The sequence below is a fragment of the Zingiber officinale genome, chromosome 2A (assembly GCF_018446385.1).
Source record: "Zingiber officinale cultivar Zhangliang chromosome 2A, Zo_v1.1, whole genome shotgun sequence".
Lineage (NCBI taxonomy): Eukaryota > Viridiplantae > Streptophyta > Magnoliopsida > Zingiberales > Zingiberaceae > Zingiber > Zingiber officinale.
In genome coordinates this window covers 164,812,585-164,884,673 of record NC_055988.1, presented here as the reverse complement: position 1 = coordinate 164,884,673, position 72,089 = coordinate 164,812,585, and the positions used below count along the sequence as shown (strand labels likewise).

At 42.5% G+C, this 72,089-nt stretch overlaps 3 protein-coding genes and 1 long non-coding RNA gene across 4 annotated transcripts; 2 read left to right on the top strand and 2 right to left on the bottom strand.

Annotated features, from left to right (window-relative positions):
• The first annotated feature begins 10,276 nt into the window (after positions 1-10,276).
• On the top strand, positions 10,277-10,996 carry LOC122040244. Its single transcript, XR_006128563.1, has 3 exons — positions 10,277-10,565; positions 10,641-10,782; positions 10,984-10,996. It is a non-coding gene; the product is annotated as an uncharacterized LOC122040244 (long non-coding RNA).
• A 6,849-nt stretch (positions 10,997-17,845) lies between these two features.
• Positions 17,846-18,628, bottom strand: LOC122040243 (transcription factor BEE 2-like). The gene is made up of 3 exons (XM_042599579.1): positions 18,454-18,628; positions 18,305-18,373; positions 17,846-18,213 (listed from the first exon to the last, which is right to left on the bottom strand). The coding sequence occupies exons 1-3, from the start codon at positions 18,571-18,573 to the stop codon at positions 18,118-18,120; spliced, it is 285 nt and encodes a 94-aa protein (XP_042455513.1). The 5' UTR covers positions 18,574-18,628; the 3' UTR covers positions 17,846-18,117.
• Positions 18,629-28,687: 10,059 nt separating this feature from the next.
• Positions 28,688-29,803, top strand: LOC122044209 (lipid phosphate phosphatase 2-like). The gene is made up of 5 exons (XM_042604737.1): positions 28,688-28,906; positions 28,988-29,075; positions 29,138-29,341; positions 29,411-29,600; positions 29,725-29,803. Exons 1-5 carry the CDS (start codon positions 28,688-28,690, stop codon positions 29,801-29,803), a joined length of 780 nt encoding a protein of 259 aa, XP_042460671.1.
• Positions 29,804-29,840: 37 nt separating this feature from the next.
• On the bottom strand, positions 29,841-31,892 carry LOC122043022 (protein ASPARTIC PROTEASE IN GUARD CELL 1-like). The gene has a single exon (XM_042603458.1). It carries the CDS (start codon positions 31,726-31,728, stop codon positions 30,151-30,153), a length of 1,578 nt encoding a protein of 525 aa, XP_042459392.1. The 5' UTR covers positions 31,729-31,892; the 3' UTR covers positions 29,841-30,150.
• Positions 31,893-72,089: the final 40,197 nt, after the last annotated feature.

Below are 72,089 nucleotides of genomic sequence, written 5' to 3'. Positions count from 1 at the left end.
GCTTCATGACTTGACTAAAATTTGTTGAGTTTTAATTCAAAATATTCCCATTGTTTTTAGTCTCACATTGCTAAGCTAAGAAGCTTAGAAGGCTTTATATATGGAAGTCTTCCATGCTAGCTTAGTCAAGTTAAGGAGGACCTACACGCATGCGCGGGCCAAGCCCAAATCAGGGGGTTCGAGCCGGAAATCCATAAATCGGGCGCAACGCACACGATTATCGCGCGCAGGGGGGTGCAAATCCCCAGCTCGCGGCCCGGTTCGTTTTTGCCAGTCCGGTTTAGTTCACCCGGTTCGTTTTTGCCTCTGGTCCGGTTTGGTTCTGTCCGCGCGTGAGGAAAGCAAAGCAGCGCGTGTCCGCGTGAGGAAGCGAAGCATCGCGAGAAAGCGACGCACCCGCAAAAGCGACGTACGCTTTGGTGCGTACACTGCTTCGAAGTGTATAAATACACTTCCTCTGCTCCTTCTCAATTCACTCCAAAAAAGCAAAGCATTCCAATGCTCTTTGCTTCCTTCTTCTTCTTCTTCTTTCCAAGTTCTGAGGCTTGGTTCTGCGATCTGAGGTTGAGTCCGAGTGCGGCGTTCGTCTTGGAGTGCACCTACGAACGGCGCGAGTGGTTGTCGGATCTTGGGAGGATTTTGCCAGAGAGCCTCTGCACCGTGGGCGACAATCAATTCTCTAAAGACAGTCGGCACGCCCGACGCTTCGACCGGAGATACACAAATTCCTAACCTTACTCTATTACTGTTTATTGCATGCTCGTCACTTATTGGTGCAATTATTACTGTATTAGTGTAATCAATTTTACTACAATTTTAGAGAATTGATTGTAGCATCAATAAACATGATGAACGATAGGATAACTGGGTCTGATGAGGCTAGCGCCCGACCCGAACGATTTTTCGAGCAAAACTTCAGACGTTGGCAACAACGGATGAAATTTTGGCTTACTACGCTAGGGTTATTCTCCGTTATAGAAACAGACCCTCCTTCGCACCCTCCTTCGCCTAATGAAGAGGAACCTGCCCGTAGTGCTACCTTAGAGAGGTTTAAGCAAAGGGATTATCTCTCTCAGACGCACTATTTGATGTGTACTGCTCAACCTCTTCAGCTAAAGAGCTGTGGAAATCTTTGGATAAAAAATACAACTCCGAAGATTCTGGTTTAGAAAAGTACACTGTGGCAAAATTCCTAAACTTCAAAATGGTTGAAGGCAAATATGTGATTGAGCAGACACATGAATTCCAAGTCCAAATTCATGGTCTTGCTGAAGGAGATATGTCATTACCTGAAAAATTTCAGGTCTTGTCTATCATCGAAAAATTGCCTCCGAGTTGGGAAGATTTTGGCATGACTCTTAAACATCGGAGAGGTAAAATCTCTCTAGAAGATTTGATGATTGCCTTAAATATCGAAGAAGAACATCGGAAGCAACATAAAAATGATGATACAAGAATGTCTATGGATTTTATTCCAAAGGCAAATGTAGTAGTCTCATCTGACAAAAAGAAATTCAAAAATCAGAAAATGAAGAACAAGATGAAACCCAACTCAAAGGTTCAAAAGAAAATTGGAACCAAACCTAAGCCTTGCTGGGCATGTGGACAGGTTGGACATTATGCCAAATTCTGCCCTAAGCGAAAGGACAAGGAGAAAAACCAAAGCAATACGTCCAACATCAAGGCACAAGCAAATGTCGTGACTGCTAGTGACGACACCAGCAATAGGTTTGTTACCTTCAAACCCGAACTAAACTTGATCTATCAACCCAATGAATGGTTAGTTGATACAGGTGCTAATGTGCACTGTTGTGCTGATCGCTCTGCTTTCCTTACTTATCAGGTAATTGAAGGCACTTCCGTGACCATGGGAAACCATTGTGCAACCAGCGTGTTCGGGATAGGACAAGTTGACCTGAGGTTCACCTCTGGAAAAGTCCTGTCACTGCATGAGGTGCATCATGTTCCAGCGGTCCGTCGGAATTTGATTAGCGGATCCAAGTTAGTCCGTGCTGGTTATGAGTTGAACTTTAAATGTAATAAAGTTGTAATATTACATTTAGGAACCTTTATTGGAAAAGGTTACCTTAATGAAGGTTTATTTAAACTCAATGTAAAAAATGCTACCTTAAATAAATCTACTGATATTGCTTATAACATTGAGTCTTATGATATATGGCATGACAGATTAGGACATATCAATTTTACTACCGTGAAAAGGATGATGAACCTTGACATGTGTAAAATACCGGAAAACAGGAAATATTAATAAGGGAATTTTTTCGGAATTTTTGGAAATTTTTCGGGAATTTTTCGGAGCTCGTATGGACGAGTTAACGAGGATAAGATTTGGGATCCGGGAAAGCCTATTTAGGCTACCCATTTAAGTGAGAAATTGTTTATTTTATAAATTCCTTTTTCCTTATTCTTTTTTTATTTTCCCCGCTGATTCCTTTCTCCCTGCCGAACTCGCGCCGATGCCAAGCCTTCTCCCGAGCCCTAACCGAGTGGTTCCTTCTCCCTCTCCGAGTACAAAACCTCCCAGCCAAGGGCTTCGCCTTCTTCTTCCTTCCCGAGCGCGCACGCCCTTCTCTTCATCTTCTGCCGACGACCTCTGTGCCCTAGCTTCTCCGCCGTCTGTCGCCGTCGAACGGAGAAGTGTCGATTCCTCTCAGCCATCTCTTTGCCCTAACCAGTGCCGCAGTAAACCGCCGTTGCCTCCCTTGCCCCTATTGCGCCTTTTGGTCGCCACAGCCGACGCCGACGGACTAGGGCAACGCTGTGCCCTAGATTTGCAGCGCCGCCGTCCCATTCTGCTCTAGCCATCATCGACACTGCTCTCCTGCAGTGTCCTTCGCTTGCCACTGCCCTTGTGATCTAGCGTAGTCGTGAGTGCCAGCAACCACCTTGTTATCGGCTTGAGTTTCTGGCATTAGGGCTTCCAGTGGCAGCTTTGTTCGGTTTTTGGTCATTTCAGGCAGTAAAGGAAGAGGTAAAGTGCTCAAGTTATTATGGAAATTTGGTTGTGGTTTGGAAGTTGATTTCTTGATCTTTTTGATCCGAACAGTGAAGAATTCCAGCAGCCAACAGCCCTTAACGGCGGCCCTCATTCCAGCATTCCTTTGTTCCAGCAGCAATCAACCTAAATGGGGCAGTAACTCTTCAATTCCAGCATCTTCTTGTTCTTGAATAAAGCTGTGCAACTTGAGGTAGGGTTTAGGGTTGTGGTCTTCGTTGTAGATGATTTCTAGTTGTGTTAGCAAAAGTTGTTAACTTAAGATTAGAAATAAATCTAAAGGTGTAATTAGGGTTAATGAAGCTAACCCTAGTTGGTCAATGGATTAGAATTTAGTTTGGCTAATGGTTGTATGATAAATTAGCTAAACTAGACATTTTGTTTGATACCGCAGGACTTTGACGCAAGACGAGTATCTCAGAGTCGGTATTGGACCTTTCTTTTATCGGAGGCGGGTACTTTTGACTTATTGTCTTTGATATGCTTAGTAATGAAATTAACAATTTGCATTAATTGTGTTTTCTCATTTGTTCGGTTAATCACTGCCCGATACATGTTGCCTGCTTGATTGATTGTTTGTTTGCATCTCGTATTGATACCTATCTGATTTCACATGCTCATGGGTAGTGATATAACCATGTTTTACCATGTCAGGACCTAGGTTTGATACCTTTTTGATCAGTATGTCTTGATTTGATCTATTCACTATGGTGCCCATTGTTATATGATCAGAGGTTGGTTTAGTATATTACCATGCTTAGTGACATGCACCATTTGCATGATCGCATGCTGTGCGATAGATTGCTCCATTATTGTTGAGCACTTTGCCAATTTTCATCACTGTTCGGTGCTCCGTTGTGACGTTCATGGGTAGCGTGACACAGCGTGGTAGCACGTCGGTTTGACTCTTCCGGTGCTCCGTTGATCCGCTCATGGGTAGTGTGACGCAGCGTGTAGCACGTTAGAGATTCCTCCCCGTCATAGCGTACCGGGAGATGAGAGCATTGCGCTCCCCCATTTATGATTTGGGGTAGGAGTACGTGTGTACTCCAACAGCATCCCGTCCACTCGGTCACTCATCAGGGGTAGTGATGCAGAGTGCACGGTCGTCACAGCCCTACCCACTCTGTCCCACTTTTGTTGTGAGTTGGTTGACTGACGTCAGGGGTGACCATGACATTGGCATCATATGCATGATGCATTTATTGCTTGTGTTTGTGTTTGCTGCATTTATATGCTGCATATTGTTTGGATACCTATGTTTGACATGCATACAGTATTTCCCTATCACTTGGACTGTTTGTCCTTATACCCAGGTCCTGGTTAGTACAGTTTCTCTCCTGTTTTACTTCGGTTTGCATTTACCTTTATTTTATCAGGAGACTGTACGCTTGATTAGTGCTAGGTGTTATTTCTTTACTTTGCATATCAATTGTACCTGCTGAGTGTTGGACTCACCCCGCCTCCATTGTTGTTATTTTCATGTTGATGCTGTCAGGAGGGAGTTCCAATCGCTAGTCCTCACTACACGTAGTGCTAGATCCCTGCAGATCTCGAGGGTTTATTTACTATTTGGTTTGGTTCTTATTTGATTATGTGTACTTGGTTATTTTGGATACTTGGACATCGTATGTTTTTCTTTTGATATTGATGGATGTTCTATTTGATATGTTTTTACTACATGCCTGCCTGGACGGCAGAAGAGGTAAGTTTGTCGGATTTGTGTTTTACGAGTGTAGTTAAGTAGGGTGGTTTTCGAGTCAGAGTATTACTGCTTTGTTTGGTTATATATAACTGCGTGGATGTTTGTGTGGTTGTGTTATATTTATTGTTATTATTCCAGCCGCATGTGACTGAGGTATGGAGATATGTAGAAAGTTTCAGATTGTCCGTCGTACAGGGGAGATGCTGTCGAAATTTCTTCGGACGGGGACTCCTCTGGGGCGTGACAATTAAGTGGTATCAGAGCACAGGTATACGATCTTTTATTTTCGTATTTTTGATGTTTGGGATAACCTGATACCAATTTATTTACTTGGTATCAGAGCGCCAAGTTTGGCGATACTTGTTGGATTTTTGTATTTTGGATTTTCGAGACTATCTGATACCAATTTATTGGTATCAGAGTAGGTTATGGATACCTGATTTTGGTGTTCTGGATTTTTGGATGTCTATTTCGGTTTGTACGGATTTTCGTTATGGTTATGTTTCGGACTTCCGTTTCGGATTTTTATGGATTTCCGGCGATTTTCTCGTTCGAAATTTTGAGGTCAGAAGTTGGGGACTGGACAGCGATGGAACATCTCCAGACGGCAAATATGTATGATGTTTATTTTATGATAGTTATGACATCTATTAGCACTTTATCTTTATTATCTGTCTGATTGTTGTAGACATATTACATGTGATGGGTTAGCCACTGATCATGGTCGACCCTAATAGAGATCAAAGATTATAGTCTCTGGTGATTTTTCATATCATACAATCAGTAGTTTTAGCTTCTGTTACTACTATTAGGAGATGGAGGCACATATCAGCCTCTGCTATTGTTAGCTGGGTAATGGATCATACATATATATTCCTGTGGACTTAGCCAGTAGAGTTTTTATACTCATATCTTTTGAATATTAGGGTATCCGATACGATGAAAATTGGTCATTTGGGGAGTTATCAGTTTTGATCATTGTTGAGAATGATTTGAGGTTGAGGAATATTGTGAGATCAGATATTGTGATGTGTTGATTTCTAATGATTTATGAGAGTAAATGTTATGTGGTTGTCTGATGATCTATTACTAGATATTTGTTTGGATGATCTATTAGTGGATAATTATTTTGATGATCTATTATTTGGGTTGTCGTTGATGGTAACATAGTGAGTGTCATGTATGATATTCACAGGTTTGATGATTATAGTTGGTGATCAGATTATGATCGGGTGCTAGAGAGTTTACGGTTGAGTGTACTTATGGATTTTAATAAATCTGGTTAGTTGTGGTTAGTTAACAGGATGATAAAGTTGATATTTGCTTCCTCTGATATTGGACTATGTGGATAAATAATGATTTGATGTTTTGAATGTTAACTTGCTCTCATGGGAAGTAGAGACTGATTCATCTGATATTATGTGGGCTGATATTTTTGAGGATAAAAAAATGAGAGTGTCTTGATGTTCTTGAATTCTGACTTTATCTTTTGGGTCGTATACCTTTATACATATGATTATTGTGGGTTTCTAGTAGATTATACCCGAGTGGTTAGACATACATGTCTGATTGTTTATTGGAGGTATTTGTCAATTAAAAACTATGTTGTGGAATGTGCACATATGTTTGAATGTTTTATTGGATGTATCTTATCGATCTAATCTGAGTTGTGATATGTGCAGATGTGTTGGGTGTAATATTTGAGGTATCTCGTTTATTATATGATTGTTTTGAGAGTATACTCGTGTCGATGATGATTTGTTGGAAGCATTACGTTGATTATACTCTTGGCATAGGTGTACATATGTCATGCGAGTGTTGTTGAGGTGTATTGTTGATTATACCTATGTTGATATATGCACACGGGTTCGGTAGGTATTGTTGGAGGTATTACATTGATTTATACCTGTGCTATGAGTGTGTTTGGTGTGTACTAATTGGATGATTATGTCGATCATACCTATGTTGTGTGTGCACGTGTGCCAGGTGCATTGTTGGTAGTATCATGATGATTCTACCTATGTTGAATGTAGAGTGTAAGTGTTTACATTATGTTATTGGTTGTATTATCCTGTCAATTAATTTTTCTATTAGTGGGTGACCGATCCACTAGGATGATGATAGAGTTGACTATGGATTTGATTTGCTTACTAGGTTGTTATACCCTAGGCTACTCACATTGATCTGTGGTTGAGTGATCTCGTGCAGTCTCTAGTTGGATAGTTAGGTGCCTTGGACACTTATGGATTGTTTGTGGTGGAGCGGAGTTCCCACATATACATATTTCGGATTGCTTGTAGCGGAGCATTGCTCCCATATCTATTGCAGATACATGTTATAGATTATTTGTAGTGGAGTGTTACTCCTACATATTGAGGATTTCTTGTGGTAGAGCGTTGCTCCCACATATGTGGTGTTTTCTGTGATGGAGCGTTGCTCTCACACGGGTGGATCTATTCTTGGTGATTTGTATTGTTGGTGATTATATTTCAGACTTATTGTCAGGGCTCTTATGGTTAGAAATGTCTGTGATACGGACATTATGGGTCATGATTTTACCACTAGGGTTTGGGAAGCCATAGATGTTTTCAGAGACTTGATGATTTTGGTATTCCCAGGATGTTTGGATCGGTTTCCATTGTCTTTGTTGATGATGTTGTGATCTATTTCGGAGTTACGGTGAGTCACGCACATCAGCTTTGCATAGTTCCAGAGATGTTTCGGTGGAAACGTCTAGATGTGAAGATCAGTAGTGCGTATTTTGGTTGTCTTCTGTGAGATGTTTGAGACACACGGTCACCAGTAGGAGTATACCGTGGTTCCACAGGAGGACGAGGTTGTTACCGTTGGGAGTAGACAGGGTCTATAGAAGAGGCTCGCAATTTCCTTTGTTTGGCTCGATATTTCCGGAGATACGTTGAGGGTTTCTCTCGGATAGCTATATCACTGACACGTCTGACCTGGAAAGGCGTGAAGTTCACTTGGACTAAGGATGACAAGACCAACTTCTAGGAGTTGAAGCGGAGACTAGTGTCGGCTCCGATTTTGGTGTTACCTTCTGGAGAGGATGGATATGTCCTCTACACCGACGCATCTATTCAGGGTTGAGCGCTGTTCTGATGCAGCACGATATGGTAGTCTTCTATGCTTCTCGTCGATTGAAGGAACATGAGAAGAACTACCCTGTACATGATCTGGAACAAGTCGTCATTATTTTTGCCATGAAGATTTGTCGATATTATTTATATGGCGTTACATTTGAGATTCTCACTGACCATAAGAGTCTCAAATATCTGTTTACTTGGAAGGAACTTAATCTCCGACGGAGGAGATGGATGGAGTTCCTGAAGGACTATGATTGTATCATTAGCTATCACCCGGGGAGAGCTAATGTGGTTGCCGATGCGCTTAGCAGGAAGTCCGGAGGGACTATAGCTTGCCACCGAGTTGTGGTCACAGACTTGATTTAAGGTTCCTCCGATTTGGTCCTTGAGGGGTAAGGGCAGACAGAGTAGGGTACTTTGGTACCATGGGTGCTCAGTCGTTGATCAGGACGAGGATACTAGAGCCCTAGGCTGCTGATCAGCATTTGCAATTTATTTGCAGCCAGATAGCTTCCGGGCAGCAGACCGAGTTCACACGAGACGAGGAGGGTGTTATTCACTTCCGAGGCAGATTATGCGTACTTCAGTCTCATCCAGTCTTACAGGAGCTACTTCAGGAGGCTCATCGCTCTCGATTTGCGATCCATCCAGGCGGGACCCGTATGTATCGAGACTTGAGATGTTTCTATTGGTGGAACGACATGAAGGACGACATGAAAGAAGACATCGCGGATTTTGTAGCTAGATGTCTTGTCTGTCAACAAATAAAGGTCGAGCACCAGAGACCTGCCGGTTTACTTCGGCAGATTCCTAATCCTGAGTGGAAATGAGAACACATTACTATGGACTTTGTGGTAGGTTTGCCGAGGACACGACGAGACCATGACGCGATTTGGGTAATTGTTGATCGATTAACCAAATCCGCGTACTCGTTAGCGATCCGGAAGACTGATTTCCTGGATCGATTGGTAGATCTATTTTGCCGGGAGATTATCAGATCACGTGGTATTCTGTTGACTATTATTTCGGATAGAGACCCCGGTTCATGTCTCGTTTTTGACAGAGTCTGCAGCAGGCCTTGGGCACGCAGCTCTGTTTAGTATAGTTTTCCATCCTCAGACAGATGGATAGTCAAAGCGGACCATTCAGACTTTAGAGGATCTGCTGAGGTCGTGTGTTATGGATTTCGGAGGCAGTTGGGAGGACCATCTGCCGTTAGTAGAGTTTGCTTACAACAACAGCTTCCATTCGATTATCCAGATGACACCGTTTGAGGCGTTGTATGGTAGACCTTGTTGGACACCTGTCCTCTGGGATGAGGTTGGAGAGGCCCAGCTGTTGGGACCTCATAGAGTTCAGCAGGATGCGGAGTTGGTCCGTACTATCAGACGGAGGATGTCAGAGGCGCAGGACCGCCAGGAGAGTTATGCTGATCGGAGACGCAGACCACTAGAGTTCTCTGTTGGCGACCATGTATGTCTGCGAGTTTCACCCACGAAAGGGGTGAAGAGATTTGGCCTCAGAGGTAAGCTAGCTCCGCTGTACATTGGCCCTTTCGAGATCTTGGAGAGGATCGGAGCGGTAGCTTATCGACTGGCACTACCACCGTCCCTGTCAGGCGTTCACGATGTATTCCACGTATCGATGCTGAGGAGATACGTGCCCGACCCGACGCATGTCTGGCAGATATCTCAGTTCCAGTTCAGCCTGACATTACATATGAGGAGGTTCCGGTACGGATTCTCGACCGGAAAGAGCGTCAGTTGTGGAACAAGACTATCCGGCTGGTTAAAGTCGGATGGCAGCATCATTCGGATGAGGAGGCTACTTGGGAGCTTGAGGATACGATCCGAGCTCGATATCCCCACCTTTTCACATGAGGTATGTGTTTTATTTATCATTCAGCATTTATGCTTTACCTATTGTTAGTACTTACTGATAGTAGATAACGAAATTTGGGGACCAAATTTTTATTAGTGGGGGAGAATATAAAATACCGGAAAATAGGAAATATTAATAAGGGAATTTTTTCGGAATTTTTGGAAATTTTTCGGGAATTTTTCGGAGCTCGTATGGACGAGTTAACGGGGATAAAATTTGGGATCCGGGAAAGCCTATTTAGGCTACCCATTTAAGTGAGAAATTGTTTATTTTATAAATTCCTTTTTCCTTATTCTTTTTTTATTTTCCCCGCTGATTCCTTTCTCCCTGCCGAACTCGCGCCGATGCCAAGCCTTCTCCCGAGCCCTAACCGAGCGGTTCCTTCTCCCTCTCCGCGTACAAAACCTCCCAGCCAAGGGCTTCGCCTTCTTCTTCCTTCCCGAGCGCGCACGCCCTTCTCTTCATCTTCTGCCGACGACCTCTGTGCCCTAGCTTCTCCGTCGTCCGTCGCCGTCGAACGGAGAAGTGTCGATTCCTCTCAGCCATCTCTTTGCCCTAACCAGTGCCGCAGCAAACCGCCGTTGCCTCCCTTGCCCCTATTGCGCCTTTTGGTCGCCACAGCCGACGCCGACGGACTAGGGCAACGCTGTGCCCTAGATTTGCAGCGCCGCCGTCCCATTCTGCTCTAGCCATCATCGACACTGCTCTCCTGCAGTGTCCTTCGCTTGCCACTGCCCTTGTGATCTAGCGTAGTCGTGAGTGCCAGCAACCACCTTGTTATCGGCTTGAGTTTCTGGCATTAGGGCTTCCAGTGGCAGCTTTGTTCGGTTTTTGGTCATTTCAGGCAGTAAAGGAAGAGGTAAAGTGCTCAAGTTATTATGGAAATTTGGTTGTGGTTTGGAAGTTGATTTCTTGATCTTTTTGATCCGAACAGTGAAGAATTCCAGTAGCCAACAGCCCTTAACGGCAGCCCTCATTCCAGCATTCCTTTGTTCCAGCAGCAATCAACCTAAATGGGGCAGTAACTCTTCAATTCCAGCATCTTCTTGTTCTTGAATAAAGCTGTGGAACTTGAGGTAGGGTTTAGGGTTGTGGTCTTCATTGTAGATGATTTCTAGTTGTGTTAGCAAAAGTTGTTAACTTAAGTTTAGAAATAAATCTAAAGGTGTAATTAGGGTTAATGAAGCTAACCCTAGTTGGTCAATGGATTAGAATTTAGTTTGGCTAATGGTTGTATGATAAATTAGCTAAACTAGACATTTTGTTTGATACCGCAGGACTTTGACGCGAGACGAGTATCTCAGAGTCGGTATTGGACCTTTCTTTTATCGGAGACGGGTACTTTTGACTTATTGTCTTTGATATGCTTAGTAATGAAATTAACAATTTGCATTAATTGTGTTTTCTCATTTGTTCGGTTAATCACTGCCCGATACATGTTGCCTGCTTGATTGATTGTTTGTTTGCATCTCGTATTGATACCTATCTGATTTCACATGCTCATGGGTAGTGATATAACCATGTTTTACCATGTCAGGACCTAGGTTTGATACCTTTTTGATCAGTATGTCTTGATTTGATCTATTCACTATGGTGCCCATTGTTATATGATCAGAGGTTGGTTTAGTATATTACCATGCTTAGTGACATGCACCATTTGCATGATCGCATGCTGTGCGATAGATTGCTCCATTATTGTTGAGCACTTTGCCAGTTTTCATCACTGTTCGGTGCTCCGTTGTGACGTTCATGGGTAGCGTGACACAGCGTGGTAGCACGTCAGTTTGACTCTTCCGGTGCTCCGTTGATCCGCTCATGGGTAGTGTGACGCAGCGTGTAGCACGTTAGAGATTCCTCCCCGTCATAGCGTACCGGGAGATGAGAGCATTGCGCTCCCCCATTTATGATTTGGGGTAGGAGTACGTGTGTACTCCAACAGCATCCCGTCCACTCGGTCACTCATCAGGGGTAGTGATGCAGAGTGCACGGTCGTCACAGCCCTACCCACTCGGTCCCACTTTTGTTGTGAGTTGGTTGACTAGCGTCAGGGGTGACCATGACATTGGCATCATATGCATGATGCATTTATTGCTTGTGTTTGTGTTTGCTGCATTTATATGCTGCATATTGTTTGGATACCTATGTTTGACATGCATACAGGATTTCCCTATCACTCGGACTGTTTGTCCTTATACCCAGGTCCTGGTTAGTACAGTTTCTCTCATGTTTTACTTCGGTTTGCATTTACCTTTATTTTATCAGGAGACTGTACGCATGATTAGTGCTAGGTGTTATTTCTTTACTTTGCATATCAATTGTACCTGCTGAGTGTTGGACTCACCCCGCCTCCATTGTTGTTATTTTCAGGTTGATGCTGTCAGGAGGGAGTTCCAATCGCTAGTCCTCACTGCAAGTAGTGCTAGATCCCTGCAGACCTCGAGGGTTTATTTACTATTTGGTTTGGTTCTTATTTGATTATGTGTACTTGGTTATTTTGGATACTTGGACATCGTATGTTTTTCTTTTGATATTGATGGATGTTCTATTTGATATGTTTTTACTACATGCCTGCCTGGACGGCAGAAGAGGTAAGTTTGTCGGATTTGTGTTTTACGAGTGTAGTTAAGTAGGGTGGTTTTCGAGTCAGAGTATTACTGCTTTGTTTGGTTATATATAACTGCATGGATGTTTGTGTGGTTGTGTTATATTTATTGTTATTATTCCAGCCGCATGTGGCTAAGGTATGGAGATATGTAGAAAGTTTCAGATTGTCCGCCGTACAGGGGAGATGTTGCCGAAATTTCTTCGGACGGGGACCCCTCTGGGGTGTGACATCATGATTTCTAAGTATGCTATAAATAAGAAAAAATGTGAAGTTTGTGTGCAATATAAACAAACCCGAAAACCCTTCAAATCAGTTGATAGAAATTCTGATATTTTAGAATTGATCCATACTGATTGTTGTGAGTTTAACGGTGTAATAACGAGAGATCATAAAAGGTATTTCATCACCTTCATTGATTATCACTCTCGTTATTGTTATGTTTATTTGCTGAAAACTAAGGATGAAGCTTTAGATAAATTTATGATTTTTAAATCTGAAGTTGAGAATCAAACAAACAAATCTATTAAGAGGTTAAGGTCTGATAGGGGTGGAGAGTTTACCTCAAACCTGTTTCAAAAATTTTGTCAAGATACAGGTATAATTCACGAGGTAACTGTTCCATATAGTTCTCAATCCAACGGTATAGCAGAACGGAAAAATCAAACCCTTGAAGATATGATTAATTCCATGTTAGGCAGTTCCGGGTTACCCAACTTCATGTGAGGGGAGACTTTATACACTGCATGCCATGTGTTAAATAGAGTCCCTATGAAGTCAAGGGAGAAAACCCCATACGAGCTTTGGAAAGGCCGGAAGACAAGTTTGAAATACCTTAAAGTGTGGGGGTGCCTTGCAAAGGTACTAGTACCTGAACACAGAAGGAAAAAACTTGGTTCAAAGACCGTAGATGGTATCTTCTTGGGTTATGCTCAAAATAGTATTGCATATAGGTTTCTGATTATTAAATCTGAAATTTCTGGAATAGATGCAAATACTATTGTAGAACTTCGTGATGCTACATTTTTTGAGGATATATGTCCTATGAAGACGAGAACACCTCAATCTATATCTGGTAACCCAACTAGAGATATACCTGCTTCCGTAGAAACCCCATTATCCGTAGAAGGTACACCCTCCTCAAGTCACTCTAGACTAGATGAATCTAGAGAGTGTACAGAATTGAGAAGGAGCAAGAGACAACGTGTGTCTACGGATTTAGGCCAGGACTTTATCACCTATAATATAGAAGGTGACCCTGTGACATATCAAGATGCTATGGCTTCTCCTGAAGTTAAGCACTGGAAAGAGGCCATTAAAAGTGAAATAAACTCTATTATCTCTAATGTCACTTGGGAGTTGGTAGATTTACCTCCTGGGTGTAACACTATAGGATGTAAATGGGTGTTTAAAAGAAAACTAAAACCTCATGGGTTAGTAGATAAATTCAAAGCCCGCCTAGTTGCTAAGGGATTTAAACAGAAAGAAGGGATTGACTATTTTGACACTTATTCTCCTGTTACTAGAATTCCTACAATCCGAGTGTTGATAGCATTGACATCCATATATCATCTTGAGCTTCATCAAATGGATGTCAAAACGGCATTCCTTAATGGAGATCTTGAAGAAGAGATATATATGGATCAGCCTGAGGGACATGTAGTTTCTGAAAATGAGAATAAAGTCTGTATGTTAGTTAAATCTCTTTATGGTTTGAAGCAAGCCCCAAAGCAATGGCACGAAAAATTTGATAGAGCTATGTTATCGTTTGGCTTTGAAATGAATGACTCTGATAAATGTGTGTATGCTAAAATGAAAGGTGATAATTGTATTATCTTATGTTTATATGTAGATGATATTCTACTGTTTGGATCTAACCTTTCTATTATTAATGAGACTAAGGCCCTCTTAAGTGATAAGTTTGATATGAAGGATATGGGTTGTGCTGACATGATTTTAGGGCTGAAGTTGACTCGATCAACTGATGGAATAGCAATTTCTCAGTCACTCTACATTGAGAGAGTATTAGAGAAATATGGCTATAGCCAAGTTAAATCTGTAGTCACACCGTATGATCCTTCAAAAACTCTCCACAAAAATAAGAGTGGTGTGGCAGTATCTCAATTAAGATACTCACAAATAATAAATAGTCTAATGTATTTAGCAAATTGTTCTAGACCTGATATTTCTTTTGCTATATCGAAATTGAGCAGGTTTACCAGCTGTCCGGACAGAACGCATTGGGATGCATTAGACAGAGTACTCAGATATCTAAAAGGCACTATATCCTTGGGCTTGTGGTATGGGAGATTCCCTACAGTCCTGGAGGGATATAGTGATGCTAGTTGGATAACAGACAGTGCTGAGTGTAAAGGCGTTACTGGTTATGTCTTTACATTTGGAGGCGGTGCAGTTGCTTGGAGGTCTGTTAAATAGACGATTATAACCCGTTCTACATCTGAGGCAGAATTGTGTGCTTTGGATACCACAGTAACTGAAACTGATTGGCTGAAGGGTCTTCTTTCTGAAATTCCCTTGATGATGAAGCCAATACCTTCTATTTCAGTACACTGTGATAATCAAACAACAATAGCTCAGATTAGAAGCTCCAAGTATAACCAGAAACAGAAGAGACATGTACGAATACGATTAAAGTCTATTCGTGAGTTAGTGTCTCTTGGAGTGGTGTCATTGGACTTTGTAAGTTCAAAGGACAATATTGCTGATCCACTCACTAAAGGGCTTGATTCTGAGAAAATCAAGAGATCCAGTAAGGGAATGAGGCTGAGGCCTATCCTGGATTCATCTATAGCAGCAAACCAACCTATCTGATTGGAGATCCCAAGAAATAGGTTCAATGTGGTATAAACAAGCTATAAGGATGAATCGTAAGCATCAAATTGATTGAAATGTAATCTCATAGTCTCTTCCCTGGATAGATGATTGACTGCTAGTAAGGATGAGCTTAGGAGCTCTTAATGAGTTCAAGGTCTTAATGACAGGATGCTTGCAGTACATCCTTGGAGAACTCACCTATGTAAGTGTAACTATGGGGCCGCAGTGTGGGGGGTCTAGGCAACTCTCCTTAGCACTTATGAAACAAGATTCGGTGACATGGCCGTAATGCACCAACCCAGAAGGATTCAACCGTCGCTAGTGATGAGTTGTTACCAATTGATCTTCACATATAAAAGGTTTAAGATCAAGACTCAGTTCTCTTCAAACCTATGTGAATAAGATTGGTATACTTAGGTGAAAATTCAAACCGGAAGGTATTTTCACTGAAAGCTCATTGCAACCAAGCCTCAGAACATATCTTTATTTTTCGATCAAAATAATTTGAATTAGTGGGGGATTGTTGAGTTTTAATTCAAAATATTCCCATTGTTTTTAGTCCCACATTGCTAAGTTAAGAAGCTTAGAAGGCTTTATATATGGAAGTCTTCCATGCTAGCTTAGTCAAGTTAAGAAGGACCTACACGCATGCGCGGGCCAAACCCAAATCAGGTGGTTTCAGGGGGTTCGAGCCGGAAATCCATAAACCGGGCGCGACGCACGCGATTATCGCGCGCAGGGGGGGGGTGCAAATCCCCAACTCGTGGGCCTCGCGCTTACGGGCGGCCCGGCCCACTTCGAAGCATCGCGATTCTATCCGCGAGAAAGCGACACACCCGCGAAAGCGACGTACGCTTTGGTGCATACACTGCTTCGAAGTGTATAAATACACTTCCTCTGCTCCTTCTCAATTCACTCCAAAAAAGCAAAGCATTCCTCTGCTTTCTTCTTCTTCTTCTTCTTTCCAAGTTCTGAGGCTTGATTCTGCGATCTGAGGTTGAGTCCGAGTGCAACGTTCGTCTTGGAGTGCACCTACGAACGGTGCGAGCGGTTGTCGGATCTTGGGAGGATTTTGCCAGAGAGCTTCTGCACCGTGGGTGGCGATCAATTCTCTAAAGACAGTCGGCACGCCCGACGCTTCGACCGGAGATACACAAATTCCTAACCTTACTCTATTACTATTTATTACATGCTCGTCATTTATTGATGCAATTATTACTATATTAGTGTAATCAATTTTACTACAAAATTGTTGAATTGTAAGAGACTTACAAGTTTGTGCAGTTTAAACTGCATGAACAGTTTCGTAGACCAGAATGTCAGGACTTGAGTTTTCTCTGTTTACCGTGAACTTCTACCCTCTGTTCTTTAAGATAGAGGGTTTAGGTTTGAAGAACAAAATAGAAAAGCCCGGCATTCTGTTTCTTTGTGCCTACCCTTCTGTCCAATTGTAGTCTTTAACTCACTTTGGCACCAAGTTGCTGTCCAATTGATTAGTGAACATGGACATGTGCCAGCACATTGCAGAGAGATACATACCAAGGGTGCTAGGGAGTTGCATGTTAGCATGACGTTGCTGTATGTGGTTTGATGTGCAATGTGACATTTTATCGGCGCATTTTGTATAGATACAGTGGTATAAGTTGTGTTGAGGCACACAAGTTACCATGTAGGAACCACCCTAGCTCATCTGTCACATGAGCAGGCCAATTTGCTATAAGGCTACACACACCAACCACCAACGGGTTGAATTCAGCGCAAGTGACCCGACCAATTGGTTCAATGGTTAAACAGTACGTTGAACTGGTACAATCCGGATCATTCAAAAACTTCGATTGGTGGAAACAAAAACAGTTGGCGCTAGTTTCCAGTTGATAAAACTTCATTCCACCACATGTGTTGATGTAAAGAAAATCAATTGGCCTACTGAAATGAAATGCCGAGCTGTAGCAATCCTGCTTGTCCCCTACCATCTGCATGCAACTTTTGTCTTCATCAGGGAAATCACTAAACATCTTCTGATGCATCTGAACCTTCCGTTCTTACTCAAAAACCTAATCATGTCAATCCCTTTCATTTCCTGTTCTCACAGTTTTGCATCCGCGATTAATGCATTGGGACAAGTCTGTAGTCAAGACGTTGTCCTTGCCACAGCATTTTGCCATGCATGAAAGCTACGTTTCTACAGTGGCAAACACCATGGACTAGTGCATCTCAGTCACTCCATGCCATCTTGGATCACTAATTCATACTTAATCATCTTTTTCAAATCGATATGTCAGTCTCATCATGTTTGTTAGTGAGTCTAATTCTGGTGCCCAAAAGATTTGCTGATGAAGGAGAAATCCAGGCTAGGGCGGTAAACAAGTCCGAGCGAGCCAAATTTTATAGTGTTCAAGTTTTATTTGATAAAGTAAGTAAGCCGAACAAAGTTTAAAATGAATCAAGCTATTGAAATGATTGTTTAAGCTTGACTTGATTTTTTTTAGGTCTTAATTCAAGCTTGTTTGAAACTCTTATATTTTTAAATTTATTTGATTGGTTATTGACCTTGATAATACAAGTTTATTTATTTATTTTAAAAGTTTATTTATTTATTTATCATATAGATAAAGGTTTATTGATGAACATTAACGAGCTGAATATATACGTATTCAAACTTGTTCATTTAATTTAATGAATCATTCAAATTTATTATTTAATTGACTTTATGTGTATTGAACAAACATAAACAAATTTTTATGATATCAAACATCAAATATGTTCATAAACTTTTGACTCATTTATCACCCTAATCCAGGCTGAGCAGGACAATAGGATTCAACTAAAGAAAGCTTTGCAGAACTAGAACACTGCAAGTCCTTTCTGAGGCTCACATGAACTAGAAACAAGGAGATGGATTCTTTTATAGATGCACGCACAATTTGCTAAGATACGTACTACACAAATTGCATGCAACGTCAACATTCATGCTTTAAAGTTGAATTACAGAAGTTGTTATGGCTTCCATTAGGTCTTCTAAGCGCCCTTCATAACTTCTTGTAGCAGCAGCGAGTCTCATGGAGAGAAACTGCACAGAGACATTAAAAAAAAAAATTATAGGGAAAGTTCAACAATATTTTGTTATGATATTTAATCTCAAAGAGTATAGTTTTGATTACCCCAACTTGATTCTGCAATGACTGCACATAGTTAATTATTTCCTCCAGCCTTGCTGTAATCTCCATGGCCTAACCAATCAGTTATAAACAAAGTAAAGGAAAACAACTACTAAATGATCAAATACTGTAATTCCTGTTTTGTAATGTACATTCTTCTTCTGCAGCTGCTCCTTTTTCTTCTTCTTCTTCTTCATTTGAGCTTTCACGTTGAAAAGGGAGCCTCCATGAGAAGATGGAGCAGTCACCTCCATGGAGGAGCTAAATCTCATATAGCAGTAGCAAAAACTTGAATAGATTGCTCTGCTCTTCTCTGCTCTGGTTCATTTATCGAGTTTAAGTGGGGCACAGTTGGCTTCTTTTGATTGGGTTGTTGGATTGGGTTAGATTCAGATAGTAAAAAAAAACTTTTGCTTTCTGTTAGGGAATTGGCATCTTTTTTCAAGAAATATAGGAAAGAACATTGATTATTGATTGATTGCTATGCTTAAGGGCAGACATAATTGGATTTATCAATTTAATGAGGAAAAGATATGTTATGTCACAATTAATTTTAGAAGAATAAATGTATTTTGATACACATGGGCTAGTACAGCTAGAAGAGGTACCAAATATAATTGTTCAGGTGGGAGTGGTTAGAACTTGTTCATCAATATCACTAATAAAATAGGGGGTTGGTCTGTCTTAATCCCTTCAGCACTATCTTCCTACTTTTTATTTAGCAATTAAAATAGTAAGAGACAGAATGAGACAAAATGATTTTTTTAATGAAAATATCAGTATCTAAAATGACTAGATAAACAAAAACAAGACAACAAATAGAAGCTTTTATCATATCAAATACCTCATAATTGTAGTTTTTTTTCTAATTTGATATACACCTAATGAAGGAGGGCATTAAATGTTGATGGTAAGAACTTATAAAATTTAAAGAAAAAGTTTTATAAAATGATAATTATATCTATGGGTGTTTACTGAACCGCATAATTAACTTTGTAAAATACATATTTCACGTACATAATTTCTAAAATGATCAAATAACATATGGGATACAGATTTTACCTTTTGTCCACGTCGCTTGCTCGTCCATGTCGCCTGCTCGTTCACGTCGCCATTCACCTCAAGTGCTTGTCTGAAGCAAGAAAATGTATACGAACCACTTTAATTTTGTGAAATCTTGCTTCTGTTAAAACTCAATTCCAAACCTTAACTCTTCCTCTCCCGATGTTGCCTTCTTTCGCTTATTTTGAAAACACAATCCCGAACTCCTCCTAAACTTAGTCGTCTGCTCGTTTTGTTGTTCAGCTTTCATCGGCAAAGTTTTGAATCACGGATCCTCCTCATATCTGGCTTCTTCACCTCTACTAGCGTCGTCATTTGTTTCTGTTCTTCGGAAGTTGTGAAGTAGAAATCATATCTTCACCGGTTATTGTATTTCCGGAAGCTTCACGACCTAGGCCAAAGTTCGGTTTCATCACCTTTTTCACCATGTCAACTCGTTATTATCCCGAGCTTCACCAGTTTCTTCACCACGTTAGTTCCTTATTGTCTCATCGCGCCACATTAGTACATTTATGAGAATGTCAAAGTATACGTCATTATCTCCATAAATAAAAATTTTGAGTGTAAAAGTGTTTTTTAATTGTTCATTTATGTATCATTATAGCTTTATTTATTAAACATATTTTTTATATTTAACCTTGTTAATAATATAAAGATGAATTGTCATATGTGTATAGAACGCATAGTGTTGTCAACAAATTAAAAAAGTTTAATATTTTTAAGATTATAGTGTGTATAGAACTCTTAGTTCATTAACTTAGTTTAAATTATCAACAAATTTAATGTTTTTTTACTTATATGTTATTTATGCTTTCATTCATTCTAATTTCATAATTGTTAATTATGTTTTCATTCTTTGTATAGAGTTAGTGACTAAATTTAGTTTAACTTTGGTTCACTAATGATATTTTATTGAATTTTACAAATCTTGATTATTGTTTTGTTATACAACAGAAAAGTAAAAGAAATACATCAAGTTCTTGAAGTGTAATTCAATTATCAAGTTTGCAGGATAAGTTATATTAGATGAGCAAATTGGAATATTTTATAGATTTTTGTTCTGAAACTTTCACACGAGGAAAGACAAAGGGTCATCTAGGAGTTATACTCCACGAAAAACACATAAATGTTATAAGAAGTAGTGCCTTTTCATTATTCCTGAGCATACCAGAAATTTGATATCTTAGGGGATTACTGGTGAACATATTTGAGAGTTGGGATTACGAAGAAGAGATATTCAAATTCGCCAACGTGGTTGTGTCCATCACCACTAATGATATAACATTATTGCTTGGAATCCCAAATAGAGGTAGACATGTCAAGATGGATTCTAATATTGTCTCTAGTACATTATTCAAAATATTTTTTCCAAGTAAAGATCTAGATCGATCTAGATTGGAAAATCTAATGAGGATATATTGTCTTTGAGTCAATTTAGATTCGGATATTTTGCTATTTTGTATATTTTATATTTTATATTTTTTCTATTTTATTTGCTTCTAGTACATATAAGCTATATTTAAGAATTGTAGTTATTTTCAATGATTTCAACAACTTAGGAAGTTATAATTGAGTTGAGGCTATATATAATTATATGGCTCATCAACTCCCAATATTTGAGAATGCTTTTGCTTGAAGATTCCTAGGAGTTTCCTCTCATTGCCTTATATTAAGAGATTTGTTGGTCAACTTGCTGTAAGTTTTTATTTGTTAGTTAATATATTTTATAAATATTTTAATAGTATCTAATTGGTGAATTATGACACAGGCTTGGTTTCTTGAGCATATCCCTATTCAAGTGGCAGATAACATTGTAACATCGAGGATAAGTGCAGGTCTACTTATTCTCATAGAAATATAATAAAAGCTAAGTTAGTAAAAGTCTTACCTAACTAGGCAATCATTATGTGTATTTCAACTCATGTTAAATTCATCTTATATACTTAATGGTTTTTAATTAATTATGTATCGTTATTGGTTTTATAGATTATTGTTGATATTCTCCCACCTCCTGAGAAAACAAATTTAATTGGCACCACTCCTACTTATTAAATTTGAGTCTACACCATAATGGGGTGAGACATCGGCTTCACAATTTCATTTAGACTTAGAGAGAGAAATTGGATGTGCTCATTGCATTGAAAAAGAAAAACTAATCCAAAAGCTTACCCTTGATAGTGAAAGTTAATCGAGAATTAGTTGTCATTTTAGAAAAGGAAGGTTTTTCTTATCCAACTAGCCATCCTGCCAAAGATTCTTATCCTGACCTTGTTTCAATGAATCTGAACAGGAGACAATGTGAAAGAAGTCACTATAACCTCAGGTCTACCTTTAAAGATACACCTAATTGGCTAGCATTAGTCCTAGGTAGGAAGAGGACCAGGAGAAAAATAAAGAATGGTGAAAGGAGTACTTTGGAGATAAAGTTTAGGGAGGTTGATTTTGAAATGAAAGAAGAAGATAAAACTATATTAGTTGGCGATGAAACCGACGATGAAGAAGAGGCTGATAAAATAAAAGCAAGGGAGATGGACATGAAGAGTATGAGATTGAATGTTATTAAAGTAAGTTGACATTTATGCAAAAATATTTAAGTTTGTTTGAAGTAATTGCATTTTCTTTAATTTGTCTTTTGCTTATGCAAAAATTCAAAGAAATAAAAAAAAAATGAGAACATGTGATCTACCTGATAGAATTCCTTTAAAATCCAAGATGACCTACTTTTGATTTCCTATGGCAGGAAGACTACTACTCATTGACTATAAATGACTTATTCACATGTGTCTTAGGTAATATATTTACAGACGAGAAAGTAATTGATGCTTATATCTCATTACTTTTCAGGGAAGCTTCCTCGTCTGAAGTTTCCTCATATAATAGATTATATAATAAATCCATATACTCCTTAATTGGATTCATGGTAAATATTTGACTTCATATTATAATTTTTATTATGTTTGTGATATTATTACACTAATTTATGATTATATATTGAATCTTACAATCATTATATGAACATTTATGGTAAACAATTTTATGTCATATTATCAAAACAAATTTGATTGATCGAGAAGTTAGATATATTTTTATACCTATAAATATTGATCGTGCACATTATTATTTAATAGTCATGGACACTGAGACAAAAACGTTCTACCATTATAATTCATCATCCTATAACTATAAATATGATCAACATTTTACAGAGCTAATTAGTATTAAGATATGAAATGTATATTCTGACATTATAATACTTTGTTATATATTTTTATAAATATTTTTTTGTTTGTCCAATGCTCACATGTCTCTAGAATGAAAATATTTTACAGCGATAAAGTGAAGAAACTGCATAATGGGTTACAAGAATATCACCCTTTAGAAGAATGTGTCTCTACTAAAGTAGATTGTTCTCAACCGATATTGTTGTTAGTAAATTATTACATTAATAGTAAATTTCAATTGTACATTGTCATTATAATTTTGTTACTAATTTAATTTTGTGATAATGTAGGAATGACTATGTCTTCTTCGTTATGCAATATATAAGACATCTATTGTACAATATTAATATGAAATTCACTCAAAAAGATATTCATAAATTTAGAGTGGAGGTTGCATTATCAATTAGTAGGTTTTGTAAATTCAAAGTAAAATGAATTATCAACCTTGTTGTTGACGAGTTGTAGTGTGTTTGTAATTAACGTGTTGTAATATGTTTGTAATTGACGTGTTGTATAGTATGTTTGTAATTTGTATATCAAAATTTGATGTTTGTTGTAAATTTAGACTTCATCTAATTATTTAGTATGAAATTTGTTTAGTCTAGATTCTTGTTATTAATCATTGTTATTGTTCTAAAATGTTGTGTTGTGTTATTTTTGTTGGAGCAATCTGGGTATCCTAGGTTTTGATGTTTGGACAAAGGTTTAAGTTAGGTTTATTATTGTATTTGATATGCATTGTGAGTGTGTAGGATACAGGTACAACAAGGAAAGTCCAAGGGTGAGTCTTGGCGGTATAAGTCCAAGCATGTAGTCTTGGCAACGTAAGTCCAAGTGTGATCTTGGCAAAGGAGGAAAGTCCAAGGATGAGTCTTGGCGGTGTAAGTCCAAGCATGTAGTCTTGGCAACGTAAGTCCAAGTGTGACTTGGCAATGGATGAAGTCCCGGAGGCGTGACCTCTTGGCAAAGGAAGACCCGACAACAATGACAAGGCCGATGGAAGCTCCAGAAGGCAAGACGTGAAGGATGGGAAGGCATCCGAGGGACGCAAGGCTGATGGAGGAGGCTAGAAGGCTAGGTCTAGGTTGGTCGGGCGAGAACGAGTGCTGAGTGAATGTACTCGGGGCAAAATCCCAAAAGTAGGGTTACTGTAGCAGTACTGTAGCGTTACTGTAGCAGTCGACTGGTGGTTTCATCAGTCGACTGGTGCAGTCGACTGGTGCAAGGGCAGTTGACTGCATGATTTGGCAGTCGACTGGTAGGCGGGGTTTTCTAACCCGTGGCTTATATAACCAAGCATTGGAAGCTTGGTTGTAGTTGACGAAATTAGTGGTGGTTAACCCTAATTAGAGTCTCCAAGTGCCCAAGTGATCTAGCGTGCTTGTACGAGGTTGTGGCGAGGTTTCTCCACCCACAAGGAGCTACGCGAGCTAGCCGGAAGTTCTCCGGGGAATCATCCACCGACGGATCGGGATCGTCCAACTTACGGACAGCCGTGGAGTAGGAGCTTTATCTCCGAACCACGTTAAATCAACGTGTTAGGTTTGCTTTCTATTGTTAGTGTTTATCTTGTATTTCCGCTGTGCACACTAACCATTGTAGGAAGTGACGATTTGGGTGAGACGCTATTCACCCCCCCTCTAGCGGACGTCAAGGTCCCAACAATTTTTGTATTGGATTGTTTAAAATTGTTGTATTGTGTTGTTCTAAATTTAGCTTACTGCATTATTTATTGTGCCCGAATTGTGTTAAAAAATTCATAACTCTTAATACGTTGTATCATAATGAACTTAGAGGGCATTTACACATTCAGGAGACTAACCAAAACACATGATCTGACCCCATGCCGATTTGATGTAGTTTGGATCACAACTGATTTTGACCGATGGACTTTGACTATCCGAAAAATAAAATTTTTAACACCATCACATAGAGGAAAGCTTAAGGATCTCAAATTTGATGTGATTTAGTGATTATCATATAATTTTTATTTATATTAAGCTTACGACATTATTTATTGTGCCCAAATGGTATAAAAAAAAATTCATAACTCTTAATACATTATATCTTAATGAGGTTAGAGGACATTTACACATTCATAAGACTAGCCCAAACACATATAATCCGGCCCCATGTCGATTCGATGTAATGGGCCATCAGCCGATTTTAACTAAAATCAGCTGATGGACTTCAACTATCCGAAAAATAAAAATTACACACCATCACATAGAGGGAAGCTCAAGGATCTCAAATATGATGTAGTTCAGTGATTATATATCATATAATTTTCATTTACATTGAGCTTACGACATCATTTATTGTGCCGGAATCGTCTTAAAAAAATTGTAACTCTTAATACGTTAAATATAGAAATACAATAATTTATATCTCTATATAAACGAGATATGAATATAGAAACATAGCATATACAACATTACATATTACATTGAGATATTTAAATGTATTTAGCAAAACACACATTTGAATATATTTAGGAAAATATACTTATATATTCATTCATCACAATGATAGGCTTGTGTACCAAATACATACAAAAGTTGAGCACTATCACAAAAGACATCAATACAAGAACACCATTACATATATCAACTTGCTAGAGGCATTCTACACGATCTTTAATTGTGATGCAATTGTTTGCACCTACTACACTTGTTTTTAATCATTCTCGTGTGTTTGGACGGGATCCTCACCTTCTTCCTTCTTCTAGGTTGCACTAGGCTACTAGGTGGTAAAACAATGCATTCTTGTCCACCTATTGACCAATATTATTTTCTTCTACATGGATATATACGATTCATGTAAGTACTTTTCCAAGTTTCAAATAAGAAATAATCTTCAAAATACTTATACGGGTCCATGTTCGTTTATAAACACACTGCTATAGCATGTGAGCAACGATGCCCTGAAATCTGAAACTCACTGCAATCACATTTACAACACTCCATGTCAACTATATAGGATGATGATAAAGTGTGTACCTCTATTTCTGTTCTGGTATGTGGATGAATAGTATAGTACCTAATTATTTGTCTCCTAGCCTCAATCTCTTTTATAGCAAATAATGTCAATACTCTTACAGAATTAGCCACTTGTTTCTTATGGTTATAAAACCATTGAGCAATCTTCCTCCTTGTTTTCTTTATTAGTACTGTAATTGGGAGTTCTCTAGTTTTCTTTAACAATGTATTCATGCTTTCAGAATTTTGTTGTCAACATTGAGTACCTTCTACCAGGGAAATGTACATTTGTCCATTTTGTAGATTCTATATTTTGAAGTCATTTATAAGCATCTACATGTGTCTCTAACATAGTCTGTATGATTCAATCAAATTGAGGAATTGTATTTGCTCTAGCTGTAATCCAAAACAATCCTAATGCAGATTTATCATAAGTATCAGTAATCATATTACATGACAAGTGATGACAACATAATTCATGGTAAGCAATAGGGTAAACTTTACTAATTGTAGATAATATTCCACGATGTCTATCATATATAATTGTCATATTTGATAGATCAACTATAAGAAATATTTTTAAATGATTTAAAAACCATTCTCATGTAAAGCCACACTCAACCTCAGCAATTGCAAAGCCAACTGGAAGAAGATTTCCATTACCATCTCTTGTCGTGACCATCAATAATACACCAGATTACTTGCCCCTTAGGTGTGTTGCATCAATTCCAATTAATTTTTGAAAATAGGTTCGAAAAACTCTTCCACATGCACCAAAAGCCTGGAAATAACGATGGAATTTATCATTCTTTCTTTTCAATGCAACGTATGTACCTGGGTCTCTATATTTTAGCTCACAAAATAGTCTAGGAACATCACCATAATCCATATCGAAATCACCTACCATATTATTTATAGCTTTCATAACTTTATTTTGTATGTGAAACGTTTGTTCATAGCATATTTAGCAAGTGTATCTTAAAATATTTTTGCATTGCGTATACCTACAATAAGAACTTATATATGTTTATGTAAGGACTACTAAAATTTAGTTGAGTTAACATAATAAAAGTTTAAAAAATACATAATTACCTAACCAATAAAAAAATTCCTCAACACAATCATCTATTTGTTCTATTAACAATGGAAAGAGTCTTGTGTTCATTTCATATGCATCTTCAACTAATGGAAACTGCTCTTCAAAATTACTATATTCATTAGTGTTGTTGGCTCATCTAATAAATATTGTATATCATTTGCTAAGAATTCATTCTTAGAAATATTCATTTGAATTTTCGCTTCCATTCTATTCTTATTATATTCTTGTTCAGTCCATTATCCTCAAAAAGATCTTCCAATCCTATACTCAATCGTAAGTACTGGGTTATCCTCAAAACTAGGAGCTTCTTCATTCAAATTGAAACTGTAATTAATAGTCTCTCTAGTATTGACTATAACACTAGAGGAAGTTGAATGTGTATTCAAATTAATATTTGGAGTAATAGATTTGTTTTGATTATCTATTTGTGAATCTATAGATCACATCATATATGTGAGCACTTCATCAGAAATTTGATCTTCCTTGCATTAATACAATTATAAATTAACCATATTGTAAACCAAAATTTTAGTAAGACTGTGAATATTTAAAAAAACATATTAACAGGAGGAAGTCAATATATCATTAAAAGTGTATCTTATTAAAATTGTACTATAAATCTTTTGAGATTTATCCTTTAAGAAACAATTATCTATTTATCTATAAGATAAATGTAAAATTAGGATTTTAATTTAAAGAGTTAAATAAAGACATCTAAAAATTAAAAATGTTATTCTTCCTACAAATTCATAATACTTATATATAACAAGAGAAAAAAATAACTAAAATACAGTAGAAGACAACATACATCTCTAAATTGATCACAGTGAAAAATTTCATCCTCGGTAGGATTTTAAATGTGATCGGTGTTTTGAAGTTTTTTTTTTAATACTTGCAATTGTTAGAACTGTGCCGAAAGTTTTGGAGCCGTCGAAACATTGATTTACACTAAACTAAAGTGAACTTCATTTATAAGAATGATTCACATTGCATGAAGCTTTGAGCGCTAACCCAAATAAACAACATATCTCACTCGATCGTTGCAATCGAATATGGCGAAGAGGAAGGTTGTGTTTCACCGGTTAGGATTTTGGTGGTCCGGAGGGGAGAGTCATTTGTCTTCGTTGAGTTGTTGCATCGTGTTGTAATGAAGGAAACACATTGAGTTGCTGAACCGTGTTGTACTATGGTATTTAGGTTTAGGTTTGACGGAGAAGATACACTGTTGCTGACTGTCAGTGTTGGTTCAGATGCATGTTAGGAAGGGTAATCGACCGTGGCACAGTGCTACTACAATGTTGGAAACACGTTGAGTTATTGCACTGTGTATTTGACGAAGAAGATGAATCGTGATGCATGCTGTTTAAGTTTAGGTTTAATGAAGAAGATGTATTGTCGCAGGTCACCGGTGTTGGTTTGGACACACTTTGAGAAGATAAATCGCACATGTTTGGATGTATGCAATACTCACGTTGGAAAAGATGGATACTCATAAGAGAGGCGGAGGATAAAATTGATATCCATGATCATTTTAGAAGCTATATACGTTAAATAGGTATTTTATTAATTAATCGGTTCAGTGAAAAGCCGTTAAATCTAGAATGTTAGGGGGCGTTTGGTTTGTGTTTTCCACGCTGTTTTCTGTTTTCATTTTCTGAGAAAATAAAAAACGCGTTTGGTTTACGTTTTCCACGTTCATTTTCAAGAAAATGAGAGAACTGTCTCGAAGAAAACAAAAAACACGAAAAAATTATTTTCTAAAAAATAAAAAATATACATTTTTCAAAAAATAAAATAAAAATGGGGTAAACCAATCGCACCCTTCAATTTTCAATCTGCATTTTCGTACAGACAGGTCACTGTTTGACACACTACTGACACGTACCTTCTTTTTAGCATGGAGCATGTGAACGTGTAGATATCTCTCACAAACACGTGTGAAGCTTCAATTCAAATTTGACGAAGCAAAAACTCAGTCTCCATGTTTCTTTCATCCTCAGAATTTGGTGATGTTCAAAGGCAAACGATGGCAGACATCGAGCTGAGTCCTGGGCACACAGTGACATCGCACGGAGCCAAGCTCGCCCGCTTCCACCTCCACGACTGGGTCATTCTCCTCCTCCTCGGCGGCCTCGAGTTCCTGTTCTATGAGCTCGATCCGTTCCACCGGTTCGTCGGCCGCGACATGATGACCGACCTCAACTACCCGCTCAAGCGCACCACTATCCCCTTCTGGGCCGTTCCAGTTACACTTATCCTTCTTTTTTCATTTTATTTTTATTTTTAAAATAAACAATTTTTTTTTTAAAAAAAAAATTATCCCCAGATTATTGCAGTTTTCGTGCCATGCCTGGTGTTCCTGGCTGTTTACTTACGAAGAAAGGATGTTTACGATCTCCATCACGCCGTTTTAGGTAAATGAATTTAGTCATTTGTGTGTTAATTAACCGGCTAATTAATGACAATTTATCCGTAGGCATTTTGTATTCGGTGCTGGTGACGGGGATGCTGACTGACGGGCTCAAGGACGCCGTGGGCCGGCCTCGGCCCGACTTCTATTGGCGTTGCTTTCCCGACGGAAGAGCGGTCTACGACGACATCACCGCGCGTGCTCTGTGCCACGGCCCGAAGAACTCAGTCGACGACGGATACAAAAGCTTTCCCAGCGGCCATGCTTCTTGTAAAATTTTCCACATTTTCTTTCAACACTAAATCGATTTCTAATTACAAAAATGTGGTTTATTTTCAGGGTCGTTTGCGGGTTTGGGTTTCTTCTCGTGGTACCTCGCGGGCAAGATCCGTGCCTTTGATCGCCGAGGCCACGTAGCGAAGCTCTGCCTCGTGATGCTCCCTTTATCGGCGGCCACCGTCGTGTCCATCACGCTGGTGAACGACTACATGCACCACTGGGACGACGTCTTCGCCGGCGGCCTGCTAGGGTCAGCGATCGGATCGGTCTGTTACTTGCAATTCTTTCCACCACCCTGTCAAGTTCACGGTATGCTGTTCGATTAAGCTTAGGCTCATCGTGAAATTGTTTTACTCGCAACGTTACTGGCTCAGGTTGGAGATCGCACGCGTCTTCTCGGGCGTTAGCCGAGTCGAGATATCCGGAAGCGGGCGAAGATATTTAAGGCATTAAAGAGCGGTCACGGGAGACAGCATAAGGTACCAGCTCAGAGAGTCAAGTGGGCCAGGCCGCTACATTAATTAAACGCCCACAATTGATGGCTTGCAGTAAACACACGCACAGGAACTAGCTGCGAATTATAAAAAATACTCGTCTAAGAGATCATTTCACTCGCCGAAGGCATTAATTTCTGCCTGGTTTTATGGCGAGACGCCGGAGGCTGCTGCATTGCTGCGGTTGCTTTTATCTCGTGGAGTCTGGTCAAAGTAAAGCGGGGAGGAGAAAATAAAGGTTTTGACAGACTGGCGAATCGGAACGCTTTTCGACCGTTGATGAAGGGAGGGAACGGGATAAGGGTTTCAGCAGTTGGTGGGGGTGAAAGCCACTAGGGAGTCGTCCAGATCGAAGCTGACGCGTGTCCCCTGCTGCTGCACGTTGCCGATGATGGACAGCGGCGCGGTGGTAGGGGCGAACGCCAGGCAGTAGGTGCCGGCACCGTCGATCGGGATTAGGTAGTTTTTGGCTGGGAGGCGGAGGTTCCGGCCGCCTGGGAAGTGGAAGGACACCGTCGGGACCTCGACGGTCGTCCGGGAGGAGAGGTCGTAGCAGGTGTCGAACAGCGAGAAGCCGGATGTAGGAGGAAGCGAAGAGGTACCGGCGCGGAATGCGTCGCGCAGCGCCTGGTAGGCGGAGCTCTGGAGTCGAGTGACGGCTGTGCCGGAGTCGACGATCACTCCGCCGGCGCCGCGGTCGTCCATCGCGAAGGTGGACGGCGGGATGGGCAGCATCTGACCGCCGATGCTGATCCCGCTCAGGCCGATGTAGTAGAAGGTCCGGACTCGGGGGTTGCGGAGGAGCGGCGCGGTCACGGAGGTAGATCCGTTGGAAGGGGCCGCCGCCGCGGCAGTGCTGAGGTCGAGCGTGGAGGATGCGGGGGAGTCGCGATCAACAAGGCAGTAGGAGAAGGAGCGGGCTGACATCTGGGAGGGGAAGGAGAGTGGTCCGCCGCCCAGAGCGAGTAGCCCGGCCGCGCCGACAAAAAGGCCCTCGTTATCGTGGCCGCATCCGACGGCTACGCCGGAGACCGGGTCCGAGCCCCCTAGGGTCAGCGTCTCGGTGATGAAGTCCCCGACAGTGTACGAACCATCGCCGTAGTTAACCTGGTACAGACAACTTCCATCGCCGGTTGGAGAGGAAGAGGAGTTCCGGCAGGCGGAGATGTCGAGGGCGCGGCATTGCGACGAACCGCAGGAAAGAGGGGCGGAGGAGGTGGAGGCGGACGGGTCATACACGGGGTCGGACTGCTGGTAGCAATCGGCGCAGGGGACGCACTGGATCCAACTGACGTCGCTCCCGGTGTCGAGGACCATGTACATCGGCCTCGCCGGACTACCGACGCCCACCCGAGAGAAGTACTCGCCGCTACCCATGCTGGTTCCGGAGACGATGGGTCCTTCAATCGCCGCCGCCGCCGCCGCCGCCGCCGCCGCCGCCGCGGTGCTCTCCAGAAACTTCTCTTCCACAACGGGCTTCAGATCGGCCGCAGCGACACTACCGACAGCGAAGGCCGCGCGGGCGTTGAGGGCACGGACGCGGGCGGCGTCTCGGCGGAGGCGAGCGAGTGTGAGTTCTTTGTAGTCGGGGTGGCGTTGGCCATCAGAGAAAGGAAGGAAATCACGGGAATGGAGAGGGAGGGAGATAGCTGCCTCCGCCGCGGCGGCGGCGGAGAGGTTACGGGTTGGAAAAAAACCGGCGGAGGGCACGAAGGAGACAGCGTGGAGGGCTCGGGTGAGGCCGGCGGAGACGTCGAGAGTGGCGGTTTCCTTTGATCCGGTGCTCCGCCGCGGGTGGTGACGGCACGCCGCCGGCCCAGTCGAGAGCGCAAGTAGAAAAAGCGTAAAACGCAGGCGGTGAGCTATAGCACGATCCTCCGCCATGAGATCGGCTGAGGCAGCGGGCAAGGCCGAGTGGGGGAGCAGAAGACAGAATGTGAGGTAATTTAAAGCTGTTGAAGAAAACGGAGGAGGGGTAACTCCACCGCACCGGCGTCAGTTGCGGAGGCGATTGGGGAAGAAGAGTTTCTGGATCCGTTAGAAGACGCGATTCGAAAGGCGCATCGTGGATGGGCCACGGATGGGCTTAATCATTGTCCTCTTCGAAGAAATGGGCTCCACCCAATTTTACTGGAAGGCCCTTTTAACCACCGGACCGGACCGGGTCAATCAAGGAGTCGCGTTACCAACAGAACCGAAGAAGCCGGGATAAAGGGCCGAGCGGTCTGGCAGTTGCTAGAAGGGTCGTAAAGGTGGAACAAACGACCATGAGCCACGACATAAGACGCCGAACAAACGGTTGAGACCTCCGTTGGCGTTTACGGAAATGCAGTGCGGTGTGGGCCCATCGCCCATCATTCTGCCGCTGCGGCTAATTTTAAGCATGTGAAGTTGTCTCTTCTACTCAGATTTACTATAACGGTACATGGAGATCGATGGACGGTGGACGTATATTTTTGATAAAGAAAAAGCATCAATATTCTAATTATTTGATGTGATCAATTATAAATTAATATTATAGTTTATATTTTTTTTACATAACGATAGATTAATGATAGATTAAGAAGGACATTTAGAATGAATATAATCAATTTTACTATAATATAACATGTCTTTGATGTAATACTAATAGATGAGATGGATTTTTTAGACGATAAAAATTTAAATTTCATCAAACATGTTATACTTGGGAAGTTAAAAACTTATGATATTGAATCATTGGGCTTTTTATACAATGGTCAGTAAGAATTTTTTTATAAAATTAAATTAGTCAATTTTAAAAATAGTAAAAATTGAATATCTAAAATTTTAAATAATAAAACTAAATTAAACATATAAATCATATGCAAAGAAGAGCATTCTTCTCTTTTCCTATTGCCTGTTAAATGTAAAGCTGCGTTTCTAAAACTAATATTTTTTTTAGGGAGGAGTAGGTCAGTAGGATGGCAAATGAGTTAAGTTTTAAGTTTTATGGTGTTTAAATTTATTTGATAAGTTAATTGAGTTAAATTAAGTTAAAGTTAAAATAAATCAAACTGTCGAGATACTTGTTCAAACTTAATTAAGATTTTTTTACGAGTTTAAATTTGATTAATTTAGAAGTTATCAGCTTTTAGTTCATTAATTGCTTGAAAATTTTTAAATTTTAAATTTATCTGATTAAACTTGACAGTACATGTTTATTTATTTATTTTAAAAGTTTTTATTTTTTAATTATATTAATAAGAATTTTATTAATTAATATTATTAATAAATTTTATTTCTGAACATTATTTGTGAATATTTTACAATTCATTTTCATAATTTTTACTTTATATATATATTTTTAAAAATAAAAAAAATAAAATATTTTAAACATATATATATATATATATATATATATACATTAGAGGAAAATTTTATTAGCTTAAATTTATTATAACATAATCCTTAAATTTTTAAATCTTAAATCTTAAATACATATAATATATTTCATGAGCATCTAAAATTTTTAATCTGTAACACTATAATCCAAAAGGAAAACTGAACCCTAGAGGAAAAATCTTATTAACTCAAACCTATTATAACTCAACTCTTAAAATTTTAAACCCTAAATACATATAATATATCCTAAAATAAAATTAAAAAAAAATTAAAAAAATTATTGAAGGAGTCAAGGTGCTTGGACCAATTCACACATGGATACTTGGATTAATTTCAAGAGCATTAAATCTTGTACAGACGATTTCACGATCTAAGGTATCGTCCACGAGCTAAGGTCCGTATATTTATCAAGAGAGATATTTTCTATATTTAATTATTATAGTTTGTTCTAAAATACAAGCATATATTTTTTATTAAGAAGATAAATAATGATTAAATTTTTTATTTTAAATTTTTTATTACTGTTTTATGTGAATCAACATATCAATCTTTTATTCTTTGCATGTTGATTTTGATCAATCAAAATGTTCTCCTAAGTTAAATTATTTTGATGACCCAGCAAGATGCCTCATGCCTGCCTCTCCACACGGACCATGCATCAGGTCAGCTCCAAACAGAGCAATCACTCCTAAGAAAAACAGCTCCTTTTCCAGTAACCCTAAAACCCCAAATCCCAATACTCTGCTCCTCTTTATCTCAAACCCTAAACACTAAACAGTAGAACCCCAAATCCGAACACTTTGCTCCTCTCTGTCTCAAACCTCTCTAAACCCTTAAATACCAATACCAATACCAAAGTTCTACATTTCACTTATTTTTTTGTTTTTGTTTGTAATCCAAATATTTAATTTATGTCAGTGAAGCTTGCAGTTAAAGATAAAGCAGAGCAGAAAATCGCCCAGATTCTCCTTGTCCGTGCATCACTATTGCTTTTATGCCCTCCTTTTGTCCTCAGGACGTAGCGTAGGCGATGGAAGCATAATATCTCTAACGTAATGGTCAGAGATCGATTTTTAAGAATTGACAATCTATGATTTATCTTACCATGTGCTATGATTTATGTACCTATACCTCTCTCCATATCCGTGGACAGTGGCAGATCTAGGGGAGAGCGGGGGTGTGCTTGAGCATCCCCTTGCTCTCGGAAAATTCCACCAGTATGCTGCAGTTCCAGGGGCAGCGAGAAAGATGACAAGCTCCAACTTCCTTCTATGAGCACTTTTTTTTTTTGTTTAGATTTGTCACTGTCTGTGGGGTCAATACTAAAGAGATTACTAAAATAACGGATCTACTTTTATGCTTTTTTTTTTTTTTTTTCCATATATGCTTCAATAAATAATATTGTGCACAATTTGGAGGAGAATTGACTGGTTGGATCGATCAGTTAAAATTACGATCGGAGGACAAATGTTCGATTTCCTTTTACTGGATAATTTATCAAATTCAATAGGTACTTCGTTTTATTCCTTGTGTTTGTTCTTTGTACTATTAACAAAAGGATAAATATTTTTTTAAAGTAATTTGGGTCGCCTGATTAGTTTTAAAGGAAGACGGCCTTTTCTTTAATTCACGTATTAGAGAATAATTTATACGCACTCAGAAATATTCATTTTATTTGGGATTTCACAAAAATATCCTCTATTAATATTATTGATTTGGTCCGAGCTCAAAAGACCCGAGTATTTTTAATTGGCCGGATATAAGTCGTGCTTCTATCGGCTTGAACCTTTGTCAGGTCGACTGCTATTGAGTTTGATCTTGTCCGAACGCTGAGTCGATAGATGCCGGAGACATGGCGTTCTTCGTTATCCTCTGATGATGGCGTAGACTTCCGGCGAACCTGCAAAGAAGCCGAGCCGGGAGAGGTTTTCCGGCGACGACCCTCCGACGCTCAAGTCATGCAGTGAAGAAGAAGCAAAGTAACGCTACTGTGGCTACAGTGATGAGAATCGCATGCCTCCGTCGAAGTCTGGGGGTCCTTATATAGGACCCCGGGGAGGCGCGGGCACGCTTCTCAATGCGTGATACGATGGTAAGGACGGGGAACCATCATTGGCGGGAGGTCAACGACACGTGGAGGTCAACGATCAAGAAAGTCAACCCCAAGGTCGTGCCGAACGGACAGAGGTCATGCCGAGCGGACATCCGACCAAGGGTCTCCCGGACCGAACAGAAAGTCAACACCATGGTCGTGCCGAACGGACAGGGGTCGTGCCGACCGGACATCCGACCAGGGGTCTCCCGGACCGGACGAAAGACAGCCCGACTAGGGGTCGGGTTTCCGACGTTCAAGTAGAGTCTATGGGCCGAGCGGAATGCTCGGCCGAGTCGCATGACAATAAGGCGCAATCTCATCCGAGCACAGAAGCAGGGCTTCACCGCCCAGGCCAAGGTAGGCGCATTCCCGGAAACCAAGAGCGCCGAGCGGCTGGTCCGCTCGGCCCGGGAGCAGGTGAAAACGCTAGGAGACAAAAAGGACAGCTGGTAACTTCATCCTCGAGACACCTGCCGCCGACAAACAGTATGGTCGGCGGCCGGAGCGGACAGAGTATCGTACGGTGGAAGTTTCCACCGTCACATCCGGGATATGCTCGGACGATTGCGGAATGGCAGCAGGTATGCTTTTCTGACACAACCCTACTGAGGTATGTTTGGGGAAGCGTGCATACATCGAGAAGCGTGCTCGCGCCTCCCCGGGGTCCTATATAAGGACACCCAGACTTCGACGAAGGTATGCAATCTTGATTACTGTAGCCACAGTAGTGTTACTTCGTTTCTCTTCTTCTTCGCTGCCTGACTTGAGCGTCGGAAGGTCGTCGCCGGGAAACCCATCCCGGCTCGGCTTCTTTGCAGGTCCGCCGGAGATCCACATCACGAGTTGGAGACAGCAGAGAGCGCCACGTCCCCAGCGTTCATCGACTCAGCGCTCGGACAGGATCAAATTGATGTCGTCTGTGGGAACGCACCTGAATTCGAGCAAAGACGATGGAAGAAGCTGGACGCCAACTCACGGTGACACTCTCTCCCGAAGAACTAGACGCGCTCATCCAAGCACGGGCGACCAAGATAGTCGAGCAACAGCAAAAGGCTCAAGCCGAGCGGATAGCGCAACAGGCAACGTCGGCATCGGACGGCACCAGACGATCGGCCGGAGCAGCTCTCAATATGGGGCCAGAACAAAGGTCCGACCGACACTCAGGTGGAAGCTCCGCACGCCTCGATACCGTTCCATCGGGCTATATTCCAAACGCCGTCAGAAGTCGCGCAAGCCAACCTCGACCGAGGCTCTTCGTCTGACGAGGCACCCATCCGTGACGCAAGGAAAGGTAAGGCGCCCTAGACAGATTCATCTCTCGAGCGGATCAACCGTCAATTCTCCGAGGCCATCCTACGCGACCCACTACCAAGGCACTGCACGCCCTCGGGGATCGAGGAATACAACGGGACCACTGACCCAGACGACCATCTAGGTAAGTTCGACAACACCGCCACTTTACACCAATATACAGATGGGGTGAAGTGCCGAGTGTTCCTCACCACCCTTTCGGGGTCGGCACAACGGTGGTTCCGGAGGCTGCCGGACGGATCAATAACAAGCTTCAAAGAGTTCCGCACGGCATTTCTCCACCACTTCACAAGTAGCAGACGCTATCAGAAAACCAGCGTCAGTCTATTCGCTATCAAGCAAGGATCGAGGGAGTCGCTCCGAGCTTATATCCAACGCTTCAACCAGGTGGCTATGGATATCCCGACGGTCACCTCGGAAACTATGATGAACGCGTTCACACAGGGGCTTGTGGACGGTGAGTTTTTCCATTCACTCATCAGAAAGCCACCTCGCAGCTACGATCACATGTTGAACAAGGCCAACGAGTACATCAATGTGGAGGAAGCACAACTGGCGAGGAAAAAGGAAGCACCAGCCGAGCCACCAGCTCAAGCCGAACGGAAGCCGCCTTCCAATTATCAACCACTGAGAGGACCCCGCGCAGAAGTCTGTTGGAGCAATCTTGCTCAAGACATTACTCATTGTTGATGTTTGGTTAAAATAGTTTAAGCTAGGCATTAATTGTGATCTAACATAAGTATTGAGTGAGCAGATACAAAGAAAAGACCAAGTATGAAGTTTTGGCAAGGAAAGATCCGGAGGTGTGATCTATTGGCAAAAAGGAGACTTAGCATGACGGAGCCAAAGGTAGCCCTTGAAGGCAAGCGCAAGGATGAGGAGTCGTGGAGACAGAAGCATCCTAGGGGCGTAAGGCTGAGGGAAGGTGCTTGGAGGCTTGAAGTCTAAGCTAAGGAAGTAAATTCAAGTGTATAAAATAATGTAAAACTGAGACGGTACAAAATGCTGTAAATTTCAGAAGTATAAGGTACCAGTCGACTGGCACTTTCACCAGTCGACTGGTACCAAGGCACAGAATGGACAGAATGTCGCCAAGGTAACTGGAGGCAAGTACCAGTCGACTGGTGATGGTACCAGTCGACTGGTAGATGACCGTTATGAAGTGGCGGCTCAAAATCTCGTCAAATCCTTAGTGCCGTTAAAGCCCATCAGTCGACTGATAGGTATACCAGTCGACTGATGTCGGGAAAACTATAAAAGCAATTCTTAAGAGCTTGGAGAGGATCAACTGTTCTAAAACCGAAAAAGTGCTCATCAAGTGATCCTCAAGCCTACAGACACTCATACTCTTCCTTCTGATCCTAACTTTCACTTTGTAAAAGGAAGAGGAGATTGTGTAAGGGTTTCTCCACCTTCGATTGTCATTCGAGAAGGAGAAGTTTATAGTGGAACTTCATTGTGTGGGTGTGTGCGCCTTGGATTAGTCACCTCAAGGAGGTGGAGACCAAGTAAACAAAGGGAGTTAGCATTGAACTTTTGTTTTCATACTTGTTCATTTGTTTCCTTTATCTTCCACTAACAAGTTGTAGGTGAAAAACGAAAGAAAGGCTATTCACCCCCCCTCTAGCCGAACACAAAGATTCTAACAATTGGTATCAGAGCGAGGAACGCATCGGAAGAACTCATCGTCAACCGAAGCATCGAAATGGCGTTTCAAGAGGGATATAGCACCGCTAGACCACCCTTCTTTGATGGCAATGACTTTGCATATTGGAAAGGTAGAATGGAATACTATTTAATGAATGATATTGAGAATTGGTTTAGTGTTGTAGATGGGTTTGAAAAGCCGAAGGATGGATCGGGAGCACCTCTTCCTACCAAGGAGTGGACAAAGGAGATGGCAAAGAAGGCCCAAGCTAATGCAAAAGCCACAACAACCCTACAATGTGGACTTTCAAAGGAGCAACTAAGCAAAGTAGGACCGTTCGATTCCGCCAAGGAGCTTTGGGAGAAACTCATTGAGTTAAATGAAGGATCAAGCGAGTCAAGAAGGGCCAAGAGAGATCTTTTGTTGGGACAACTTCAAACCTTCACTATGAAGACAAATGAAACCGTAAGTCAAATGCACGGTAGATTCAAGGAAATAGTAAATGGTCTTCATGTTATAGGTGAGAAAATTGACAATAGGGACCTAGTAAGGTATGTTCTTCAATCCTTTCCTAGAACCACCTTATGGGCCTCAATGGTTGATGCGTATAAGGTTTCTAGAGACCTTTCTTTAGTTAAACTTGATGAATTATTTTGCGAATTTGAACTTCATGAGCAAGCTAATGCGGTTTCAAAAGAGAAAGGTATGGCTCTTGTTGTAGAGAAGAAGGAAAAGAAAAAGAAGAAGGAAAAGGTGGAATCCTCATCATCCGAATCCGAGCAAGAATCATTGGATAGTGATGATGAAATGTCGGCAAGTGAAGTGGCTCACTATGTCAAAAAGATGATGGGAAGATCAAGAAAATTCACAAGAAAGGATGTGAAGAAGATGTTTCAACCCTCAAAAGGTAAGAGTAGCCAAAGTTCAAACTTTAATACTAATGTCACTTGTTATGGATGTAACAAGAAAGGACACATCAAGCCGAATTGCCCGGAATTAAAGAAGAAAGAAGAAAAGGAGAAGAAGAAAAAGGAGAAAAAGAAGGAAGCCATGATGGCCCAAGCTACATGGGATACACCAAGCATTGACTTATCGGATGAAGATGAGCTATGCCATGTTACTCGACATATGGCCTTTATGGCTTTTGAAGAGGGCAAAGATGAATCAAGTCAAGAGGAGGTGTCAAGTGAAGAGGAGTCATCAAATGAAGAGGAAGCAAGTGATGAATCATCATCAAGTGATGATGATGAGGTAAAAGAATCTCCCAAAGTAGAATTTCTTTACAAAACTATTGCTCATCTCAAAAATGCTTTTGTTAAATCACAATCTAAGGTAAAAACCTTGAAGGGAAAGCTTAAGCTTATTAAAATTGATGCATGTTCATCTAGTGAGTCAAGCATGCTCAAGGAAGAAAATGAAAAATTGAAGAATGATGTGATTGAGTTAAGAGCATGTCTAGTGAAGTTTACAAATGGATCCAAATACTTAGATATGATCATTAGAGACCAAAGAGCCGTTTACAACAAAGCCGGTATAGGATATAGACCTAAAGAAAAGGAAGTTGCATACATGTCTCTAATTAATGGCACTAGAAGTGATAGAAACAATGTTAAGAAGAATGCTAAAGGAAAGGCAAGACAAGCTTGGGTGCCTAAGAAATATTTGAATGATATTTCCGAATCAAGTGCATGGGTACCAAAGAATTGTGTGTTTTATGTTGTCTAGGTAGAAGAGAAAAAGGATGCAAGTATGTGGATTGTGGATAGCGGTTGCTCAAGACATATGACCGGTGATGTGAGCAAGTTCTCCACAATAAACTATATAAAGAAAGGAACGGTATCATTTGGGAATAGTGGGAAGCTCAAGATTATAGGTAAAGGTACAATTGAGGTATCACCCAAAATTATCATTCATAAAGTCTTGTTGGTTAAAAATATGGGATTTAATTTGCTTAGTGTTAGCCAACTATGTGATGCCGGATATAATGTAGAGTTTCACCCAAATAAGTGTATAGTTAAACACAAGAATCTTGAGAATGTGATGCTAGAAGGATTTAGAAAGGCAAATCTTTATTATGTTGATCTTTCATATGCTTCTAACCCCTCTATTAAGTGTTTGATGTCTAAAGAAGAAGAAGGATGGCTATGGCATTGAAGACTTGGACACATCAACATGAAGAACATAGCCAAGGTAGCCAAGATGGAGCTAGTTAAGGGGCTACCAAAAATCAAGTACATCAAGGATAAACTATGTGATGCATGCCAAGAGGGTAAGCAATCAAGGTCATCACATAAAGGTAAAACCTTAACTAGCACTTCATTACCATTAGAATTATTGCATTTGGATCTTTTCGATTGTCATAGAACACCCTCTTTAACGGGTAACAAATATTGTTTGGTAATAGTAGACGACTACTCTAGATATACTTGGGTTCATTTCTTAAAACACAAAGGGGAAACTTTAGACACTATTATAGGGTTTACCAAGAGGGTAGAAAATGAAAAGAACATCAAAATTGATAGAATTAGGAGTGATCATGGTGGAGAGTTCGAGAACTTGAACTTTTCTAAATTTTGTTTGGATAACGGTTATAAACATGAATTTTCTTGCCCAAGAACACCTCAACAAAATGGTGTAGTGGAGAGGAAAAATAGGGTCTTACAAGAAGCGGCTAGGACCATGCTCAATGCATACTCCCTACCTAGCTATTTGTGGGCCGAAGCGGTTAATACCGCATGCTATATCCAAAATCGTGTTTTGATTCATAAGTTTTTAGGGAAAACACCATTTGAATTATGGAATGGCACAATTCCTACAATTCACTATTTTAAGGTCTTTGATTGTAAGGTTTATATTCTCAATACCAAAGATGACTTAGGAAAATTTGAGCCCAAGTCTAATGAGGGAATTTTAGTTGGATACTCATCCACTAGTAGAGGATATAGAGTATACAACAAAAGGACTCAAATGGTTGAGGAATCATCTAATGTTGAGTTTGATGAGTCTACTAGGACTTACCCTAGAAAATCCTCTATTGACAAGGATATAATTGAAAATAATCAAAACATCACTCAAGAAATGCAAAATCTACAATTAGGGGGTATTGATCTAGGGGGAGAAAGAAATGGCTCGGATGATGAAAGAAACAATGTAAACAATGATACTTCCAAAAATGATGATTCCATTACCCCAAGGACCTTAAGGCACCATCAAGATCATCCTATTAATCAAGTAGTTGGAGATGTGGCACAAGGGGTAAGGACTAGATCCTACTTTAGGGATCATACTAGTCAAATTGCTCTAATATCACAACTTGAACCAAAAACAATTAATGATGCTTTACTTGATACGGATTGGATTTTAGCAATGCAAGAAGAGTTGAACCAATTTGAAAGGAGTGATGTATGGGAGTTGGTTCCAAGACCTAATGGGAGTACAATCGTCACAACAAAATGGGTTTTTAGAAATAAGTTGGATGATCAAGGGAGAGTCACTAGAAATAAGGCTAGGTTGGTAGCTAGAGGTTTCAATCAAGTGGAAGGACTTGATTATGATGAAACCTATGCTCCGGTAGCTAGGTTAGAGTCCATCCGAATATTATTAGGATATGCCGCTTACATGGGTTTTAAACTCCACCAAATGGATGTAAAATCGGCTTTCTTAAATGGTTTCATTAAGGAAGAGGTTTATGTAGAGCAACCACCCGGATTCGAAAATATAGATTGCCCAAACCATGTTTATAAGCTTAAGAAAGCATTATATGGGTTAAAACAAGCACCTCGGGCTTGGTATGAGAGACTTTCATCCTTCCTAATCTCCAAGGACTTTAGAAGAGGAACAATTGACCCAACATTATTTCTAAAGTCTAAGGATGGGGAAATTTTTGTTGCACAAGTCTATGTTGATGACATCATTTTTGGCTCAACAAATAATGAACTTCTTCATGATTTTATCAAACACATGGAAAGTGAGTTTGAAATGAGTCTTGTTGGAGAATTGAGTTTCTTTTTGGGATTACAAGTCAAGCAAACCAGCGAAGGAACCCATGTTTACCAAACCAAATTTGCTAAAGAACTTATTAAGAAATTTGGGTTGGAAAATGCTAAAGGAGCATCTACTCCTATGGGGACTAATACCAAGATAGATAGTGATCAAGAAGGGAAATTAGTTGATCCAAAACTATATAGGAGCATGATTGGTAGTTTGCTATACCTAACCGCTAGTAGACCGGATATAATATTTGCCGTAGGAATGTGTGCAAGATACCAATCATGTGTCAAAGAATCACACTTAGTAGCGGTAAAGAGAATTTTGAGATACATCAAGAGTACTCTTAATGTAGGTCTTTGGTATCCTCGGACTAGGAATTTTGAGTTGATTGGGTATACCGATTCCGATTATGCGGGTTGCAAATTAGATAGAAAAAGTACTAGCGGTGGTTGTCAATTTCTTGGACCTTCCCTTGTAAGTTGGAGTAGTAGAAAACAACCTTGTGTGGCCTTATCCACAACCGAAGCCGAGTATGTGGCCATGGGTAGTTGTGTAGCTCAATTGCTTTGGATGATGCATACTTTAGAAGATTATGAGTGTCACTATTCTAAAGTTAAGGTGTTGTGTGATAATATTAGCACCATCAACTTAACCAAAAATCCGGTGCATCACTCTAGGACAAAGCACATTAAGGTGAAACATCATTTTATTAGAGATCATGTGGCAAGGGGAGACATTGAACTACTTTATGTTGAATCTCAATCTAATCTTGCCGATATTTTTACCAAGCCTTTGCCCGAAGTAGAGTTCACCTCTATTAGGAGGGAACTTGGTATGTGTTTTGTAGAATAGTGAGTATAGCATCGCATGTTGTTACATCACATTATGTTCTTTTTCTTCTCACATAGCCCTAAGGAGCCTTGCTTGTGTATTTCTTCAATTAGATACCATGTGAGATGTTTAGGATGATGTCCTTGGTTCCACATGTTTGTCATGATACATGACTTTGGGCCAATATGACATCTAGTCACATTAATCCTTAAGTGGACCAATCATTGGGAAGGCTTGTGCACAATTAATGTGTACATAGCTCTTTGAACATGATTGAATATTTCTTTCAAATACAAATATCACAACCTATTGTATGAAATTTAAGATGATATGGAAAATACCATATCAAGAAGTGTAAGAAAGAAGCCTTGTTCTAATATAGGTACAGCACCTATAGGGAAGTTCAAATTGGGACTTTCACTCACCGATATACTACATAATCCAACTAGTGTTAAAGCATGTGTCAATCTTAGGATCTATGATAGACATATTTTTCTACATATTTTTCCCGAATAGACAAGGTTAAAATATACTTCTTCACCAAATTTGAGAATTTTTGGAGGTTGGTATAATTACCTGTAGGTTTCTGAAATTCGGGCAGAATAAGGTCAGAATTGGTATCAGTCGACTGGTTCAGGTACCAGTCGACTGGTAACAGTGACCTTTGCGAACAGAATGATTCTGTGGGTTTCTGTTTTAGGCACCAGTCGACTGATGAAAGCATCAGTCGACTGGTACTCGCGTTTTTATATATCCTTCCGCGTGCAGTGGCCCGATGGAAACCCTAGTTTCATCTGCCGCCTGCTGCCGCCTGGATTCCAGCGCGGCTCGTCGCCGTTTCTTGTCCTCTCCGTCCGTCTAAACCTCCTTCTCTTCCTCGATCTGTCCTCATCTTCCCTCATTGCTCTGTTTGTTTCTCCTGCGGCCTCTCCACACCAGTCGGCTCGTGTCCTCACCACACCTCTTTCTTCCTCGGTTCTGCCTTGGTTTCGTGGCTATGGAACGCAGGTAATCCTTCTCCTTCATCTTTTCTCAAGATCAAGTGTGATTTAACCCTAATACCTTGCTGTTTTTGCTGTTTTTGCTGTGATTCTGTGCTCTTCTCCCTGTTTTGGGGTTATTTTTGGATCATATGCATTGCATTACCATATTTAGGGTTAGGCAAAAACGCAGGGCTGGTGAGGGAACCTCCCGGCAGTCTGCTCCCGGTCCCTCGGGGGATCGATTCCGATCCGAAGCCGCACGACAACAATTTGCGGCTACAGATTTCGCTATGATACCCTGTCGGTATCTGAATCAGACCTATTTTACTACAATTGTGCCAGATGTCATGGAGATCATTGAGTATTTTGGTTTAGATAAGTTAGTGCATTGCACGCATTTAGTCAATCTGGATTTATGTAAGGAATTCTACATCAATTTGCATCCTAGAGGTAGTGGAGGTCATACATGGGTATCTCGTGTAGGTTGTGTCGATATTGAGTTCACTCCCAGCATTCTCCAGTCTTTTCTAGAGTGTCGGGCTTCTGAGAGCTCCTTTACGTGTTTTCCTACAGTTGTTGAGCCATTCACCGATTCACTCTCTCATTTGTCCATTGAAGTGATACATCAGTATTACTTCAATGCCCCCCGAGCTCCTCTGCGACGCATCTTCAATGCTACCCGTATGTCTGCCCGCAGCAACATCCTTTATAAGGTTGTTATTGGGTGTATCTTACCTATAGTCACTCGGGGGCAAGCCAAGATTCGGCTGCCCCATCTGGTCATGATGTATGCTTTGGAGCACCGGCTCGACATCAACATCGCTCTTCACGTCTTTGAGTCCATCGTGCACTTCTCTAGTCCTTCTAATGAGAAGTTGTACATGCCTTACTGTCACATCCTGACGTCTTTCTTTGCTTCTCGGGGTCTCGATGTCATGAGGGGTCAACTGCATCAATTATCTAAGGACTATGATCAGATTGGGGCCCGCCAGATGTCTCTTGCAGGTATTGAGCGACGCCAGGGGGAGATGGTATGGCGTGCTCAGGAGGCGGATGATTCTGACGCTGAGGAGGCTGACGTACCTCCTCCTGCATTGGCACCGCATCCAGTCCCTGTGACTGTCGAGGCTCGATTGACTCAGCTGGAGGAGACAGTACGCCAGGGGTTTCAGGAGTTTCGGGGGTTCCGGCAGGACTGGACTGCTTCTCAGCAGCGTCAGGCGGATATGTATGCGATGCTGCAGCGCTGGGATCTGACATACCAGGCTCCTCCACCTCCTCCCAGTGATGATCACTAGGACTATGCTTCTGGTTTTCTTTGTGTGGTGATGTCGAGATGTGTTTTGGCTTCGGCAGTGCTATATTTTGTTCATCTCGAACATTTAGCTTTCTGACTATGATGTACGCCTGGTGTTATGACATTATGTGACTCGTGCTTATTTTCTTTCACTGCTGGTTTGTCAGCTCCTTTATATTCGCATATGTCTTCTTTTATTATCTGTCATTTGTGTCTTCCTATCCCTTGCTCTTAGACGATATCATGGATTAAGGGGGAGTTGTAACCTCTTTTGTGTGTGGCAAAAAGGGGGAGATGTGGATATCTTAAGTTAGATATTTCGTATGCTTATGCTTCATTCATGATTCATGTTATATGAAGATATTTTGTATGCTTATACTTTGTATGCTTATGCTTCATTCATGTTCTATGAAGATATTTTGTATGCTTATGCTTCGTGAATATCATCATACTTTCTAGATGTTGTATATTTAAAGACCTAACTTAAACACATTTTGCCAAACATCAAAAAGGGGGAGATTGTTGGAGCAATCTTGCTCAAGACATTACTCATTGTTGATGTTTGGTTAAAATAGTTTAAGCTAGGCATTAATTGTGATCTAACATAAGTATTGAGTGAGCAGATACAAAGAAAAGACCAAGTATGAAGTTTTGGCAAGGAAAGATCCGGAGGTGTGATCTATTGGCAAAAAGGAGACTTAGCATGACGGAGCCAAAGGTAGCCCTTGAAGGCAAGCGCAAGGATGAGGAGTCGTGGAGACAGAAGCATCCTAGGGGCGTAAGGCTGAGGGAAGGTGCTTGGAGGCTTGAAGTCTAAGCTAAGGAAGTAAATTCAAGTGTATAAAATAATGTAAAACTGAGACGGTACAAAATGCTGTAAATTTCAGAAGTATAAGGTACCAGTCGACTGGCACTTTCACCAGTCGACTGGTACCAAGGCACAGAATGGACAGAATGTCGCCAGGGTAACTGGAGGCAAGTACCAGTCGACTGGTGATGGTACCAATCGACTGGTAGATGACCGTTATGAAGTGGCGGCTCAAAATCTCGTCAAATCCTTAGTGCCGTTAAAGCCCATCAGTCGACTGATAGGTATACCAGTCGACTGATGTCGGGAAAACTATAAAAGCAATTCTTAAGAGCTTGGAGAGGATCAACTGTTCTAAAACCGAAAAAGTGCTCATCAAGTGATCCTCAAGCCTACAGACACTCATACTCTTCCTTCTGATCCTAACTTTCACTTTGTAAAAGGAAGAGGAGATTGTGTAAGGGTTTCTCCACCTTCGATTGTCATTCGAGAAGGAGAAGTTTATAGTGGAACTTCATTGTGTGGGTGTGTGCGCCTTGGATTAGTCACCTCAAGGAGGTGGAGACCAAGTAAACAAAGGGAGTTAGCATTGAACTTTTGTTTTCATACTTGTTCATTTGTTTCCTTTATCTTCCACTAACAAGTTGTAGGTGAAAAACGAAAGAAAGGCTATTCACCCCCCCTCTAGCCGAACACAAAGATCCTAACAAAGTCGTTAGGCCTCATCAGCAAATACGGTCGCACGCCGTCCAACAAGTAGCGGCCGATCGGCCTAAACCGAAAGGGAAGGTAGGGACTCTCATGTTTTGTTTGCTCCATCAGTCAGCTACTCATAACACCCGCGACTGTCAGAGCCTCCCCCCAATCACTCATTGTAACGCCCGAAAATTCTCAAAACTATTTTAGGAATATTCTATGATTTTTCTGGAATTATTAGATATTTTTCTGGAATTTTTGGAATATCGGAAGTGGCAAAAATAAATAGAAAAGTAAAATGGTTTAAGCGGGAATCGAACTCGGGACCTCTCGGGTCCGCTAAACCTTTAGTTAGCCTTAGTAACCGGTGAACCCAGCAGGGCCGTGCTGCAAGAGAAGGGAAACATTTATATTTATATTTGAGTTGGGCCTAGTTACCCACTTAATATAAATTAAAAACTTAAGTTGGTTTGAGTTATTTCTCTTATTTGGTTCGGCAACTTCTCCCTCTCCAAACCCTCACCGATGCCAACTCCTTCTTCCTCTCTTTCTCTCGGCGCCAACACCCAAGCAAGCCTAGGGTTTTATCCCTAGGGCCATAGGAGTGCCTTCCGGTGACATCTCGGGCACAAGGACGTTCCCCTCCGCGAGTAGAGCACGTGGACGTGAGCGAATCGTCGAGAAGTCGTCTCCACCGGAATTTCTAGCGATTAGATTTGTAAGAAATCTAGCACACAAGGTAAGAAACCCCTCACCTGCAGTATAAGTAGCTCTCGCGTGTTTTCTTTTATGCATTAGATTAGTTTTATTGAATTTTGTCAGCATATAGTGTGTATTTTAACTCTTCTCATAGATTTAGGGATTAGTGAGCATCTCTAGATGGGCCGAGCACGTGTATCCTCTGTAGATAGGGGTTTAGACGCTGCTAGGTGCCTAGAGGTGGTCTCCCCGATCGAGAGAAGAGTTAGAGAGCGCCAAATGCTCGACAAAATGCCTAGCACCGCCTTATGATACAGTGGGCATTTAGTTAAATGCCATAGAACATGTTAATTAGCATGATCAGTTTTATTGCAGCTCTTATGAGACTAGATGTCCGAATGGGTGGGCTCCCACAGTCGCCTCTAGGTTCAAACAACCTAGTTCTAGGTTCAGATAACCTAGATTCAGCAAAATAGTATTAGCTATTTCAGTATTTTACTTTTCAGTAGCACTGTACTGGATTAGATATCCATTGGGTTGGACTCCCATAGTCGTCCCTAGGTTTAGCTAACCTAGTAAACCCTACTAGGTTCGGAACTTGCAATCCCGGGTCTAGTTAGGGATGCGTGCACAGCAAGTACAGTTGCCAGGGCCCATCAGCAGCATGATTAGTATTTTTACTTACTATATGTATATGGTTTTCAACCTTTCACAAATTAGTTCGTGAATTCAGTACAGTCCTAGCAGTAGTTCAGTATTAGCTTAGCTTAGTTTTTAGTATCAACTTAGTTCTTCATTGATACCATGTGATTGATATCATGTTCAGCTTTAGATATGCCATGATTGTATGCTTATATGCCATGTCATGTTTAGTTTATCCAGTATACTTAGCATATCCTCTCAAACAGCATGATTTAAAATCATATTTGCATCGTATGCATGTTTTAGTGAGGTAGATGGTTTCTTATTAAGCTTTTTAGCTTACAGATACTATTTTCTTTATACTGCAGATACAGGTAAAAGGAAAATGGACTAGCAGTGGAGGCTGGAGGTCAATGCAGATCAAGATGTGTGTGGAAGGAACTGGAATAAAGATCCTAGGGATCTAGTTTTATTCTATTATGCATTAGAACGTGTTCAGTATGCATTAGTACTTTTAGCAAGCGTTATCTTATGTTTCTGTTAGTTAGCAAGAGAACAGTTTAATACCTTGTTAGTTTTGGTTTCCATGTGTTTACATGCCATGAATTAGTATTCTATGCCTTAATCATGTTTAGTATGTTAGTCATTACCTCGTAGAATGTTTCCTTTAGCTTTTATAGTGTTGTGTAAAGGCTTTGACACGCATCAGTGCTGAAATCAGACCCTTGGGCACGAAATCAGAAACTCGAATCGATCAGCTGATCGATTCGAGAGTTTCCAATCGATCGAAGGATCGATTGGGCATCTGGTCTCGCGAACAGTAGGCGTCTGGATCGATCCGCCGATCGATCCAGCAATTTCTGTCGCGAACAGAAGGCTCTGGGATCGATCAATGGATCGATTGACCAGCTTGGATCGATCAGCCGATCGATCCAAATTATCGTCCCGGGCACAGTAGCATGCTGGATCGATCACTGGATCGATCCAACCTATGTTCCGCATACAGTGTTAGGACCAAAAGTAGCTAGAGGGGGGGGGGGGTGAATAGCTCGTCGTGTTCGCTCGGTGCTCGGCGTTGCTTGGCGTTGCTTGTTTCTTCAAGAATATGCAGCGGAAATATAAAGAAACAATCACACAACGCTAACACGGTTGGTTTACTTGGTATCCACCTCACAAGAGGTGACTAATCCAAGGATCCACACCAACACACACACCCTCCACTAAATAAAACTCTCCTTTATGGTAACTACCAAGGGCGGAGAAGCCCTACAAGACTCAATACAAGAAGAGAGGGAAAGGATACAAGAAATACAAGATTACAAGCTTACAATGAGTATAAACCCTAACCCTAGCTTCTCTTCTTGGCTTTGATCTGCCTCTTGACTTGGAAAACTTCCAAGATCCTTCAAGAACTGGCGATCTGAGCTTTGTGAGTGCTGTGGAGGAGCTGGCGAGAAATCTGGAGTGAATCGGAGAAGAGATTGCTGCAGCCAACGCACGCCTGCAGCTCAAATACGACGCAACGGTCGGATCCCGATCGATTCGAATATTCCCAATCGATCGGGAGGCTTTGGATCGATCCACGGATTGATCCGGCGCCTCGCGCTTCTGAAACACGGATCGATCCACGGATCGATCCGGCGCTTATCGCGCGAAGCAGCCTTCCCAATCGATCCGATCGATTTGGACATCGGATCGATCCACAAATCGATCGAAGCTGGGGAAAGGCATTGATCCCCGATCGATCCGGCTCTGGATCGATCCACCGATCGATCCAAGACTTGGTTTTGCCCAAAACCAAGTCCCAAGCCTCTCAAACCAACATCCGGTCAACCTTGACTGTTGATACATCATGCCTAGCATCCGGTCACTCCTTTGACTGCTAGGACTTCCCACCAAGTGTCGGTCAATCCTTTGACCCACTTGGACTTTACTCGTCGTGCCAAGTATCCGGTCCTCTCTTGTCCTACTTGGACTTCCACCAGATGTCGATCATCCTTGATCCATCTGGATTTTCCCTGCACGGCTTCACTCACGGGACTTTCACCGCTTCACTCACTTCCATACGCCTAGCTTCACTCACTAGGACTTTCACCGCTTCCTCACCAGGATTTCCAATCGCCTAGCTTCACTCACTAGGACTTTCACCGCTTCACTCACCAGGACTTTCACTGCCTAGCTTCACTCACTAGGGCTTTCCAATCTGCCTAGCTTCACTCACTAGGACTTTCACCTGGCTTCACTCACCAGGACTTTCACCTGCCTAGCTTCACTCACTAGGGCTTTCCTTCTGCCTGGCTTCACTCACCAGGACTTTCACTTCTGCTGCCTAACATACCAGTTAGGACTTCCTAGTCAGGTATCCGGTCACTCTTGACCTACTTGACTCTCCTTCAATCACACTGATCAATCCCTGATCAGAATCTCCCCACATGAACAACTGCACCTGCATTGTCCATGTGTCTACATGTATTGTCAAACATCGAAACTATGACCAAGACCCAAGCTTGGTCAACTCAGTCAACCTTGACCTAAAGGATATTGCACCAACATACAGGAGCCGGCTGAGTCGATCACTGGATCGATCCGGCTATTCCAATCGATCCGTGGATCGATTGGGAGGTCTGATAACAGCTGGGAAAACATATATTTCAGTTCCTTGACCATGGGGGATGTAGTATATGTTAGGTATAGTTTAGATTACACTCCTTAGTACATGTAGCACCAAGAAATGTTAACAGCTTAGCAAAATTTTAATTAGTCCAGCTTCCGCATCTAGTTCTAGAGATGGTCAGGGAATAGTTTAGCACAGCATAATGTGACGATCGGCCTTATAGCTTAGTTAGTAGAAGGCGGGTCGTTACACTCATCCCACACCGAGGAGCTATCGCCGTCGATCACCTTCGCCAAATCGACGACATCAACACCAAAGTCCCGCTCGGCGTACAGAGAGGAGGTCTCCCGAGCGGCAACATAACCAGCAGCACAGAACCATTCCTCGGGCATCGCATGAACGACTCCGACCATCCGCTCGGGAGGAGGAGAACAGAGGCAATGCGTCGAGGGGTGAAATTAACATCATCGCCGGAGGGCCGACCGAAGGTGACTCCAACAGGGCAAGGAAGGTGCACGCCAGGCAGTTGACGATCCATGCGGTTGGCTGCAGTCAGGAGCGGGCGAACGGGCCCGAGATCAGCTTTGGGCCAAGGGACCTCGAGGGAATCGAAGTCCCGCACGATGACACCCTCATCATCCGAGCGGTAATAGCTAACTATACTATTCACCGCATCTTTATTGATACAGGCAGCTCGGTCAACATAATCTTCCGGAAGGCCTTCGACCAATTACAAATTGACCGAGCCGAGTTGCTGCCGATGACCACCCCCCTCTACGAGTTCACCGGTAACGAAGTTTTTCCAGTCGGACAGGTCCGGTTGGCTATCTCGCTGGGAGAGGAGCCACTCAGAAGAACACGGACAACCAACTTCATCGTGATCGACGCTCCCTCGGCGTACAATGTTATCCTGGGGTGATTGGCTCTCAACGAGTTCCGAGCGGTCGTCTCCACCTTCTGCCAGAAGATCAAATTCTCGGTGGAAGACCAAGTTGGGGAGGTCCGAGGAGATCAACTTGTTGCTCGGCGATGCTATGTAGAGATGGTCCGAGCCGAGGCTAAATCCGCTCGGAAAGTGCCACAAGTCGAGGTAGCGCTATAACCAAAAAGTCACCTTCTCTAGTTTATGAAAAAAAAGGAGGAGGTACATATCCACCCTGCCCGACTGGAGGCTACTGCTTTCATAGCGTCCGACCTGGAAGCAACCCAGAAAGAGAAGCTGATCGGATGCGTCCAGAAAAATTGTGACGTTTTCGCTTGGTCGACCCACGAGTTGCCAGGAGTCTCACCGAGCATATCGCAACACGAGCTTCACGTCCGGTCGGATGCTCAGCCCGTAAAGCAAAGGAAGAGGGACTTCAGTGCCGAACAGAATATCATCATCCGAGCGGAGGTGGAGAAGCTCTTGGAGGCCGGCCACATAAGGGAGGTGCAGTTCTCGAGCTGGCTCGCAAACGTGGTGCTGGTCTCCAAGCCAGGGAACAAATGGAGAGTCTACATTGACTTACGGGATCTGAACAAGGCCTGCCCGAAGGATTTTTATCCTCTGTCCTGGATCGATCAGCTGGTAGACTCTACCTCAGGGTGCGAGCTAATATGCATGCTGTACGCATATCAAGGCTATCACCAAGTGCCGCTCGCTCGGGATGATCAGGACAAAGTGAGCTTCGTTACTGCGGACGACACTTATTGCTACAACGTGATGCCATTCGGACTAAAGAACGCTGGGGCTACCTACCAACGACTAATGAACAAAGTATTCCGGGAGCGGATCGGGCGCAACCTGGAAGTCTACGTAGATGACATACTAATCAAGTCACTCCGAGCGACCGACCTTTTAATAGACATAGATGAAACCTTCCGAACATTAAGGAGGTATGGAGTCAAACTGAACCCCAAAAAATGTCTGTTCGGAGCAAAAGGCGGGCGCTTCCTGGGATATATTGTGACCGAGCGGGGCATAGAGGCGAACCCTGGTAAGGTGAAAGCACTACAAGACATGCCGCCCCCAGGAATCTGAGGGAAGTGCAACGTCTTACCGGCCGGATAACGACATTGTCAAGATTCATCTCCAAGACAGCCGACCGGAGCTTGTCGTTTTTTAAGATCCTACGCCGAGCCACCAAATTTCAGTGGGATCAGGAGTGCGACCAGACATTCGAAGAACTGAAAGCTTATCTCAACTCACTTCCTGTACTGGCTAAACCAAACATGGGCGAGCCGCTCCGCATATACCTGTCATCAACCGAGCATGCTGTCGGCTCGGCACTAGTAAAGGGAGGCGGAGAAGAGCGGCCAGTGTATTTCTTGAGCCATATCTTAAAAGATGCTGAGTCCCGCTATACTGGTCTTGAGAAGCTCGCGTTCGCCCTAGTCCTGGCCGCACAGAGGCTCCGTCCTTATTTTTTGGCACATACAATCATCGTAATGACGAACAGCCCGCTAGGAAGGGTGCTCCTTAATCCAAAAACGTCCGGGCGACTCATCAAGTGTACAACGGAGCTAAGTGAGTTCGACATTCAGTATCAACCCCGCTCGGCGATTAAGGCACAGTTCTTGGCAGATTTTGTGACCGAAGTACAAAATCCCGAGCCCGAAGCTATGTGGAAAGTATTTGTGGACGAATCGTCCACTCGGCTCGGAAGCGGAATTGGCATCTTGCTGCTTTCCCCTCAAGAAGAGCGGATGCACCTGTCCGTCCGGCTGGACTATCGAGCAACCAATAATGAAGCGGAGTATGAGGCCCTCATAGCCGACCTGCAGTCCCCGCGGCACGTGGGAGCAAGTCGGGTGACACTATTTTCAGACTCCCAGTTGGCTGCTCAGCAACTCTCAGGGTCCTTCGAGATAAACAACGCGAGGCTCAGGCTCTACGCGGAGGCCTTTGAAAGGCTCAAGATCAACTTCGTCAAAGTTGTCATACAGAAGATCCCCCAAGCCGAGAACAAGTCTGTGGACGAGCTAGCCAAGCTCGTCAGTTCGATATCGCCGGTCGTCATCCAGCAACCAGTCGAGCAAGTGTCCCTGGTGGCGCACATCGACCGGATGGAAGGCCTCACATTCCCGAGCGATTGGAGGACATCCATAATAGAATTTTTGCCATCAGAGGCCACGCTGTCCGATCGGGAGGAAGCCTAGCTATTGAGGAGGAGAGCCAGCCGGTTCACGCTCATCGAGGATCAACTTTACAAGAAGGGGTTCTCCCGGCCGCTACTGAAGTGCGTCAGTTCGGAGGACGCAGAGTACATTCTCCAAGAGGTACACCAAGGATCTTGCGGAGGTCATCCGGACGGCCGATCTTTGGCGAGGAAAATCTTGCTGGCTGGATACTTCTGGCCAACTCTACAGGAAGACACTGCTTGGACCGTCGCTACCTGCCTTTCTTGTCAGAGATACCATAATTTCTCCCATAGGCCTACGATGAAAATGAAGGCGTCCACAGTATCCTGCCCGTTCGACCAATGGGGCATGGATATCGTAGGGCCTTTCCCCATGGCAACCGGTCAGCAGAGGTTTCTACTAGTGGCAGTCGACTACTTCTCCAAATGGGTCGAAGTCGAACCACTAGCCAAGATAACTGCGCAGATGGTTAAGAAGTTCATCTAGCAGCATATAATTTGTTGGTTCGACATGCCTCGTCGGCTCGTTTCGGATAATGGTCGGCAGTTCGTCGATCAGCAGCTCGGAGAATGGTGTAAAGGGTATGGCATCGAGCAACACTTCACCTCCGTGGCGTACCCTCAAAGCAATGGTCAAGCCGAAGTGGCCAATCGGGAGATCCTGCGGATACTTCGGGTTCGGCTCGACCACGTGGGAGGAAGCTGGGTGGACGAGTTGCCAGGCGTACTATGGGCTATTCGTACGACCCCAAAGGTGGGAATGGGGGTAACACCGTTCCACTTGGTGTACGGAGGTGAGGCGGTCGTCCTAGTCAAGGTCGGAGTGGAGTCCGATCAGATCCAAAGCTACGATGAGGAAAATGCCGAGCGGAGGAAGCTGGAGTTGGACCTGGTGGACGAAGCAAGAGCTAAAGCAGCCATCCGGCTGATGGCGTACAGGCAGAGAATGAAGCAGAATTACAACAGACGTGTAATTTCCAGCGCATTCCAGGTCGGTGATCTTGTATGGAAGAAGGTGAAGCCAGTCGGCGACGTGAGCAAAATGGCAGCTCCCTGGGTGGGGCCCTTTAAAGTCGTCGAGAAGCTCCGATCGGGTGCCTACTACCTGGAATATGAAGGCTGACGGCAGCTAGATCGACCATGGAGCGCAAACCACCTCCAGCCGTAGCGTGCTGGATAAAAGGTGCACCAGTGTAATTCATTTCATGTACGTTCCGTTCGTATGTATCCTTTGGCTGCAGGATTAAAGATAAGAAAAATTGCGAAGAGTTTGATCGTTATTCGCCAACGGCAAACTACATGAAGACCGTCGAGCGACAACGTTAAACGTCGGACCGGCGACGTTAAACGTCGGACCGGCGACGTTAAACGTCGGACCGGCGACGTTAAACGTCGGACCGGCTACGTTAAACCCGGCTAGAAGACCGTCGAGCGGCGATGTTAAACTCTAGAGTCGGACCGGCGACTATAAACCCTCCGGCTAGAAGACCGTCGAGCGGCGACGTTAAACTCTAGAGTCGGACCGGCGACTATAAACCCCCCGGCTAGAAGACCGTCGAGCGGCGACGTTAAACTCTAGAGTCGGACCGGCGACTATAAACCCCCCGGCTTGAAGACCGTCGAGCGGCGACGTTAAACTCTAGAGTCGGACCGGCGACTATAAACCCCCCGGCTAGAAGACCGTCGAGCGGCGACGTTAAACTCTAGAGTCGGACCGGCGACTATAAACCCCCCGGCTCGAAGATCGTCGAGCGGCGACGTTAAGTCCCTGAGTTAAAAAATCGGCCACTATAAATGCGCCGGTCCGAAGAATACCGAAGGCCGCTTGGAAAGAACACGGTCACAGAAGTAACGTCAACAGAAGCGAAGTCTCATTGACCCATCGTCAAGAAATGTGCAGATAAGTAAGTTGAAAGTCAAATTGAAAGACGATAATGTTAATGTAGGTCCCTTTGGAGGCCGACAAGAGGGGAGGGGTGAATTGCCCTACAAAAATTAAACCAAAAACCCTTCTCGGATATTCAACTAATTTAAAAGACACTTGTAATAATAAAACTAAGAGACTAAAGGAAAAGAGCAGACACAAGAGATTTACTTGGTTTGCAATCAGGGGATTGCTAATCCAAGGAAAGTAAGCGCACTATCTGTTTATCTCCTTCGGGCGGAGTAGCCTCTTTACAGCGTTATCAGCACAAATAAAAGAAACAGAATTGAAAGCACAGAGAAAACTGATTACAAGTGAGATGTTCTAACTATGCAGATCAGTGCTATATTTATAGCACTGGTCGGAGCGCCCCGAATGGGTTCCGGGCGCCCTCGGGGGGATAAAATTTTATCCCCCAACGATCAGATCGCGTTTGATGTGATCCTAGTCAAAACCCATGTCCGGGCGCCCCGGAGCCCAAAGTCAACAGTGTTGACTTTTTTGTCTCCGGTTCAGCTCGTCTCGGTCCGGGTATTGTTCGCTCCGCCTCCGCTAGCTTGGGTGATCTCGGCCATCCGGAATAGGGCTCACCCGAACCCAAGTTCCGGCCTTTTCCTCGAGTAGCCTTCCTTCCCGGTTTCTCGTCCCTCAAACGTCGCGCACGTTCTTCTCGTCCACCGGTGTACTCTTCCGCGGTCACCTCGTCCCTCGGACGCACCGAGCCCGTCAGCTCTCTCCCCGTGCCGTCCTTCTCGTTAGCCGCATCTTCCGCTCGACTTCCTGTGTTCCTAAGCTCCTGCACACTTAGACACAAGGGTTAAACAAACGTAGGACCTAACTTAGCTTGTTTGATCACATCAAAACACCTTGGGGTTCCAACAATCTCTCCCTTTTTGATGTGAGCAACCCAAGTTAAGTTAGGGTAAACATATGTAATAAAAACAATTTATATTCCAATAAGTCCAAATATTTTTCAATTGAAAAATTATATTACCTCCCCCTTGACTTAACATACTTCTCCCCCTTTGATCACATAAAAATTGGGGTTATAAACAAGTCTAAGGTAAATTTAAAAAATTTAAGTGTAAAATTTTTTTTAAAACTGTTTAAGTAAAAGACACTCGTCAGAATTTTTCTTTTGAAAAGAAAAAAAATTTAAGTAAAATATTTTTTTTTAAAAATAAAATTCTAAGGCAATTAAAAAATTCTTAGTCAGACTTTTTTTTAAATCTTAAGGCAATTTTTACAAAAAAAAAAAAAATCCTAAGATAACTTTCATAAAAAATTTCTAAGTCAATTTTCATAAACAATTTCTAAGATAAAAAAAATTTCTAAGCCAAGAAAAAAATTTTAAATATTTAACACAAATTGAATAACTCTTTTTAAAACATTAAGTAATTTAAATTAATACATTTTCAGTTAGTCAATTAAACTTTTCATTTCGATACTTGGCTTCCAAGTCGTGGCGAGACACTAGACCTTCTTGGTTATTGGAGCAACAACCACTTCCTTAGACAAAGTCTCATAAAGAAATTAGTTGTTTAATTTCCTTGCTGAAAATGCTAAGTCTAATTTTAATTTTAAATTAAACAGGTTTTTGGAACCCAATAGAGGTTCCTACCTACAGGATTAACCAAGTATTTCCTAGGTAGATAGACTTTTGATATATTTCTAATTTGACTTTGATGAAATCTATAATATCAATTTAAACCTCTATAATTTTTAAAAGTAGAAATATTTGAACCATTAGATTTTTTTAATCTTTCTATTTCTTCTTTTAGTTTCTCTTTCTCATTCTCAATTTTCAATTTATCAAAATCCTCTATAAGACATGATTTTGCCAAAATTCTTTTTATTTCTAAAATTTCATTTTCTAATTTGATATTTTTATTTTCTAATTTATACATGGATTTTGCCATTGCCTTAATACCAAAATAAAGTTCATCAGGGGGTAAGAGGCATACCTCACTTACCATATCAGACTTGAAGCCTGAATCTCCCCCTGCTTCGCTACTTCCATCTGAGGTCGCTCCCCCTTCATCGATGCTGGGTTCTGATGTACTCTGTCCTTCGTAGTTTTCCATCAGTGTTATCCCAACATATTATTGAATCTCGGACTCAGATGAAGAAGTGTCGTCCCAAGTAGCTTTTAGGTTCTTGTGCTTCTTGGGAATCTTGCCTTTGTCCTTCTTTAGTTCTAGGCAATCTTCTTTTAGGTGTCCTTCCTTTTGACACTGGTAGCAATGCATCCTTCTTCTATTTCTTGGATTTTTTTTATTCTGCATTTCTTTAAATTTATTAGCTCTAAAAAACTTTTTAAAGTTTCTTACCATGTACGCTTCCTGATCATCCTCTGAGTCTGACTCGGGTTCATCCCTTTTGGTTGCGTTTAGCGCAATCATCTAGCTTGATTCCTTTGTACCTACACACCTGGTTTCATGCAATTCAAGAGTGGAGAACAGTTCTTCTAAAGTACTTACCTCCAGGTCTTTCGAAATGTAGTAGGCGTCGACGATTGATGTCCAATCTGATGTTCTGGGAAACGCGTTGAGTGCGTAGCATATTGTTTCCCGATTTGTTACCGTTTGTTTCTCCGAGGTTCTCGAGACCAGTAATCAGTTCTTTTACCTTTGCGTGTAGACTGGCTACCTTCTCACCTTTTTCCAGTCGGATGTTCATTAGCTTGTTCCGGAGGATGTCTCTTTTACCGAGCTTCGCTTCGGACGTGCCTTCGTGGAGTTCCAGGAACTTCTCCCAAAGTTCTTTGGCAGATGAATAGCTTCCGATGCGGTTGACCTCTTGAGGCAGCAACACGCTCAGCAGGTGATATTCCGCACGGCTGTTTGCTACAGACTCATTCTGCTCCTTCTTTGTCCAGTGGCTCTCTTCTTTTTCTTCTCCATCTTGATTCATCGGAGCTACAAAACCATATTTCATAATAAACCGAATTTTGAAATCAGTTTTTAGGAATACCTCCATACGTCGCTTCCAGTCTGCGAAGTCTCCCTCGAATTTTGGTGGGACGATGCTTGGTCCGGCCATCTTGTTTCTTCGATCGGCGGTTAGTCCTCCTGAAGCGCCTTGCTCTGATATCACTTGTAGGTCCCTCTGGAGGCCGGCAAGAGGGGAGGGGTGAATTGCCCTACAAAAATTAAACCAAAAACCCTTCTCGGATATTAACTAATTTAAAAGACACTTGTAATAATAAAACTAAGAGACTAAAGGAAAAGAGCAGACACAAGAGATTTACTTGGTTTGCAATCAGGGGATTGCTAATCCAAGGAAAGTAAGCGCACTATCTGTTTATCTCCTTCGGACGGAGTAGCCTCTTTACGGCGTTGTCAGCACAAATAAAAGAAACAGAATTGAAAGCACAGAGAAAACTGATTACAAGTGAGATGTTCTGACTTGCAGATCAATGCTATATTTATAGCACTGGTCGGGGCGCCCCGAATGGGTTCCAGGCGTCCCGAATGGGTTCCAGGCGCTCTGGGGGGATAAAATTTTATCCCCTAACGATCAGATCGCGTTTGATGCGATCCTGGTCAAAATCCAGGTCCGGGCGCCCGGAAGGGTTCCGGGCGCCTCGGAGGGCTCTGGGCGCCCCGGAACCCAAAGTCAACAGCGTTGACTTTTTCGTCTCCGGTTCAGCTTGTCTCGGTCCGGGTCTTGTTCGCTCCGCCTCCGCTAGCTTGGGTGATCTTGGCCATCCGGAATAGGGCTCACCCGAACCCAAGTTCCGGTCTTTTCCTCGAGCAGCCTTCCTTCCCGGTTTCTCATCCCTCGAACGTCACGCACGTTCTTCTCGTCCACCGGTGTACTCTTCCGCGGTCACCTCGTCCCTCGGACGTACTGAGCCCGTCGGCTCTCTCCCCGTGTCGTGCTTCTTGTTAGCCGCGTCTTCCGCTCGACTTCCTGTGTTCCTAACCTCCTGCACACTTAGACACAAGGGTTAAACAAACGTATGACCTAACTTAGCTTGTTTGATCACATCAAAACACCTTGGGGTTCCAACAGTTAACTCGCCAAACGGCGAGCATACAGACAAAACTTCAATACATAGACAGAGACAAGTAAGAGACGCTCCTCACTCCAGTGGATCAAAGATGGGCCCGGGAATGGTCTCTAAAAGGTCGGCCATGTCTTTGGGAGGTATGAACGCTGTCTCCTGGAGGTGGCCCTGAGCTTTGAGATAAGTCGTGGTCGCCCGGATGGCTTCTTCGAAGGATATAACCAACCGATCGCTAAACTTCTCGCCGAATTCGTCCGAGCGGAGATAGTTTTTCTTCATCGCCTCGAAGCGGCTTGATTCACCATCTTGATATTCTTTTAGCGCGGCTTAGGAAGCATCAAGAGCGTCTTGGAGATCTTTCTTGTCTAGTTGCAGTTTAGCTTCGGAGGCCGATCGGCCCGCCTGCTCAGCAGAAAGCAGATCGGCTAACTCCTTAACGCGCTGCTCCAGCGCTCGGGCCTGCACATTCTTGGCCTCTAAATCGGAGATGGCTGTGTTTTTTATGTTGGTCGCCAGCTTCATCTCCCGGTCGTGAGACTTGACTTGGGCTTCAAGGCCCGCTACCCTGGTCTCCAGGCCAGAGGACTTGTGTCGTTCGACCACCAGTAATTTCTCCTATTTGCTCAGCTCGGCTCGGAGTGCGACATATGAGGGCCCCTGAGCTGGTGCCCCTCCGGAGATTTGAAGCCTTTTCAATTCTTCCTCCAGTGCAGCCAGGCGGTGGCTAACCGCGATGTTCTCTACCCAAGTCTGCGCACAAAGCAAATAATATCATGGACCCAGTCAAATAAGGACATATGGTGTCGAGAAGCATACCCCGGTAACTTGCTGCAAATGGCTGTCGCCGAGCTGACCGGGAGTCATCATGGCGACACGGGCTCTCACGTTCTCCCATATCCTAGCAAGAGGTCCGCGGATAGTAATCTGATGCTCAGGGGCGACTGACCGATCAGCCGCCAGAAGAAATTCTTCCGTTGGGAGGTGGAGGATGGCCTTAACCACTCGATGGCCGCTTGGATCAGATTGAGCCGAAGTTGCACGCTCTGATGACTCGCCGAGCGGGGCAGATACTATACCAGACTGCCTGAGCCGAACGGGAGCTTGTGGTTGGGAACTTACAAGCGGCGCTCCTAGGGAAGCAATCGGCAGATCGAGCTGGGAAGGAGTTCGGTCCGAAGAAAGGGCCTCGACTGGAGCACGGGCCCAGGCGATTGCTACAGCAGGGGCATCGGTCGACTCAGTCACTGGCTCCACATATGTGGCTGACTGGGTGTGGAGGTCCGTCCGGCGCCGTTTGTGTATTATCAGTGGGGAGTCCTCGGTCGAGTGCCCCGCTTCCTCCGAGACCGGTTGCCCGGCGGATGAGATAGCATCACCGACCGGTGCAGTTGCAGAAGTCCGAGCGGTCGTCTCTCCAACCGCAGGTGAAGCTTCTGCACTTTCCCCTTCGTGTGAGCCGACCGGTTCAAAACCCAGATCGGCCATCTCCTTCGCGGCTGCCGCCTCCACCTCGGCAGCTTTCAACTTTAGCCGATCGGCAACCTTGGCGCGCCACATAATGTCAGCTGCATAAAAGAAGAATAAATCAGTTAGACCAAAAGGAAGGGGGACAAGGAAAATGCTTACCCATGCTGCTCGGGAGCTTCGTTCTGATCGGGCTCAGTCCGAATATATATAGTACCCCTTCGTGGAGTAGCTTGTTGATGTTGAATCTCCGCCCAGCTAGCAAATTGGCTGTGTGAAGGTAGTCTGGTTGGCTCTAATATTTACCAAGATCCGGCGGGCTCGGGAAAATGAAGATAAAAATAGTTTTCTTTCCAATTCTTGTTCGAGGTCGGCATCTTGTCGAAGAAGACTAAACCGATCCGAGATTGGAAGAGAAAGGTTCCCCACTCGGACTGTTTAGGGTAGTAAAAGTAGTGGAAGGTCTTAGGGACTAAGGGGATGCCGTGCAGCCTAAAAAGGACAACCACCCCGCACAGCAACCTAAAGGAGTTGGGGACAAGTTGGCCGAGCGGAAGGCGGAAATAGTTACACACCTCAAGGATGAACCGATGAATTGGGAAGCGCACATCGACCACGAATTAGTCTCGGAAAAAACAAACAGTGCCGGTCGGAGGGGTGTGTGGCCGATCAAAAGATGTGGCTAATATCAGTTCGTGGTCAGAGGGAAGTTCAAAGGTTCGAGTAAGGCTCAGCGCATCCCTCTCATCAAATCGGCTCTCGGTGGTGGCATACCAGAGGCCAGGGGCGAGGTCGGAGGGACGAGAAGAACTGTCCATTAGCGAAGACAAAGAACGACACAGAGGAAACCAAAGTTTGACAAGCAAGATGGTCGGAACAGTGGCCAAACGAGCACGAAAACAACGAGAGTACAAAGAAAAGCACGAAGGAACTGAAAGGAAAAGGTCAAAAGGGCCTTACAAAGGATGGGACCAAAGGAGGTGGTGATGGATCACCAGAAAGCGAGGCAGCGAGCTCGCCGAAGCGTTGGACGAGAAGAAGGAGAAGCTTTCGGATGCGCACGCGATATCGTGAAGCGGCCGAAGAGGAAAGATGTTTATAAACATTGGGCGCAATCAACCGGCGCCGTCCGATCCAGGTTACGGGATCCAAGGAGGGGATCTGACCGTCAAATTCGAAAAATCCGAAGGTCACATCAGACCTGACGGCTTGAGTGAACGGTGACAAATGCGCGACCACGTGGCGCTCGCTCACAGGTCGCATTTAATGAGCACCATCATGTGAGCATGGTCGCGTGCTCAACATTAATGACGGTGATTTACACAAATGTCGAGGAGTTTTCTAGGAATAATCAGCGTGACCGATGCCGGAACGGCGGGACAACGGCAGGCAAACGAAGCCATCCAAGTACCAACCGGGGACACACCAAGCGGCGTTACCTACTTGCATAGTCCCCGGTCGGCCGGACACACCAACCAGACGCAGTCCAGTCAGTTGGACTTAGCGCCTCCTTCGACTAGACTTAAGGGGGAGGCATGTGATCCGGTTGTAAGGACGGGGAACCCTCATTGGCGGGAGGTCAACGACACGTGGAGGTCAATGGTCAAGGAAGTCAACCCCAAGGTCGTGCCGAACGGACAGAGGTCATACCGAGCGGACATCCGACCAAGGGTCTCCCGGACAGACAGAAAGTCAACCCCATGGTCGTGCCGAACGGACAGGGGTCGTGCTGACCGGACATCCGACCAGGGGTCTCCCGGACCGGACGAAAGACAGCCCCACCAGGGGTCGGATTTCCGACGCTCAAGTAGAGTCTATGGGCCGAGCGGAATGCTCAGCCGAGCCGCATGACAATAAGGCGCAATCCCATCCGAGCACAGAAGCAGGGCTTCACCGCCCAGACCAAGGTAGGCGCATTCCCGGAAACCAAGAGCGCCGAGCGGCTAGTCCTCTCGGCCCGGGAGCAGGTGAAAATGCTAGGAGACAAAAAGGACAGCTGGTAACTTCATCCTCGAGATACCTGCCGCCGACAAATAGCATGGTCGGCGGCCGGAGCGGACAGAGTATCGTACGGTGGAAGTTTCCACTGTCACATCCGGGATATGCTCGGACGATTGCGGAATGGCGTCAGACATGCTTTTCTGACACAACCCTACTGAGGTATGTTTGGGAAAGCGTGCATGCATCGAGAAGCATGCCCGTGCCTCCCCCGGGTCCTATATAAGGACCCCCAGAATTCAATGAAGGTATGCAATCTTGATTACTGTAGCCACAGTAGTGTTACTTCGTTTCTCTTCTTCTTCGCTGCCTGACTTGAGCGTCGGAGGGTCGTCACCGGGAAACCCCTCCCGGCTCGGCTTCTTTGCAGGTCCTCCAGAGATCTACATCACTAGTCGGAGATAGCGGAGAGCGCCACGTCCCTAACGTCCATCGACTCAGCACTCGGACAGGATCAGATATATATTTTGTTAAAGTAATTTGGGTCGCCTGATTAGTTTTAAAGGAAGACGGCCTTTTCTTTAATTCACGTATTAGAGAATAATTTATACGCACTCTGAAATATTCATTTTATTTGGGATTTCACAAAAATATCCTCTATTAATATTATTGATTTGGTCTGAGCTCAAAGCCTAAGATGACTTGGCAAAGTAATCATGGCCGAGTATTTTTAATTGGCCGGATACAAGTCGCGCTTCTATCGGCTTGAACCTTTGTCAGGTCGGCTGCTATTGAGTTTGATCCTGTTCGAACGTTGAGTTGATAGACGCTGGGACGTGGCATTTTCAGTTATCCTTTGATGATGGCGTAGACCTCCGGCGAACCTGCAAAGAAGCCGAGCCGGGAGGGGTTTCCCGGCGACGACCCTCCGACGCTTAAGTCAGGTACTGAAGAAGAAGCAAAGTAACGTTACTGTGGCTACAGTGATGAGAATCGCATGCCTCCGTCGAAGTCTGGGGGTCCTTATATAGGACCCCGGAGAGGCGCGGACACGCTTCTCGATGTGTGCACGCTTTCCCAAACATATCTCAGTAGGGTTGTGCCAGAAAAGTATGTCTGACGCCATTTCACAATCGTCCGAGCATATCCCTGACGTAACGATGGAAACTTCCACCGTACGATACTCTGTCCGCTCCAGCCGCCGACCATGCTGTTTGTTGGCGGCAGGTGTCTTGAGGATGATGTTACCAGCTGCCCCTTTTGTCCCTTTGCGCCTCTTGCTTGTTCCCGGGCCGAGCGGACTGATCGCTCGGCACTCATGGCCTCCGGGAATGCGCATACCTCGGATCGGGCAGGGAAGCCCTGCTCATGTGCTCGGATGGGATTGTGCCTTATTGTCCTGTGGCTCAGCCGACAGCCTGTCCGCTCGGCCCAGAGACTCTTTTACCATGAGCATCGGAAACCCGACCCCTGGTCAGACTGTCTTTCGTTCGGCCTGGGAGACCCTTGGCCGGATGTTCGGTCGGCCGGATGCTTGGTCAGCCCGCCAGTCCGCTCGGCATGACCTCTGTCCGCTCGCCACGACCTTGGGGTTGACCCTCTTGACCATTGACCTCCACGTGTCGTTGACCTTCCGCCAACGAGCTGTAACGCCCCGCCCCTCCTGCTAAGGGGACGGGGTTTACTTAGACATACATACCTACTTACTACAGCGGAAGTCTTACTTAGAGAATTTAAAAACTTTTCCTTACTTTAAAATCACTATGGACATAAAAAAACCACCTAGCATACTTAACATGATTTTTGAGTCATAATACCCAAACACATACTTAATGTCATGGAGTCATAAAGTAATAACATAAACATGGCATATTTCTTATTAAACAAAAGCAGGTCTTTCCCTTTAGCCAAGCCACTACCACACACATCCTTCTAGCCCATCCTGCTGCTCCCCTAGTTCATCCATTCGTTGCCTTTATCTGTGGTACAAGAAAGTAAGCTGTGAGCACTCATGGCTCAGTAAGTTCCTTTCCTACTCACAAAAACCGTATAGCATATCAAAATCACAAGTCAAAATGCATGGAGACAAATTTATCATATCAAGCAGCATATCATGGCATATCGTAACATAATCATCATAAAGTATCATGGCATATTCTAACATGAACATCAAATGTATCCTGACATAGCATAACATCATCATAAATATCATGGCATAATCATAAAGTATATGCAAGGTGAATTCCTAAACATGTATCATGAAACATATGCAACATGTCTTTTGAAAACTTATAATATACATACTTAAACATAATCTCAACATGATTAGGGCCCCGGCTTGTACCACATACATAAATGCGTGCGTCCTATGTAGGTCCAAGGTAGCAAGTCTTGAACCCTACAAGGCATACATACTAGGCCCGTTTCTTAGTCCATCGACCTAGGGGCACTTAGGAGCCCATCCCTAACGAGGCCCGTTTCTTAGTCCATTGACCCCGGGGCGCTTATGGAGCCCACCCTTGGTACAAGCCATACATAAAGTAAAGTAGCATGTCATACATATCATAGTTCTTATCATTTCATGCATATCATATTTCTTAACATATCATAAAACATGCATATTTGAGCACACAGCACATGCATGGATCATAAGCATACATAATGAACATGTCATTGATCATATCATAAAGCGTGCATATTTGGGCATACAGCACATGCATGGATCATAAGCATACATAATGAACATGCCATTTATCATATCATAAAGCATGCATAATTTGGGCACATAGCACATCATAATGGACATTATCATACATGGATCATAAGTATACATAAATGAGCATATCACCTATCATAGAAAGTCATAATCATACATGAAATCATTAAATAACATCTCTTAATTCATAACATAGCATGTGAGGCACATCTAGGTCACTAAACCTATTATGGCCGAAAGTTCAAGAGTAGGGACATGAACTCTAGACAACATACAAACATAATAATCTCATGATAACTTCACATCCTATCATAAGAAAGATCATAAGCATGTTAACCTAAATTTTAAGCCCTCCTAGGTTTCTAATTCTTTCATGTCCGAAACCTTCATGAAGAGCAAACAAGTTCTAAGCAACATGCAAACATGTAAACCCTAAACTCATATCATATCATATTTCATAAGGAACAACTTGAGCATGTTTAGTTTGGGTTCTAAGTTCCTTTATCATGGCCGAACCCTAGCAAGCCTCATTCTAGGTTACAAGTAGCATGAAAGTGTTGAACCTTAAGCCAATATCCTACACATTTCTTGAGGAACATCATAAGCACATTTGGTTCAAGTTCCAAACTTCCTAAGCCCATTAATTTAAGGTGGCCGAAACATGTTAAGCATGGAAACTAGGTTTCTAGTGGCATAAGAGCATGGAAACCACAAACACATTTCATAGCATTTATTACAAGAAACATCATGAGCATATCTAAGTTGGGTTCTAAGTTTCCCTAGGCCTTTAGATCAATAGTGGCCGAAACATGTGAGGCATAGATTTGTTTTTCATGTGGCCTAAAAGCATGGAAACCCTACGCAATTTTCATGGCATCATTACAAGAAACAACATGAGTAAACTTAGTTTAAAATCTAAGCATCCTAGCCTTAAAACTTTGTGTGGCAGAAAGTTATATGTAACCAAATTTCTATGTAACAAGCAAACATAAGAACATCAAACTAGTTTCATATCATTTCATCAAGAAGGTCATGAGCATCTTAGACTTGTTTTAAACTTTCCTAGGCCTCAAATCTCAACATGGCCGAATCTTCATAAGCATGAAATAGAGTTCAAACCAACATACGATCATGGGCACAACATTTTAGCTTCATATCTTGTCTTAGGAAAAATCATAGCATGCTTAGTTTTAGGTTTAAAGCTCTCCTAGGCCTTTAGTTCTTCCATGGCCGAATATTCATGAGCATGAAAATGGAGTTTCAATCAACATACAAGTAAGAGAAAAAGTTAACAACACCATTATCATAGGGTACATAACACAAGAACAAGGGAGCATGTTTAGTTTGAGTCTTAAACTTACCTAGTCCTCTTGTTCATGTTGGTTGCTACTCGGAAAACCTAGAGGTTCCACTGTACAAAAATTTTGTACAAAGGTCTAAACCTTTTCCTAGCTACCATGTGTTCTTTTAAAATAAATTTTGGTCGCCTGCGGAACTTAACACGTTTGATCCAAAACTTAATCTATTCGTTCTTTTAGGTTTTGACTTGGGTCTCCTGCGGAACTTAACACGTTTGACCCAAATCACCTTAAGTTATTAATTCCATTAAATATTAATTTCCATAATTGGTTCCCAGTACTGACGTGGCGAGGCACATGGCCTTCTTGGATATGGGAGCAACCACCACCGACTAGACAAAACCTTTTATGGAAAGCTAATATTTAATTTCCTAAAATAACTTTAGGTTAACCGAAAAGAACAATCAAATCACAAGGGAAAAAAAAACAAAACAAAAGAATACAACATCGAAAAACATATTCGAAATACTAGAATCGCATGCCTCTTGTATTTGGTATTATTTCCAAAAATAACTAGTATGATGCGGAAAGAAAAATTACTAGTTATACCTTTTAGAAAGACCTCTTGATCTTCTACCGTATTCCTCTTCTAACCTCGGACGTTGTGTGGGCAACGATCTTCCGAGATGAGAAACCACCAAAGCACCTTCTCCTTTCTTCAAATTTCGGCCAAGCACAAAGCTTCCAAAAGATGAAGATCTTTTCCACCAACCAAGCTCCAAGGGATATAAGCTTTCTCTCCTTCTTCCTCAAGCTAGATCCGGCCACCAATTAAAACTCCATGAGCATGAAGAGGTTCGGCCACAAAGAGAAGAAGAAGATAAGAAGGAAGAGCTGGCCACACCACCAAGGAAAAGAGGGAGAAAAATAGAATAGAATCGTTAGCCTTGAAGCCTCCTCTACCCCCTCTTTTATAATCTTTGATCTTGGCAAATAAGGAAATTTTAATAAAAACTTCCTTAATTCTTTTGCCATTGAAAAGGAAAATTTATTTAATTAAAAATAAAATTCTTTCTCAATTTTATTTGGCCGGCCATATGAAAGCTACAAACAAGGAGAGTTTTAATTAATTAAAACTTCCTAATTTGTCTCCAGAATTTTTTTTTTAAAAAAATTCTCCAATAATTTTTATCCCTTTATGATTGGTTTATAAAAAGGAAATTTAATAAATTAAAATCTTTCTTTTAAACATGTGGATAAAAAGAAAGTTATCTCTAAAAATTAAAATCTCTTTTAATCTACAAATAAGGAAAGATATCAAATCTTTTCTTAATCTTTTGTAGAAACTTATAAAAGAGAATATTTAATTTTAAACTCTCTTTTAAATTATGAACATGATTAAAAAGGAAAGTTTTCTTAAAATTTAAAATCCTCCTTTAATCAACAAATAAGGAAAGATTTCAAATTTTAAACTCTCTTTTAAACATGTAGATGATTTACAAATAAGGAAAGTTTTTACCAAAAATTAAAACCATCCTTTTAAACTACAAATAAGGAAAGAGATTAATCTCTTCTCTTAATCTTTTGTAGAAAGCTATAAAAGGAAATTTTTAATTTTTAAACTCTCTTTTAAAATCATGATATCCACATAAGAAATAATTTTAATAAAAATCATTTTTAATATTCTAGTGGCCGGCCACCTAAGCTTGGGACCCAAGCTTTGGCCGACCACCTACATGACTCATCCACTTGATATTGGCCGACCCTAGCTTGGGTTCCAAGCTAGCTTGGCCGGCCCCATTGGATGGGTAAGAAGGTGGGTATGCGGTGAGTATAAATCTCTATATACTAGAGGCTACGATAGGGACCGAGAAGAGGAATTGGTTTTGGTCTACCGATGAAATTAAGCATCCCGTGTTCGCCCCGAACGCACAACTTAATTTCATCAATAATAATTCATTCCACTAAAGAACTATTATTGAACTACCGCACCAATCCCAAATTACATTTTGGGCTCCTTCTTATTATGAGTGTGTTAGTCTCCCTGTGTTTAAGATAACAAATGTCCACTAATTAAGTAAGTTACTGACAACTCACTTAATTAATATCTAGCTCCAAAAGTAGTACCACTCAACTTCATCGTCATGTCGGACTAAGTCCACCTGCAGGGTTTAACATGACAATCCTTATGAGCTCCTCTTGGGGACATTCTCAACCTAGATTATTAGGACACAGTTTCCTTCTATAATCAACAACACACACTATAAGTGATATCATTTCCCAACTTATCGGGCTTATTGATTCATCGAACTAAATCTCACCCATTGATAAATTAAAGAAATCAATATCAAATATATGTGCTTGTTATTATATTAGGATTAAGAGCACACACTTCCATAATAACTGAGGTCTTTGTCCCTTTATAAAGTCAGTATAAAAGAAACGACCTCTAATGGTCCTACTCAATACACTCTTAGTGTACTAGTGTAATTATATAGTTAAGATAAACTAACACCTAATTATACTACGACCTTCCAATGGTTTGTTCCTTTCCATCATGGTCGTGAGCTACTGTTTATAATTTATAAGGTACTTATAACATGATCTTCTGTGTGTGACACCACACACCATGTTATCTACAATATAAATTAATTGAACAACTACATTTATCACAAATGTAGGCATTTGACCAATGTGATTCTTATTTCTAGATAAATGTTTATACCGAAAGCTAGGCTTTTAGTATATACTCTAACAGTTCATGCTTGGCCGAGAGTCTAAGGTTCATGGATCTAAGTTCTAATTAATCATTCTAGCATGGAAACATTAGATTAACCTTCTACATAAGATACATGTCACAAGAAATATAATAAGCATATCTAGTTTAAAATTTCTTAGACTCTTCCTTTTGTCTTGGCCGAAATTTCCATGAAGCAACCCTAGGTTTTTAAGCAATCTATCTTCATGAAAATCATATGAGCTATTGTACCACAGGTGAGGGGAAGCTTACCTAGTGTTCACTTGTTGATCCTTAAAGAAATGGTACCCTTGGTGAAGAGGAAGAAGAGAGCTTCTTCTTCTAGCACTCCTTTTGATTTCTCTTGCTTGGAAGGGTACACCTTGAAGGCTCCTTCTTGAAATTTAGTTTTCTCTTAGAGAGAAAACCTAAACTTGGCTTTTGGAGATAAGGGAGGAGAGCTCTAGTTTCGGCAATGGTGAGGAAGAAGGAAGAAAATGAAATCCTTTCCTCTCTTTCCTTTTTATGCTAAGTGGGTGGAAGAAACAAAGATGAACTTTGCTTCCCTTTCTCTTTAATTCATTTATATCCTTTCCTAATGAGAGTATGTCCCCATTCATCTCCCTTAATTCTTCTCATCCTCACTCTCTTAATTCCCACAAAAATAGAGAGAAAAGAGAAAAAAAAAAAAGAAAAGACAACTTGTCTTTTGCTTATTCCTTTTCTTAACCAAGAGGTAAACAAGAGGAAGAAAGCTACTTGATTTTCTCTTGTTCCCTTACTTAATTATATCCTCACCTTTAACTACAATTCCCATCATTTTCCATTCATATGTTATTCATTATCCTAGTGGTTATCATACAATTTTATTTCTATCCTTTGTGAGAGGTCCAAGGTTCAAACCTTCACCTCTCTTTTTATTTATCTTATTTCTTTTTCTTTTGATTCTTCTTACTTTTATGCTCTAAAGCAAATAACACTCATATACTTATCTTATAATTTCGTGGGTGTTACACGAGCAGGGTCCCCCATCCTTACCACCGGATCACATGTCTCCCCCTCAAGTCTAGTCGAAGGAGGCGCTAAGTCCGACTGACTAGACTATGAGTTTGTCCAAGCGACATGTCCCCAGTGTCCATCGACTCAGCGCTCGGACAGGATCAAATTGGCGTCGTCTGTGGGAACGCACCTGAATCTGAGCAGAGAAGATGGAAGAAGCTGGACGCCAACTCATGGTGACACTCTCCCCTGAAGAGCTCGACACACTCATCCAAGCGTGAGCAGCAAAGATTGTGGAGCAACAACAGAAAGCTCAAACCGAGCAAATAGCACAGCAGGCGACTTCCGCGTCAGGCGGCAAGGCAGCCCCAGAGGATCGACAGGAACAGCTCTAGATATGGGGGCAAAACAAAGGTCCGACTGGCACTCAGATGGAAGCACGACCCGCCCTTATACCTTTCCATAGGGCTCTATTCCAAACGCCCTCGGAAGTCGCGCAAGCCAACCTTGACCGGGGCCCTTCGTCCGATGAGGCACCCCTCCGTGATGCAAGAAAGGGCAAGGCGCCACGGACAGACTTGCCCCCCCCCCCCCGAGCGGATCAATAGGCAGTTCTCCGAGGCCATCCTGCGCGACCCGCTACCAAGGCATTACGCGCCCCCGGCGATTGGGGAATACAACGGGACCATCGACCCGGACGACCATCTGGGTAAGTTCGACAACACAGCCACTTTGCATCAATATACAAATGGTGTGAAGTGTCGGGTGTTCCTCACCACCCTTTCTGGATCGGCACAATGATGGTTCCAGAGGCTACCGAACGGATCCATCACGAGCTTCAAAGAGTTTCACACGACCTTCCTCCATCACTTTGCGAGCAGTAGGCGCTACCAGAAGACCAGCGTCAGTCTGTTCGCCATCAAACATGGCTCGAAGGAGTCGCTCCGAGCCTACATCCAACGTTTCAACCAGGTGGCCATGGATATCCCGACGGTCACTTCAGAAACTATGATGAACGCGTTCACACAAGGGCTTGTGGACGGTGATTTCTTCCGTTCGCT

Bases quoted from the DNA above. Each gene is read 5' to 3' on its own strand.
- LOC122040243 (XM_042599579.1), bottom strand. From the start codon at position 18,573: ATGAGATTTAGCTCCTCCATGGAGGTGACTGCTCCATCTTCTCATGGA. The intron at 18,374-18,453 runs GTACATTACAAA...CTGATTGGTTAG, and splicing joins AGCAGCTGCAGAAGAAGAAT to GCCATGGAGATTACAGCAAG. The intron at 18,214-18,304 runs GTAATCAAAACT...GTCTCTGTGCAG, and splicing joins CATTGCAGAATCAAGTTGGG to TTTCTCTCCATGAGACTCGC.
- LOC122044209 (XM_042604737.1), top strand. From the start codon at position 28,688: ATGGCAGACATCGAGCTGAGTCCTGGGCACACAGTGACATCGCACGGA. The intron at 29,076-29,137 runs GTAAATGAATTT...ATTTATCCGTAG, and splicing joins TCTCCATCACGCCGTTTTAG to GCATTTTGTATTCGGTGCTG. The intron at 29,601-29,724 runs GTCAGCGATCGG...TTACTGGCTCAG, and splicing joins TTCGCCGGCGGCCTGCTAGG to GTTGGAGATCGCACGCGTCT.
- LOC122043022 (XM_042603458.1), bottom strand. From the start codon at position 31,728: ATGGCGGAGGATCGTGCTATAGCTCACCGCCTGCGTTTTACGCTTTTT.